Source organism: Dasypus novemcinctus, chromosome 19 (genome assembly GCF_030445035.2).
Source record: "Dasypus novemcinctus isolate mDasNov1 chromosome 19, mDasNov1.1.hap2, whole genome shotgun sequence".
NCBI classification, from domain to species: Eukaryota; Metazoa; Chordata; class Mammalia; order Cingulata; family Dasypodidae; genus Dasypus; species Dasypus novemcinctus.
Window position 1 is genome coordinate 58,626,594 of NC_080691.1, and position 72,089 is coordinate 58,698,682.

The 72,089-nt window shown below is 37.2% G+C and overlaps 2 pseudogenes; one reads left to right on the forward strand and one right to left on the reverse strand.

The window, feature by feature from the left end:
• Positions 1 to 21,172: 21,172 nt before the first annotated feature.
• Positions 21,173 to 21,833, reverse strand: LOC101425501 (acyl-protein thioesterase 1-like; annotated as a pseudogene).
• Positions 21,834 to 32,958: 11,125 nt separating this feature from the next.
• On the forward strand, positions 32,959 to 46,607 carry LOC101429444 (F-box only protein 33 pseudogene; annotated as a pseudogene).
• Positions 46,608 to 72,089: the final 25,482 nt, after the last annotated feature.

The following is a 72,089-nucleotide window of genomic DNA, read 5'->3' on the forward strand; positions in this document are numbered from 1 at the left end:
ATTGTTGATATGGGAGTAGTGGAGTGAGGAGGGTGGGGGGTATATGGGGACCTCATACTTTTTTAATGAAACATTAAAAGTATAGATAAAGACAAAGAAATAAATAGAATACATAATAATTTAGAAAGCCTAAAATAAAGTAAAAAATAATTGGGGTATTAAAAATGAAAAATATCATAAAACTTTGTTTTTCACATTTTGCCTTTCTTCACAATAATAGGTGCTTCTCTGCATATAAGGTGGGAAAGCAATCTCTTCCATTCCTTCCTCAGGCTCTACATCATTTTTTTTAATTTTCAGTTTTGTCTTCTAAAAGGTTTTAGATCACTGTAAAGTCACATATACAATATAGGGGACTCCCATATACACCCAACATCAAACCCTTTACCATTTTCCCAGAAATGTTTTTTTTTTTTTTACATGTGGATGCTATATTTGCTACAACTTATGTACAGATTTTGAAACATAGCTACTAACCATGGTTCCATTATGGCTTACGTTATTGTTTATATTTTAGACTGTACACTTTTCTAAATATTTGATTACATTATGGTTTACATTATGGTTTACATTTTATTTAGTTTCTTATTTATTTTTATTTAGTTGCCTTTTTAAAAGATATAGATCACAGAAAATATTACCTTAAAAAATATAAGAGGTTCCCATACCCCCCATACCCCAGCACACCCTACTCCTCCCACATCAACAACCTCCTTCATCATTGTGGCACATTCATTGTATTTGGTGAATATATTTTGGAGCACTGCTGCACCACATGGATTATAGCTTACACTGTAGTTTCCCTCTCCCCAAGTACATTCAGTGGGTTATGGCAGGATATATAATGCCCAGCATCTGTCCCTGCAATATAATTAGGACAACTCCAAGTCCCAAAAATGCCCCCACACCATAACTCTTCTTCCCTCTCCCTGCCCTCTGCAACTACTGTTGCCACTGTCTTCACATCATATTTGTTAATCTAACATTTTCTGTGATCGATATATCTTTTTAAAAAGACAATAAAAAGTTTTGTAGGAAAGGTGATACAAAAGCACTATTGATGTAAATAAAATTATATTATTAATGAAGCCTCTTGAAAATATAAACAATATTTTTGGTACACATTCTAGTATTCAATTATTCTCACGTTATAAGCAAGAGTATTGTTATATATATTTTCATACCTATTTTTCCTCTCCCTCCCCTCAAAACCCCTGGTGGCCACTGTCCCCACATCAAAGATAAAAGTTCTTCCATTGATAGAATAACAGTAAGTCTAAAGTAGAATAATAGTGGGGTAACCTATCAAGAAGAAAGAACAATCATAAATATTTATGCAGCTAAACAGGGTACCTCAAAATACATGAGGCAAAATATCAGAAAAAACTAAGTGGAGAAATAGATATCTCTACAATTATAGTAGGGAAAATTAATACATCATTATTAACATTAGACAGAATGTCTCAACAGATGATTAATATTGAAGTAGAGACTTTGAATAATACATTAGAGGGTATAGACCTAATAGCATATGCAGAACATTCCACTTAAATACAGTGTGATACACATTCTTCTTGAGAACACATGAATCATTCTTCAGGATCCATGACATGCTAGTCCAGAGCTCAACTCTCAATGAATTCAGAAAGATTGAAATTATACAATATAATTCCTCTGACCATTAAGGAATGAGGCCAGAACTCAATAAAAGGCAGAGAATTGAACCAAATTTTGCACAGAGATATGGAAGTTAAACACATACTCTTAAACATTCCAATTAATTTTAATGTAAATTGTATGTAACCTAGAATCTTTAAAAATAAAAAATAAAAACTTAATGAACAGGATTGGGAGTTATTATCAGATATGACTTGGTGTCACTTCAGAGTTTGGGGGCAGAATTGTGTTTTAATAAGGATATGATTTCCTGCATTAAATGTTTGTAAATTTGAAAATTCATGACCATATACATTAATCTGAATCACCTGCAGATGACACAAGAAAAAAATATTACTGTAGAATCTCTCCTGGAAAATATAAGGAATGACAGACAAGACTGACTCCCATGAAAATAATGTATGGTGTTCTGAATTAGGAAACAACCCTGGAGTCATACATGAAGATACATGGAGGGTCCCAATCTGGGTGGGTAAACCAGAGCTTCTGAGAGAAAATCTCTCCCCAGCCTATTCTACACCTGCTCCTGAGCTGGGAATCCATTCTTGGAGGGTCTTTTATGTCCCCTCCAGTTCAGTCCCCTCCTGGGTCCCCACAGGTGAGGTTTGTATATGGACTTCCACTGACTTCCTCTCACTGTCTTCTGGAAGGAATGCAGTGGCAAGGCCATGCCCTTGGAATTCACTGAGCTCAGCTTCAGGAAGTATTGGCGTTCGTAAAAATCAGCAGTGAATGAGAAATTTCCCAGTGTGTAGAGTCATAATCTGTATTCCATGATAATCAACTATAATGAGCATGACAAAGTACTTCTCTGGGGGCTGGAATACTCTGTTCTAATTAGGACCAATGGAGTTGGATTAAGCAGACATAGCACAAGTGACAGAGAATCTATGCAAGTATCCAAGCTCTGCAGCTGCTCCTGGGAAAGGAGAACATTAACAATTAAAATTACAATTGGTCATGTGATCAGATACATTGTCCACATTATTTTCATGTCTGAAATCCAGTGGAAACTCACTACTTGAAATAGTGTATGAATTTCAGAATCAGTTTGTCAAAAAAAAAAAACCCAGTACTTGGTGTTTTAGTAGGGATTGTGTTGAATCTGTAGAACAATTGTTATTTTTTCATCATTACATCTTTCAATCAATGAATACTGGATAACTATCCAACTATTTAGGTTTCCTTTAATTACTTTCAACTAATTTTTAATAGTCTTATTTTCTAATATTTTAAAGTATTGCATTTTTGTCAAATATATTCTTTTGAATTGTTTTATTATCTTTTTTAAAAGATACATATATCATGCAAAATGTTACATTAAAATATATAAGAGGTTCCCATATATCCCCACTACCCACCTCCCCATTCCTCCCACATCAAGAATCTCTTTCATCAGTGTGGCACATTCATTATATTTAATGAATGCATTTTGGTACACTGCTACACAGCATGGATTATAGCTTACATTGCAGTTTATACTCTCTCTCAGTCCATTCAGTGGGTTATTGTAGGATATATAATGTCCTACATCTGTCCGTGCAATATTATTCAGGACAACTCCAACTCTCCCAAATTCCCCATATCACACCTCTTCTTCCCTCTCCCTGCCTTGTCTATTTTATTCTTAATATTGCTGTAGTAAATTTTATTATTTTAAATTGAATTGTAAATGTTATTTGCAAGTTAGTAGAAATACATTTGACTTTTATATTTTGATGTTGTAGCTTAATTTTTTGCCTAGTTATTTTTAATGTGGGTGTGCTTGTGTAATGTTCCTTAAGGTTTCATTTACAAAATCAGATAATTGTTAAAAGAGATAGTTTTACTCCTTCCTTTCAACAAGCAATGCCAATTTGTTTTTATTCCTAAGTGATTTGACTAGAATCTCCATATCTGTATTCTATAAGTGGAATGAGTAGACATCATTTTTTTAGTTCTTGTTTGTGATTTTTTGCTCTTAAAGGAAGGTTATCTTCCATTTACCAGCCAGACATGTTATCTTTGCATTATTCATTGATGATCTGTATCAGGTTCAGGAGGTTCCCTACTATACTAAGTGTGTTAAATGACTCATGGAGGGATGTTGGAAATTATCAAATTGTTTTGAGGTACTCATGTGTTTTTTTTTCCTTTATTGCTTAAAATGATATATTATCTTGATTAATTTCCATATGTTGAACCAATCCTGCATTCCTGGGAAAAATTGCATTTGGTCATGCTGTACAGTCTTCTATGCATATTCCTTCCTAGACTCAGTCTATATTTCCTTGAGAATTTTACTCTTTTAAGAATATTATGTTTCTGCATGCCAGGGAATATCATTCTTTTTCTCATTTAAAGGAGCCTTTATCAATCAAAAATATTTGAAAATATTACAAATTTTCTGTATTATCTACTCTCTTGGGTTGTTTTTTTTTTTTTTTTTTGACTCATTTGATGTGACAGTAAATCTGTTTATGCTTGATATGATAATTTACCCTAATCTATTAGAATCTGTCTGAAAGCATTTTTGGATTATCTTCATCCTTAAAATTGGAAATTTTACCAGAATTTGAAACAGTCATGATTTGCTTTTTTTATTGACATATATCATTCATACATGAACATGCATAAGCAATAAGTGTATTGTAAAGATTGTGAGCTTACAAAATAAACATACATAACAACCCACAGGGATCTCATACATCACCCCTCCACCAACTGTTTGCATTGGTGTGAAACATTTGCTTTAACTATGCAAGAGCATTTTCAAAATATTACTGCCAATTATATTCCTTCTCTTATATTTGGTGTATTTTTCCCCAAACCCATACTATTTTTTTAAATATATTTTTTGTTACAGATATTGTGAATTTGCAAAACAGTCTTGCAGATGTGTAGATTTCCCATACAACTCCACAACCTGGTGGAACATTTGTTACAGATTATGGGATAATATCATCAGACTATTACCTCCAATCAAGGTTCATGGCATACATTTGGCACACTTTTTTCATACACTTCCATTATCAATACAGTACAGCTTGGCATTGATGCAAGAATATTATATTATTGCTGTTAGCCACAGTCTATAGGTCACACCAATTGTAGTTTCCCCATGTTTCTCCTTATTCCCATCACCTTGCAATAGTGATGTATATCTGCTCTAGCTCACAGAAGGACTCTCTTGCATTTGTACACTTAACCACAATTGCTTTTTTTGACTTCTTGGACTACATGGTTCTTAGGTTTGAATATGTTGTGAATTACTAAAAATATTACAACAATAATGTAATAGTTTCTTCAATTATTATTTCTCCTTTCCTGTTTTTTCTTTCTTTTCTACTAATAAACCATTCATATTTGTTGACATATTTTCTTTCTTCTAGTATTCTATTCTTTGCTCTTCTTAATCTTTCAGTTTATTAACTTCATCATGTTGGCTACATGAAGGAGTAAATCACTTTTCTAACTTTTAACTCAATATTTCATGTTCCATTTGGGGTGATGATGGTGTCATTGTAGGTGGACACTCCTCAGCTCTGTCAAAATACAGTTGAGATGGGGCAAAATCCTACCTGAGTGAGCTGTTTTGGGAACCCACAGAGAAGGAGGCTTCAGGGCATCAGTCTGGAGAGAACTGGACAAAGAGATGGAGAGTCTAAGGAAAAACTGTGAGTTGCTTGCCCCTGTGACTGGACATGGTGGGTGGCTAAGCCCCATCCTCCGGGTGGGTAGCCTCCAGGACACGCTGAAACTCACCAGCCAACAAGTGGAAGGGAGGAATCTCTGGGAGGAGAAGGGTTTTGGCAAAGGGTGGGGAGTGATTTCTTTTCAATGGACTTGGACACCTGAGCCACTTTCATAATTCAGGGAGGGTACCAGCCAACACCAAGGTGATCCCAGAGAGAGGGGAGAGGGGAATATGCTCAGGCAGCCTGTCATACACCAGTTGCCCTGGGAAAGAGGAACTTGAGAAGGGAAGGGGCAGAGAAAAGCAACTAACTAGTCAAACAGCTGAAAACAATTAAAATTCCAACTCCTCTGAGGGAAACAGGTAATAGGAAGAGCTCAATAGACTTTCAAAAGCCTATTTAGGATTCCCTTGGAGGAAGAGAAGTCTGGAAGAGAGTAAATAGTGTTTGCTTTGCGATGAGTTTTGTCAGCTGAACCCTTCTGAATCTCAGAAGTGACCCCAACATGACCAGGATAGGAGAAGCAGGGATCCACTCACAAGGGCTGTCTGGCCCAGCTGCCTGGGGAGATACATTGATTAAAGTAGAGGGGGGTTGGGATAGACAAGTACCTTATCAGCAGGATTCTGGCAAACTGCTAATATTCTACCCTGCACTAGGGAAAGTGGGTCGATAGATTTCTGAAAGGCTAACTGACCTAAGGAGAAAGTTTAGCTCAGTGCAGAAACCCCCACCTTGAATGAAAGAACTCCCTGGTTTGATTTCTGGCTCTCAGACAAATAATCTACTGGGGTATCAGACATCCATCTGATACTTTATGACAGTGAAAATATAGACATTCTTTTGTATTATCTTTTCTTGAATCTCTTATTTTTTATTAAAAATGGATCCTTTTTAAAATTTACCTTAGTTTATTTGCTAAAACCTGGTTCAAAACCTGCAGAGAGCAGACTGCAGGGAGTTTGGTTGGTGAACACAGGCACCCAAAGAAGCTTCTTATGGACCTAAGAGGGAAAGCTGTTTATCTTTGTAGGTTTTTGTTGTTGTTGTTGTTGTTCTTCAATTTTTTTTTCTTTTCTTTTTAGAATTAAGTATGATGTTTGTTGTGTTTCCCCTTCTTTTGTTTCCCTTTTTTTCATTTACTGATTTTGTCTATCTATGCTATTTCTTCTCTTTCCATCATCTTTCTAATTTCATTCCACCACTTTTTGTTTGGTCTTCAATTTTTTCTTGTTTTTATTTCTCTCTCCATTTTTCTCCATGTTCTTCCTCTTACACTTTTTTCTTTTTCTATTTTCTTTTCTCTTTCCCTCTCTTCTCATCACATCAGGTATAGAATTAATGTGAAAAAAATCAATAGCATTTCTACATACCAATAATGAGGAATATGAGGAGGAAATTAAGAAAAAAATTCATTTACAATAGCAACTACAAGAATTAAATATGTAAGCATAAATTAAACTAAAGGTGCAAATGACTTGTATACAAAAAATTATGCAACACTGTTAAAGGAAATAAAGAAGACCTAAATAAATTGAAAAATATTTCCTGCTCATGGATAGGAAGACTAAACATTATTGAGCTGGACAAAGTTGTGGCTTCCCTAAACATGGCTCTTCTGACTCTTCCATTTGAACCTATAATTAGTACTAGAATTGATAGTTGTGCATTCAAGAGACTTAAATATTTGGGTTGTACATGTTCTAGTTGGGCCCTGAATCTTAATGGAGTTGCAACACCTACTCTCTAGCTCATTGAGTTCACCCAAGAAAACTAACAAGGAGATGATGATGGACAATGACCATCTCAAGGAACTGAGAGCATCTACAACTGCAAGCAAGAGAGTCCCATCCATTGGCCATATGGAATCACAGCCCCCTCTCAGTTAGAGTTGGAATGGTCATCACCATCCCAGGATCCTCAGGATTGGTGAAGTAAATATAGAACAAAATGAAATTACTGTTATTATACTATAGACACTGTGATTCTAGGAATGTAAGAAGTTATGTCATTGATATGAAGGCAGTGGTCACTGGACAATCTGAGGACAGGGAGAGGGAAAAACAGGTTTAATGTGGAAATATTTTGGGACTTGGGAATTGCCCTGAATGACTTTATAATGACATATACAGGCCATTATATATCTGGCCATAACCTACAAAATTGTTCAGAAGAAAGTGTAAACTATAATGTAAAATATAATCCATGCTAGTGGCAATGCTCCAAAACGTGTTCATTTTCATCAATTGCAATTAATATACCAACAAGTGAAGGATGTTGTTAATGTGGGAAAATGGAGGTGCAGAGAGTGGTGAATATGGGAATCTTCTTTATTTTTTATGTAACATTTATGTAACCTATGTATATTTTAAAAACTGGAATTTATATTAAAAATATATGATACTCCAGACTTTTTATTCAATAATTTAACAAAGTTAATTTCTTATTGTTTCAACACTAGCTTTTTTTGCATTCTTTATTTTTTGGTTTCTTGATTAGGAGTTTAAATTTTAATTTGATTTAATATTTAGATAATCATATTTCAAAATCAATTTATTTTCATTTGAGCATAAAATTAGTTAAATTAAAAACCTGTATATTATTTTATCTTGTGTTATTATCAAGAAAAAAACAACAACAGTTTCCTGACATCTGGGAAAATGGTGACAAAGGAGTTAAGCAGAATCTGACCCTCTCATAAAAATTGTGGAGAAAAGGCAAGGATCTATCTAGTGGAGCTGTTTGGGATATATATAGAATGGGAAGGTGCTCTGAGTCATATGGGAGGATACTGGAAAGATTAAAAAAAAAAGACAAAGAAAAACCATGAGTTTCTCATTCCTGTGGCTGCAAAAGTCACATGTACCCCATGCTCAGGACAGGTAGCCATGGTCCCTTGGCGTGTAGCTGCCAACAGACTGGGAGAGAACATTCCCTTGGAAGAAGAGGATCTGACAGAGGTTGTAGAGTGGATTCTTTGTGGTGAGTTTGGCCAGCGGAGCCCCCCTTTGAATCTCAAAAGGGACCCAGACATGATGAGGAGAAGGGAGCATTCATCAACTCAGGGAGGCTAGCATGCCCAACTGCCCAGGAAGAGAAACAATTGATGAGAGAGTGGGCAGGGACAGGCACCTCAGCAGGACTCTAGCAAAATGTTGCAGTCTGACCTGGGGGAAAGAGTCAGATCAGTCTCTGAAGACTAAGTATCCTAAGGAGACAATTTTATTCAGTGGAGGAATTCCTGCCTTGTATATGCAAGGTCCCTGGGTTGATTTCCAGGTCTGCCAAAAAGTGATTCACATGGTTAACAGACATCCACTTGATACCTTATGACAGGGAACATAAAGCCATTATTTTTGTTTCAGGCTTTCTCAGATCTGTTATTTTTTTTTAAAGGGTTCTTTTTTATTTTTATTTTAATCACTAAAAGTCAGCATACCACTTGTTGAGGGCAAATTGCAGAGTGATTAATCTATGAACACTGGCAGCCTGAGAAGCTCTTTAGAGATCTAAGAGGGAAGACTGTTTTTCCTGGTTGATTTTGTTCTTGCTGCTGCTGCTCTTCTGTTTCTTGTTTGTTGTGTTTCTCCTTTCTTTGTTCCCCCACCCCTGTTTTCTTTCCCTAATTTTTCTGTCTTCTGTTTTCTGTTGTTTTTCATTATTCTACCTATTGTTTCTGTTCCATTTTTTAATGCTTATTCCTCTGCACTTCTTACTCAAATTAATTATTCATTTTCCAAGGTTTTATATGGTTCCTCTTCTACCTTTTACTATTATTGTAACTATTATCCTTTTCCTCTTCTTATTGCTTTCTTATTATTTTCTTTGGTCCTAATTGAAGACACCAAAACAGCAACAAAATAAAATCCTTGAATAAAAAGAGAAACTAACCAAATGAATAAACCCATAAAGGTAAACAGACACCAGCAAGAAAATTACAAGCCATACAAAAAAACAGGAAGGCATGACTCAGTCTAACAAACTAAAAAACAGTAGGAGATGCAGAACATGGAAAAATTAATCAAACATGTCCAAACAAATATGAATTAACTTACTGAAATGAGGGAAGAGATTAAGGGTATTAAGAAGACACTGTGAGATCATACTGAAGAAACTGTAAACATGCATAAAAAAATAGCAGATGTGATGGTAATGAATGGCACAATGTAAGAAATCAAAAATACACTGGAAGCATATAACAGCAGATTTGAATAGGCAGAAAAAGTAAATCAATGCTATGGAAAAGAGTATATCTGAAATCAGGTAGTAGAAAAGATATATTAAAAGATAGAAAAAAATCTAGCAGGTATTTAGAGACTGGAATGACAACATGAAATGCATAAACATTTATGTATTATAGGCATCCCACAAGGGAGAAGAGTAGGGAAAGGGGGCAGAAGCAGTACTGGAGGAATTATGGCTGAAAATTTCCCATCTTTTTTGAGGTACTAGGGCATATATATCCAGGAAACACAGCACATCCCAAACAGTGTAAATCCTAAGAGGCCTACCTGAAGAATTGTTCTTGTCACACTGTCCAATGCTTAAGACAAAGAGCAATGCAAAGAGAAAACTGAAAGCAGCAATAGAAGAGATCATTCACATACAAGGGAAGATTGATAAGATTAAGTGCTGATTTCTCATCTGAAATCATGGAGACAAGAAGGCATTGGCATGACATAAAGTTGATAAAAGAAAACATTTTCCAGCTAAGAATTCTCTCTTCAGCAAAGCTAGAATTAAAAAATGAGTGAGAGTTCAAGTATTCACAGATAAACAAAAATTAAGAGAGCTTGTCAATAAGAAACTTTACCTTCAAGAAACACTAAAGGGAACTCACCAGTTTGAAAGGAAAAAAACAGGAGATAGAGTGTTCTCTGAGAGTGTAAGAACAACTAGAAAGATAAAGAGAGAAATAAAAACATATGACATGCATAAACCTAAAGAAAATATGCTTAATATAAGTAAATTCTTGTGTGTAATAACATTGAATATTAATGGATTAAACTCTCCAATCAAGATACACATATAAGCAGAATGGATAAGGAAATATGACCCATCTATATGTGTTTAAAGAAACTCACTGTAGACCCATGGATGTAAGCAGGCTTAAAGTGAATGGCTGGAAAACAATTTTACATGTGAACAATAATCAGAAAAGGGTGAGAGTAGCAATATTATTACTGGACAGAATAGACTTTAGATGCAAAACTGTTGCAAGTGATGAAGAAGGACAATACATATCAATATAAAGGGAAATCTATGAAGAAGAAAGAGCAATCATAACCATTAATGTACCTAACCAGGGCACCTCAAAATACAGATGCAAACATTGGAAAAATTAAGTGAAGAAATAGAAGCAACTACAGTTATAGTAGGGGACCTTAATACACTATTATAACCATTAGGCAAAATATCTTGACAGAGAATCAATAAAGAAACAAAGATCTTGAATAATACATTGGAGTATCTGAATCTAATAGACATATACAGAATATTAAACCCAAATACAGTGGAATATGCATTCTTCTTGAATGCACATAGATCATTCTCCAGGATCCACCACATGCTAGGCCAAAGAACATCTCTCAGTGAATTAAAAAAGATTTAAATTATACAAAGTTAGTTCTCAGACCATGATGGAATGAAGCTAGAAATCAGTAAGAAGCAGAGAAGTAGATTAGGCAAAAAGATATAGAAGTTGGGCAACACACTCTTAGACAATCAGTGAGTCAAGGAGGAAATTACAAAAGACACCATTAATTACCTTGAAACAATGAAAATGCAACTCAATGTATCAAAACCTATGGTATGATGCAAAAGTTGTACTGAGGTGGAAATTCATATCCATAAATGCCCATGCTAAAAAAAGAAGAGCTAAAATCAAAGGCATACTACATACTTTGAGGGATTAGAAAAAGTACAACAAACTAACCCCAAAGGAAATAGAAAGTAGAAAATAATAAAGATTAGAACACAGCAAAATGAAATTGAAAATAAGAAAATACTAGAAGAAATAAACACAACTAAAAGGGGCTCTTTGAGATGATTAATAAAAGTGATAAACCTTTAGCTTGAGTAACAAAGAAACAAAGATAGAAGATGCAAATATGTAAAATAAGAAACAGTTAAGGGAATGTCACCAATGAACCCATTTAAATAAAGAGTATTATAAGAGGACATTTTGAAAAATCATATGCCAACAAGATGGACAAATTAGAGAAATGGAAAAATTCCTAGAAATATTTAAGCAGTGTATATTAACAAAAGTAGAAATTGATGAACTCAACAGACCAATCACAAGTAAACACCTTTAATTAGTAATCAAAAACCTCCCAATTGAGAAGAGCCCAAGACCAGATGGCTTCAAAAACAAATTCTACCAAAGACAACAGAAAGAACTGACACTAATCTTGCTAAAACTCCTCCAAAATATAGAAGTGGAGGGAAATTGCTTAATTCAACCTATGATACCAACATTCACCCTTATATGAAGGCCAAAGATGCCACAACAAGGAAAACTATAGAACAATGTCTCTAATGAACCTAGATGCTAAAATCCTCAACAAAATACTTGATAATCATATTCCACAACACATCAAATGAATTATAAACCATGACCAACTGGATTTTATCCATGGTATTCAAGGATGCTTCAACATAAGAAAATCTATCAATGTAACACATCACATAAGCAGATTGAAAAAAAATCACTTTATATTCTCTATAGATGCAGAAAAAGCATTCAACAAAGTAAAGCACTCTTTACTGTAAAAAAAACCAAAACACTTAAAAAGATAGGAACAGAAGGAAACTACCTCTAAATGATAAAGGGTGTATATGAAAAACCCACAACTGATATCATATTCAAAGGTGAAATCCTAAAAGCATTCCCTCTAAGATCTAGAACAAGAAAAGGATGCCCACAGTCACTGCTCTTATTCAATATTGTGATAGAAGCACTTGCTCGAACACTTAGCCAAGAAAAAGATATAAAACGACATCCAAATTTGAAAGGAAGAAATAAAATTTCACTAATTGCATACGAAAAGATCCTATACATCAAAATCGCTGTGAAATCTACAACAAAGCTTGTGGAGCTTATAAATTAGTTCAGTAAAGTCACGGGTTATAATATTAATGTGAAAAAATCAGTAGAATATCTGTCAACAAATAATGAGCAATCTGAGGAGGAAATCAGAAAAAAAAACATTTAAAATAGCAACTACAAAATCAAATACTTAGGAATAGATTTAACTAAAGATGTAAATGACTTGCATGCAGAAAACTACACAACCTTGTTAAAGGAATGCAAAGAAAACCTAAATAAATGGAAGAATAGTCCCCATTCATGGATAAGGAGACTAAATGTCACTGAAATATCTATCCTACACAAAACTGATTCACAGAATTAACACAATTCCAATAAAAATTACCACAGCAATTTTTACTGAATTGGAAATGCTAACTATGAAATTTATTTGGAAGGCCAAGGGGCCCTGAATAGCCAAAGACATATTCAAAAAAATTAAAAGGAATTCAGAGGAACCACATTACCAGACTTTAAAACATACTACAAACTACAGTGATCCAAACTGCATAGTATTGGCACAAGGATAGACATACTGACTAATGGAACCATACTGAGAATTCTGATATAGATCTTTGTGTATACAGTCAGCTAATATTCAACAAGACCACCAAGCCAATTTAACTGGGAGAGAATGACCACTTCAAATGTTGTTGGGAGAATTGGTTATCCATATCAAAAAGAATGAATCAAAAATGCCATCTCACAACTTATACAAAAATTCACTCAAATTGGATCAAAGATCTAAATATAAGATCCAAGATCGTAAAGACCTTGGAAGATAATATAGGGAAGCCTCTACAGGATCTTATTTTAGGAAATGGTTTCTTGAACTTTACACCTAAGCCAGGAGCAATGGGAGAAAAATAAATAAATGGGACCTACTCAAAATTAAAAACTTTTACACCTCAAAGAAGTTTACCAAAAAAGTGAAAAGGCAGCCTACTCAAGGGAAGAAAATATTTGTAACCATATATCTGATAGGGGCCTAATATCCAGCATATAAATAAGTCCTATACCAAAAAACAAAACAAAACAAAAATCCATAATGGGCAAGTGATTTGAATTGACACTTCTCCAAATAAGAAATACAAATGGCCAAAGCACAAGAAAAAATGCTCAACATCACTAGCATTTAGGGAAATGCTAATCAAAACTACAATGAGATATCTTCTTACACCATTAGACTGGTGGCTATTAAAAATACAGAGGACTACAAGTGTTAGAGAGGATAAAAAGAAATGGGAACCCTTATCGAGTGCCTGTGGGTATGTAGAAAGTTGCAGCCATTGTAGAGGACAGTTTTGCAGTTCCTCTGGAAGATAATTATGGAACTATCATATGATCCACCAATCCCACTACTGGGTATACATACAGAAGAATTCAAAGCAAGGACATGAACAGATATATGCGCCTCAGTGTTCATAGTGCAATTATTCACTGTTGCCTTAGTAGGAAATAACTGATGTATCCATCAACAGATGAATGGATAAACAAATTGTAGTATATAGATAAAACGGAATATTACTGAGTTGTAAGAAGGAATTCAGTAGTAACACCCAGGATAACATGGATGAATCTTGAAGACCGTACGTTATGTTACGTTTCATTACGCTACGCTACGTTACCTTACGTTACATTATGTGAAGCAAGTCAGGCTCTGAAGGAAAAATACCTCATGATCACACTGACATGATATAAGCAAATTGAACATTCACAAAGCTAGAGTCTGGAAATATGTTTATAGTTGATATAAAGGGAGCGGAAGGTTGTAGGTCACTGACTATATGGGAAAAATCTATGATAAAGTTTGAAGTGTGTAGTTGTGCAGTGAATGGGCATGCAAATGGTGCAATGATACTATTGGTTTGGGCTGTGCTGGCCTGTGAGGGGGGATAGGGTGAGGAAGATAGTATGGAATATCTGTGGAAACAAGGATAGGGTTGGGGGAGGAAACATGTGAACTCTGGGGATTTGCAGATATGTGGCTGAAACTACAAATTTGGGAATGTTCTTTTCGCAATGTGGCAGGGTAGAGTTAGTGAATTTGGATGCTGGATGTGGGGACATTCAGGGCAGGGTACACCTGGAGAAGGCTTCTAGGGAGTGTTCATTCCATCATAGTGTATTGTATCAGTGGGTGGAGACACACATAATGAATAGGAAGGTGTTTGACTGCCATCCTAGAGAGCCTGCTATGTTCTCAAATAGAGGGACAGTATTCCCTTGAGAGCACAGGCCAATCTGCCCAGCTCTCAATGTTGTTGCAAGTAACTCTGAATCTTGTTCTTCAAGGAGTGAAGCTTGGTTGTTGCAATGGGTTGTTGCAATGGGCCCCCAGGGGAGGGGGAGGGAGGAATAGAATAAATGGAATATGGGGCATTTTTGGGGCAATGGACTAGCTCTACATGATCTTGTAATGGTGGATATACCCCATGTTAAATTTCATCAAAATTTATAAAATTGTGTATTCCAAAGTGTGAAGCATAATGTAAATTATAACCATGGTTAATAGTAGTGTTTCCGTTTTTTTTTTTTAATAAGGAAGGAGATTTATTAATATTAAAGTTGGGGCTGGGTGTTGGGAGGAGGATCTGCAGACTTGGTGATGGTGTTTGAGAGAGTCTACAACTGTAAGCAGGAGAAACCCATCCATTAGCCATGTGGGATCTAAGCCCCTTTTCAATTCAGAAGTGGAATGGGCATCATTATCCCAGGGTCCTAAGGATGGAGGAATAAAATATGGATTGGAATGGATTTACTAGTATTCTAGTATAGCATTATTGTGATTCTAGCAATGGAAGAAATTGTAGCATTGATGTGGAGACAGTGGCCATAGGAGAGTAAAGAAGAGGTTTGATATGGGGGCATTTTGGGAATTGGAGCTGTCCTGAATGATATTGCAGGGTCAGATGCAGGACATTATATATCCTGCTATAACCTCTGAATGGATTAGTGGAGGATATAAATTACAATGTAAACTGTAATCCATGTGGTGGAGCTCCAAAATGTATTCCTCAAATGCAATGAAAATGCCACACTGGTGAAAGGATGTTGATGTGGGAGGAGTGGGGATTATGGAGTGGGGTATATGGTAACCTCTTATATTTTTTAATGTAATATTTTGTGTGACTTCTGTATCTTTAAAAAAACAATAAAATATATTTTGAAAATAGTATTTCACTACGTGTACATCAATTGTAACAAATATATAATCCACAAGTAAAATGTTTTAATAGGGGAAAGGGGGATATGGTGAGGTTATTAGGTATATGGGAATCCATTTTTTTCTCTACATGACTTTAATCTAAAGCTTCTTTGAAGACAAAGTGAAAAAAAAACTTCAAGGCACTGGGGTTATGAATTGAAGAAAATGTCACTGTCCATACATAATAACATTTCTTACAGTGATTAAAAACATAATGTCAAAAACTTTTGTAATTTTATTTTTAAAATTTTTAACATTTCAATTTTCTTTTTAATTTTGCATATTTGTTATTTTTAAAACCATCATTATTTCATTTTCTTATTAATTGTGTTTGGTTATTTTGTTGGCTTCGTTTTTTAAGAAGTTTGGATCACAGAAGGGTTACAACTGTTTAAAGAAGGATCATTGTTGTGGGGTATCAGTAATGGGTTATGCATAGGAGAAGGTTCATCTAGTATATATGTATAAGGCATATGAATGTGTTCATGTTACATGGGGCACTGTCATCATGAGTGGAGTTTCACAGAATAACCCTAAATATATCAAATTCCCATCCTGACTAGCTCTGCCACTTCCTCTAATGGGACAGAAAGAATCCCTTGAGTACAGGGGCAGTGACTAGTGAAGGAGGATGGACCATTGATGAGCCCTTGATATTGATTACTGTACTTATGAACCTTTACTTTTGAAATTGAAAATTAGCCTAGTATTATAGGGTACCTGAGAGTTACCTCCTGAGAGCCTCCTTATTCAAGTGTGGCCTCTCTCTAAGCCAAACTCACCATATAAATGCATTTCTTTCCCCCCAATGTGGGACATGACTCTAGAATAAAAACTCATGGATGGGATTACTAGTTCTTGTGCTATATGTATATTTAACTTTATAAGAAACTGCCTAATCATTTTCCAATTAATGTGCTGAATTTTTTTTTGTTCTCATCAGCAAAGTATGTATTTCTAGGTGCTTGACATGATCTATGGCACTTGACATGGTTAGTGTTCTTTTAATATTTTCATATTTTAATAAGTTACAGTGGAATCTCAATGTGGTTTTAATTGTTGTTTTAGTTGCCTATCTCCTAAATCAAATTGCATTCAATGGGTTTGCTTAAAGGTAGAGAATTTATTGGCTCAATGATTTAGGGCTAGGAAAAGTGCCAAGTCAAGGCGTCATCAAGGCAATGCTTCCTCTGAGAAGTCAGTGGAATTCTGGGGCAGTCTGCCAGCTGATTCTTGGGCCCTGGCCTTTCTGAAACATAGAAAAAACTTTTCAGCCACTCCTGGCCTCTCCTTTCTACTGTGAGTTCTATTTACTTCCAGCTTCTGGTTGCTTCCTCTTACCTTCTCCATCTGCGATCTGTGCCTGAATTTAATTTTCCTTATAAACACTCCTCTAATAGGAATAGGACCCATCAGTTTACCCACACTTTAAACTAATTTCCTCAAAAGTCCTATGCACTTTGCCTTCACACACACCAGAATAGATGGAAATTAAGAACAAATTTTTCTTTGATTCATAACTACAAGCCCCCATACTTCCACATCTATAATGGAAAATGAGGTCGATTATCTTTCTATGTGCTCATTTGCTATCTGGATATATTTCAATCTGCACCTAGTCTTTGAATTTTTACCTGTTTCATAATTTTATTTATTTTTTATGCTTCTTACTGTTATGCTTAGAGGGCTTTTTACAGAATGAAATTTTTTTCACATTTTTAAAATCTGTGAAAAAGATGTACATTTTCCCACACTACAGCAAAATTTTTCTATGGGATAAGATATCTTACTGTAAATAAGATATTGCTGATTTGTATAAATGAATATAAACATTTATATTCCTCAAAGTAGGACAATGAATTTGTAAATGATTGTTTAAAATTCTTAAATTCAGAAATAAACATGTCTTAAATATTAACATTCTATATTGTGCATTGCCAAATTATTTCCATTATCAATTAATGCCCATTTATAAAGATACTATCCCCCAATGTTTTTATCAGTTGGCATACAGTCAAAAACTTAATATTTCAAAAATATCAAGCTCACATTTCCATTAAACATTAAACCATGTGCTAATTACAAAATATATATCAAATTCTGACTAAGCTTTATTACACAAAAATATGTTTTCAAATAACTATTTACCAGTAATCTGAAAATTTTGATGGTAAAAAAATTAATAATTGCTATTTTTATGTCTGTGCAAAAAATAATTAAAAATCATATGAAGAGTAGTGGGTGTAGCTCAGTGGTTGAGCATGTGCTTTGTGTATATGTGGTCCAAGTTTCAATCACCAGTACCTCTTATTGTAATCATTTATATACAGTCAAATGTTCAAAGAAATTCATTGGGCATTGTACTAGTCAGCCAAAGGGGTGCTGAAGCAAAATCCCAGAAATTGGTTGTTTTTTTATGAAGGATATGTATTTGGGGTAGGACCTTACAGTTTCCAGGCCATAAAACACAAGTTACTTCCCTCACCAACATCTATTTCCACGTGTTGGAGCAAGATGACTGCTGATGTCTGCAAGGGTTCAGGTTTCCTCGGTTCCTCTGGGGCCAGCACTTTGTTTTCTCCATGGGGTCAGCTGCAGACTATGAGGCTCTCTAGGCTATGTCTCTTTCGACAAGGTCAGCTGTAGACTATCAGGCAAATGGCTCTGACTCTGGAGTTTCTGCTGTGTCTAAGGGACTACCTCTACTCCTCTGTGTTCTTCTCCTGCCTCAGGTCCTTTCTTCTTGGGGCTTGTTTCTTTTTCCTCTGTGAGCTTACTTCACAGGGTGCCAAATCAAAACTTCAACATCAAAATCTTTCAGCACCAAAAACTTCAACTCTGTCCTTTGTCATGCCATTTATCAGTGAGTCTTCAGTACCCTAATGATGTGACTCAATCAAAGCACTAATCATAAGTTAATCATGCCCAGGTACAGACCAGATTACAAACATAATCCAAAACCTATTTTTGGAATTCATAACCATATCAAACTACTATACCTCACCCTCCGAATTCCAAAAAGATATTACAATATTTGAAAAAACCTTAAATCAGTAACAATGCAAACACTAAATCATATCACATTCAATTTAAAGAATTACAGTTTGTCTAAGTGCAAAATCCTATCTGCTATAGACCTCTGAAATTTATAAAACAATTGATCTGTTTCCAATACACAAATGGGCAAAGATAAACATTTTCATTACAATATGGAGTAACTGGGAGTGAAACATGAGTCATGGATTCTCTACAGTAAACCTGCAGGGCATCCTCCGCTTCATTTCAGTTTTAGAGTCATTCTTAGATGATGGTTTCTTCTCCCTGGGGCCTTATTGGAACCAACCCTTTCCACATCCAACAGCCATTTTCTTGGTTCCACCCTCATCAAGCATCTGGCTGTCAACCAAGCTCCAGAACTCACCCTCCCAAAGTGATTGCCACACCTTTTCCAATATTTGGGTTAGAGTTTTAACCCCCCTAGTACAGTGATGTGATAACAACATTTCCAGTAACCTTTAGCATACAGGCTAAATGCTCTCAGAGCAATAAGTTGACCACTTGGCATTTCCTAACCTTTCGCATGCAGGCTCAACCCTTTCCAATGAATTGACAACCTGGTCTTCCCTTATCCATAGGGGCAGGTTCAACCCTCTCAGACTTGTGGGGTGCTGACCTTAACTGCCATAACACTTGGGAATGTGTTCTACCCTCTCTGTACCCTGGGGTGGCAAAACTCTCCCAGAACATCAGAAAGAAACATCCACCCTCTTCCATTGCTTGCGCAAACTCATCTTCTCTGTACACCTATGTGAGTTTCTTCTATTCTCCCAAGGTGATGTCTAAATTCCAGATCTCACCTTTGATGGTTTTCTTCTTAAAGCTGTTTGTCCTTCAATCTCTCCTTTCCATGTCCTTTTTATTTAATGGTGACAGTGGTTTTGTTCATACAGCTCTCTCAAAAACCTTGTTGGTGCAGCATGCAGGAAGCAGGGGTCCAAGCCATCAGACAGTAAGATTTTCACAAGTCTTTCCAAGATAACTGCATCTTCAATCCTGATTTACAAGTTCCAAGTTTAGTTAAGTCCTCCAATAGGGCACTTTCATCTGGGAGCTTGATTTCCAGAGGCTTGGAATTTTCAGAATCAGTTTCTATTTACTTTGTGCCCAACAGTTCCATCCTCAGTATATCTATCTTGTCTATCATTTTGCTATAAGCTGCAAGGAAAAGGCAAGCTGTATTCTTTGTGTTTACTTTGGAACATTCTTCAACTAAATGCCTAGGCTTGCCATTTTCAAATTCTGCCTTCCATAAAACACCAGGATTTAACTTTGCTAAATTCTCTGCAACTTTAAAGCATGGATTGTCTTTCCTTCAGTTTCAAATAATAGTTTCATCATTTACTTCTAAGCCACCATAAAAAGTCTCTTTAGCATTCATATTGCTATCAACAGTCTCTTCAAAGCAATCTAGGCTTTTTCCATCAAGAATTTCACAATTACTCCAAAAAATACCCTTAACCATTTATAAAACCATTCCAGCATTTTGGTAATTGCAAAAGCACTAGCACATGCTGGTACCAAATTCTAGTAGTCAACCAAAGGGGTGCTGATGCAAAATGCCAGAAATTGATTGGTTTTTATAAAGGTATTTATTTGGGGTAGGACCTTACAGTTACCAGGCCATAAAGCGTCAGTTACTTACCTCACCAAAGTCTATTTCTTTGTGTTGGAGCAAGATGGCCGCTGATGTCTGTGAGGGTTCAGGCTTCCTGTGCTCCTCTGTTTTCTCCACAGGGTCAGCTGTAGACTATAAGGATCTCAAGACTTTGCCTCTCTGCATAAGATCAGATATAGACTATCAGGCAATTGACTCTATCTCACTCTCTCTCCAGGGTTTCTGCCATGTCTAAGGATCCATCTCTATTCCTCTGTGTTCATCTTCTGCCTCAGATCCTCTCTTCCTGTGGCTTGCTTTCTTTCCTCTGTGAGCTTACTTCCCAGGGCTCTAAATCAAAACTCCAAAATCAAAATCTTCCAGCATCAGAAAACTTCAACTCTGTCCTTTACCATGCCTTTTATCTGTGAGTCCCCACCTACCAATATTTGGTGACACAATGCCCTAAATCCATAGTCTAAAACACAGCACATTTTCATCATTTATATCTTAACTTTTCATTTATGCCTCAACAAATTTTCATTAAGCATACAAATAATTTTCAAATGATGTAATAAAAATTCTGATTGTAGTATTTTATTTTTCTGAATTACATTTGAGATGAAGCTGGGTGCTTCACTCATTTTAATACTAGTATTCATTAGGATCATATGCATATACATGTATAGAAACCAGAAAGAACATACATTTAACATGAGAAGACATTACTTAGTCTGTGTCCTTGGTATGTATTTGTAAAACATTCTAACATTGCAAATAAGAAGTTCCAGTACTGGGCATGTTTAAAGATTTCTCCTCTACCCTAATAATGCTGGTGTATTTTTACACAAGTCCTCTTAGTGATGTCAATCAACTAAGAGTGGGACTTTGTCTATGAATTGCTAGATAGCCGTCATTTCCTAGTGACATGAACTGTGAATTATACCCCTATAGGTTTTGAAGGTTACACTGCCTTGATTTACCTTTCAGCAGTAAGAGAACCAATCATTAGGGGAACTAAAGGTTTTCAATCTCCATGGCACTGGAAAATAGAAATATATTTATTAGAACTCTATGTAAATGAATCCTGAAGTGGAAGCCAGAAACTGAGTGAAACTACACATGCCAGTTTCTGCTGTGTGCTAGGAGCAGTATATATAGGTAATGAATCTCCCTGAGAAAATCCTCCCAAAATAATCCTGTTAGAAGAAATTCCATTCTTCACCTTTTGGTCTATCATAGTTTTGACTTTTTCTTCTGCCTGCTAAAATCCAGGTTATTCCTTCTGTGAATTGTGTGAAAGCCCAATTAACATCAAGCCAAGAAGGTAAACTCATGTTCATGTTGAATGTAATAGTCATAACCAGAGCGTGCAAACAGATATATTTGATATGTGAACTTCTGATACCTGCAAAGGCTTTTGCCCATCCATGCCTTGTTTCTCCCAATCCATGAAGAACAATCACTTGTGGACTTGTGGGTGGCAGGCAAGATGGCAGACTGTGGGGCTGATATGTTGCCGCACATGAATGGCTAGGCAGCTATACTTCTTGAACAAAATATGAGACGTGACAGGCCCGGGTCATGTCTACAGGTTGTTTTCATATTCATATTTTAAGTAATACATTAGGTATGAGATTTGGAAATATATGTTCTTGCCTGTAATTAGACTAATTAATTTCACAAATGTCTTAGAAACAAGTGTTTATATTTGTTGAAATTTAATTTATCATATTTTTCTTCTATTAATACTTTCTACAACCATACATTTTTCATGATTATTTTTTTAATTTCAATGTCATAAATATTGCAAACTCCCCAAACACATTGATTTTCTTCTTCTCCCTCAGTGGTTTCTGCTCACTTATTTCACTCTATTACAATAATGGTGGAATTTTTCTTCCTTTATTTTATAGTGTGATAATTCTTTCTCATTTGAAGATTTTCCTAAAAATTTGGATAATTTTGTTTTTTGAACAAGTTTGATATTGAGATTTCATGAGATATGGTTTGCTGTAGTGTTTGGTTTCCTTTTTTTTTTTTTTTTCCAGGTTGCTCATTTGATTTAATAGGGTTGTTCTTTGGTGTAAAAATGAGGTGTATATTTTCTCAGGTGTCAGACTTCTTATCATCTTACCTTTAGATACCCAGGGGATATATTTATTTCTCCTGAACCCAAAATTTAAACCTCACAGCTCCCATCTGAAAGACCTGACATTTCAGCTTTGCACCACCACTGTCAGATATTCTAGATTAGAAGATATCTATATTTTTTGTATGATTTCAAAATCATATTTTTATTTTTTGGAAGTTTTAGAGAGTTTCTCCTTCTTCAATACATAGGATATTAATATTCACATTTCTGCAGTTATTCATATTTTCTTATCTAATGATGCTTTCCCATATTTATACCCAGCAATTTAATAAAAACATATATTGTGTTTATTTGCATTCTGCACTTTGAGGAGTATGAGTTCAGGCAAAAGGCTGCACTGTATAGATAATCCATCTCTACTGATGTAATTGTGCCCTATCAGGTTGAAGCTTTATAAAACAGAATACAGTGCTTTGCTTTTAAGAACATAAGGGGAATGATTCTTCTCAGTAGGAAAGGAAATGGAAGCTAGGGCTGTAAGCTTATGAATGGAAACAGGAAACCCTAGAGAATAACAGGAAGTGCCATCTGCACTGAACTGTAGTTTTATGCAGAGGTGTGGGCACAGCAGAAAACCAACCCTGGATCTTGTACAGAAGGTCCCTGGGGTTGTGGTTCTGTGCTCTCTGTGCACAGTAATAAGTGGCTTTGTCTACAGGGTCCATGTTGGTCATTTTTAGGAAAACCTGGTTACTGGATGTGTCCTTGGAGATTGTGTGCCGGCTTTTCAGAGATGGAGCGTAGTACTTATTATCATGCCAAAATATGTTTGCAAGCCACTCCAGTGCCTTCCCTGGGGGCTGGCGGATATAAGCAACACCCATTCCAGAAGTGCTGAGTGAGAACCCAGAAAAGGTGCAGGTCAGTGAAAGGGTCTGTGTTGGTTTCACCATATCAGAACCAGACTCCTTCAGTGTGACCTGGGAAAACGTCCCTGTGAAGAGACAGAATGAGAAGGAAAAGGTAGTTCAGCATGAAAAGGGGTCTTTTAATCCCTGTGGGATTCCCTGCCCATAGGACTCACATGAAGGGACAGTCAGCAGCAGGAGGATGGAGCAAAGCCTGTCCATGGTGGAACCGAGGAGTGATGGACACAGGCCCAGTGATCAGCTTATCAACATCAACCCAGGAGAAGGTGGAGCTGGGGGAGATTTGCATTTACCTTATATAGTCCTGACCCCTAGGTTTCAGAATGCAGAACACAGTGAGGATGGAAGCCTTTGGTGGAGGGTCATTGAACCCTTAGTTCTGGGCCCCCATGTCTTGACTCCAAGGGTTGACACCCCATCCATTTTAGAACAAGGACTCTTGTTACCTGGGTTCTTGGAATGTCCCTGTGGATTGGACAGGCCAAGCCTGTGAAGCTCCGATTCCAACAGATATTCCAAGAGACAGAATCCTATAATTGGGTGCTCTTTCCCTGTATCCTATCCCTTTACATTCCTTTCATAGAGGTGTGTGGCTAGAGAACAAGAATACAATCTTATTCCTGCCTTCAGAGACAGAGAAATGTGTTCTTGTGTTTATCTTTTAATGTTTATGCTAATGTAATTTATATGATCTAAAATTTTCTATTTTAAACACATTCACATATATGATTCAGTGCTATAAATTATACTCAAAATGAATTGCTATTATCAGCAACATTCATTTTCAAATTGGTGGTGTATACAATTCAAAATAGTAATTTTGTACAAATTAAGGAATAACTATTTATTCTTTATCTCCAACCCAGTCCCTTGGAACATATATTCAATATTTTAACTCTATGAGTTTGCTTATACTAATCATTTGCTATCAGTGAAGTCATATAAAATTTCTCCTTTTTTGTCTGACTTATTTTGCTGAGCATAATTGCTTCAACTTTCAACTGTGTTGTGGCATGTTAGGTAATATTCCATCCCATTCACAGTTTTGGAAGTGTTTGGGCAGGATTGATATTAATTATTTTTTAATGCTTAGTGTAATTCATCCATGAAAACTTGGATTTTATTTTTTAGGTGTTTTGTGGTGACTAATCAATCTGTATCTATGTAATTTGTTTATTGAGATTTTCTATTAATTCTAGCATCAGTGTAATATTTTCAGGTGTTTCTAGGAATTTGCCCATTTCATCTAAGTTGTCTAATTTATCATAAATATTCCAAGTATAACTTAATGATCTTTTTTAAAAACTCTGGTCTGTAACAATGCCTGACACTTTCTTTAGAGGAACAATGTACAGTACCTTATGAAGTTTGAACTGTTTTCTTTAATTACCACTATATTTAAATGTGCATATTTATGTAAAATTATGTGTGAACCATGTGTGAAATTAGAAAACAATGTGAAATCTGCTTTCAATTTATACCTGCATGTATAATCACTACATAGGAAACATTTTGTTGCTCTTTTTTGTTTATAAAAGCGTCCCTTAATGAGATTTTATATAAATACATAAATATAGGCATTAATTTTGGGGAGATATTTTGTAAATATATGTAGCCTCTCTGACCATCATGATCATCCATGATTCTTACTGAATATTCAGGTCAGAAGTGGTTGAAAGCTTTTGTGGGCTGGTCCTCAGAATACAGGTTCTGCAGGTAAATCTTACCCACTGTGTGATTTAAGAACTGATGATATAGAAAATATCCTGGAAGATGAAGTTCAGTGTTTCATGTCCACTCAATGTCAAATGTACCATTAGTTTTTCTAGGACTATTTCATGTAGGGCTCCAGGGCTATTTCACAGATGAAGTATGGTCAGAGTCCCTCCCTTTAGAGTGCTGATCTGGCAGCTTTTCTAGGAATCAAAGGAGATCCCAGAAAATATGGGATGAGTCACATCAGTCTTGAGGTTGATCAATACAGTCACAATCTCATCCTCCCTTATATCACAATTGGAACAGAGTAAGTACACTGAGATAGCAAAGCCTGATGAGTGGCCTGTGGGTTGAATTGTGACACCCACAGAGGTGTACATATAGCTAAAGTTAGTCAAAGCTTATTCATACAATTATGCACTCAAGATGAATTGTTCCTCAATAAAAAAATTTGAAAATCCTTTGCAGAGATGACATCAATTTAGAACTTAGAATTCTCAGGCATTCTTTCCCAGCATCTGAGGTTTTTTTTTGGCAAGTGAGGAACTATTATGAAAAAAAGATAATGTCCTGCTCCTTTAATAAGATCATGTGTTTAGAAATGGGATAAAAGACACAAATCAACAATCACATTTCCACATGAATCATGTACACACAAAGACTGATATGAACACAGACTAATGCCTATAAAATAACATACATTCACTACTATAAACACTAACAAAACACTAACAAAATCACACACACTAACCCCCACTCAGACACACATTGCTTCAAGCACAATCTAACACATAAGGTAAGTTTAACAATGAAACACCAAAACTAACACATTTATTACTAGCTCACACAGTAATAAACACAGACACACACACTATCATACAAACTAGCACCCACAGAGTAACAGACTTATCTACCCACACACTAATGCACACATATCAACACAGGCAAATGTTCATACAATAGCCTGCATGATCTACACATCAACACAAACTATGACACATACTTAGATTAGGATCTGCAAGCATATTTGTATATATGAGAAAGAGATGTTCTGTTGGAAAAATGATTTCTCTTTAAGAAGAGGAAATACTAGGATAATTCAAGAAGCTCCTACTCAAACTTTGCACTGGTTCATCAGATGGGCTTCAGTGATTCCTTGATCTTTTGCTCCACCTGCTGCTCAGTCACATTCTACCATCTGCAGGGAAACTTTTGTGCCTGGAATCCATTACCTTTCTCTCACAGTCTGTTTGTTTTTTTTGTTTTGTTTTGTTTTGTTTTTGATAGTTTACATTATAGTTTATTCTTTTTTTTATTTAACAATTTTTATCTTTATTTATTTTTTAATATTACATTAAAAAAAATATGAGGTCTCCTATACCCCCCACCCCGTCACCCCACTCATCCCCCATAACAACAATCTCCTCCATCATCATGAGACATTCATTGCATTTGGTGAATACATCTCTGAGCACTGCTGCACCTCATGGTCAAAGGTCCACATCATAGCCCACACTCTACTACGTTCTACCCAGTGGGCCATGGGAGGACATACAATGTCCGGTAACTGTCCCTACAACATCACCCAGGACAACCCGAAGTCCCCAAAACGCCTCCACATCTCATCTCTTCCTCCCATTCCCTACCCCCAGCAGCCATCATGGCCACTTTCTCCACACCAATGCCACATTTTCTTCAATTACTAATCACAATAGTTCATGAATAGATTATCAGTAAGTCCACTCTAATCCATACTCTCTTCCTCCAACCTGTGGAACTTGGAATTATTGTGTCCACTCCACATCTGTAACAAGAGGGTGCTTAGATTCCACATGGATGCAATCTTCCCACTTTCAGTTGTAGGCACTCTTGGCTCCATGGTGTGGTTGTTGACCTTCTTCAACTCCATGTTAGCTGAGTGGGGTACTTCCAATAAACCACAGTGTAGGAGCTGAAGTCTGTTGAGGTTCAGGGCCTGGCTATCACATGGTAAGTCCAGAGATTCAGATCCTCTGGGTATATATTAAACCCCAGCACCTACTACAGTTCTGGTCATAGTAACAGGAGAGGCATGTGAAAAAGATCACATCTGAGTCCAACTCCATCACACAGAAACACAAACTCCAAAATAGGGCCAACTGACATGGCACTGAACTCCATCTGCCATGACCATAGAACCTGTGCCCTCAGAAGAACCAATATCCAGGGTTGTATCTACTTTATCTGTCTCTGGTACTCTGCTGAGGTGTGCGTAAGGGCCACCCCTCTGATAACCTCCCGGCTCTTTTTGGAGACTCAGAGCCATATAAACTCATTTGTCCTTTCCATTTCCCCCTTGATTCAGGTCAAAAAGCATTTTTAACTCCTGGTATTATATGTAGATTGAGATATTCTGCTGGTCTGAGTTGACCCTTTTATTTAAGGTCATTTTCTAGTTACATCATCAGCTGGTATTAGTAATCCCCCGCCTCACAGTCTTTCTTAAACATTGATACATGGCTCTTTCCAAGGCAGTCATGGAGATCAAATGAAACAGAAACTGGTTCTTGGGCATATCTCTGGGATGGATGTTCTGTTGTGGTAGAAAGAGTGGGTTGCAGTATGCAATATAAGTGACAACAATGCATCTTATCCACTGAGATGCTACTCTGGTGACTGTTGGATTCAGTATCATCAGAAAATATGGGCTATGTTAAATAAGTTTTAGGTGAATAAATGGTATTTGAGGGGTTGCTTTGCATTGGATAGACACCTCCTGCTGTACCTGAGATAGCAGATTTGAGGACAAGGTCAACCACAGTAAGTGAGTTGGACTGTCACTATTCACCTCCTTTCCTACCAATCCCTAAGACACTTACAGGACATTATTGCTATTAAGAAAAGCAAGAACTCCAAGGTTTTCCAGTCCATGAGATAATCCTATCACTGAGAAGAAACCCAGTAAATAGAGAAGAACAAATTTTCCCATTCTGGGTCTGTGCTTACCCTGGTTCTCATCTGCATGTGGGAGAGCCCTTGCTTCTAAGCCATGGGATGTTCAGTAAGGGGATTGTTCCACATGGTCGTACAGGAGCATCTTCCTGCAATCTCTGTCCACTAGACTAACAGTGCATAAGTTTATAAATGAGATTTATTTTAAGGAAGTTGCATAAATGATCATGTTGGCAAGATTAAATTGCATAGGGCAGACTGAATTCTGGAAGTTAGAGGAATTCAGGCAAGAGCAATTTTGAAGTCTTGATTTCAAAATCCTTAGGGAAGCCAGTAGGCTCAAAGTTTAGACATGAGGAAGAATTTCCTCTTCTTCTGCAAATCACAATTTGTTAGTATTTTCCTCAGGAATTTCAACTCACTGGATGAGATCAACCCAAATAATTGAGGGTAATCTTCTTAACTTAAAATCAACTGTTTCTTACTGTAACTTAAAATCAACTTTTACAATACATCATCACTGCAACACCAAGGCCAGTGTTAGAAGTAAAAACTGGACATCAAAGTATAGGGAAATTGATACCTAATATTAACATTCACAGTCTGCTGGTTGTCAATTCTGAACCCATAAGTGTCTACTTGAAACATACTTAACCTCCAAATAAGAAAATAACAAAATCAAACTTCCTTCTAACATGATTCAACTCTTCTGTGTACACCTACCAATGTACTAACACATTCCTCAGAAGAGAATCCAACACCTTGGGTGATAACCATGATTATCCATGATGTCTTTTTAAAATTATTAAATTGTCTTTTTTAAAAGATACATAAATCGCAAAAAATATTACTTTAAAAAATATGAGGTTCCCACATAACCACACCCCATTAGCTCACTCCTCCCACATCAACAACTTCTTTCATCATCGTGGCACATTCATTGTGTTTGGTGAGTACAATTTGTAGCATGCACTGCTTGGATTATAGTTTACACTGTAGTTTACACTCTCCCTCAGTACATTCAGTGGGTTATGGCAGTATATATGATGTACAGCATCTGTCCCTGCAATATCATTTAGAGCAACTGCAAGTCCAAAAAATGCCCCTACATCTCCTCGCTACTTCCCTCTCCTGCCCTCAATAAGTTCCTTGACCACTTTTTCCAAATCATAGTACAACTTTTGCTACATGATGTGGAAAATAAAGTCAGGAAAACAAAAATACAATACATACAATTATATACATTTAAATGAAGAACTACACATAATTGTATTGCTCATTTTTATGATTTATCATAAGCTTTTTACCTGGTATTTATCACTACCATCTCTCAATAACTATTCCATATCCCCTTTGCCCTCAGGTAGTTCCTGAGATTAGATTATTGCTGTTATTTGTCTGCTGGAGTGACCTAAATCATCATTCCTTAATGGGATGTACAATTAATAATTATCTTTAATGAGATGTTGTAGCTTTCCATTGATTCTATTCACAGAGCATGCTATTACTAAGAGGTGTCCTATATCATCTCCCACAATCAAGTAACTCTCTAGCTTGCCTCCATTCTGTCGTAGTAATCTAATTCCCCCTCCCCCTTGGTAATCAGCATCAGTCACCTCAAGTAATATAGTAAATCCCTTCTTTGGTGTTGCTTCAGAAGTATGAGGAGCCAGAAGTGTCTGGGTAGCAGTCTTAACAGTTCAATGGAATCGTGATGTGCCCCTTGTTTGAAGCATGCCTCTTTTGGTACTAAGAACACCAGGCCAGAAGAGCCTAAGTCATAAAGACGTAACCAAACATTTTGGAATTGGATCACCAGGGAGTAGTTATGAGCAGTGCCACTCATATTTTCAAATTTCAATTCATGTATCCATAAACCTTTTTCTGGGAGAAAAAGAACCATATATTGGGTGCTGATTTAGAGTAAATATAGCATAGAAGAAAACATTGTCCCAGACCTGCAGACTGTTTTAACCAGAAGACACTGTAATATATGTGAATCTCCAAATTTCCATGCTATTAGTCTAATAGGCTAGTTCCTTCAGGATTATGGAGAACATGGTAGAAGCAGTTAATTCTATGAGCATGGGTCCATTGCACCACTTCTTTGTTACGAAGTGAATCCATTGATCAGAAATAATATTTATGAAACTCCATAATGGTGTATAAGGCTTTAAATTAGTACAAGCATGATAGATTTCATAGAAGCATTGCTTGTAGGGAATGCAAATTCATATACAGATTAAGTGTCTATTCAAGCAAGAAGAAAACACTTCCCCTTGCATGATATAAATGACTCTGTGTAATCAAATTGACACTGGACAGATCAGCTCAATGATATGTTCAGTGTCAAGACTGTTTTTTGGTCCCTGATTCTGGCAGTTTGGGCACCCAAAAGTGGCTGTGGCCAGGTCACCCTTTGTGAGTGGAGGACCAAGTTGCTCAGCCCATGCACATTTTCCATTACTGACCTTTAGTCAGATTATTTGTGAGATGATTGGGGAATGAAATGAGTTGCAATGGGAAGAGGCAGACTGGAGACCAGAGCAAGAGTCAATCAATTCCTTTCATTTTTAAATTCCTTCTCTAATGGGATCATTCTTAGGAAAGCATTAACTTGGGGCATTAATATTCTTGATTTTGCCCCTTCTTACTAAAGTCTATTTATATTTTTCTCTCAAAGATCTCATTGTCACCAAATTTCCAACAGAGTTCCTTCCATGTACCTAAGCATAGAGCCAAACCATTCATCACAGCACATGAATGACCACTCAAATGCAACTCTGGCCATAACTCCCTTCAAGAATCATGAAGATGAAAATGATTTGCTTGAATTTTTCCCTGTGGTGAGGATTACCATTTAAACAGTCTTTCTATGATGTGCCAGAAAAGGGCTGTAGTGCTGAGTTTTCTACACTTGAGTAATACCTGCATAAAAACAGGGCTGTATGAAATCTAGGCTCAGTATTCTATTCTGTAGTTATAACCAGTTCATGATGAGCAACTTATTAAGCATGGTACCATGGAGGTGTACCGCTAAGAATTATGCTCTGTTAAGACCCAGTAGCAATGAAAAATCTACTTCCCAAAAGGAAGGCAGACCATTTTTCCACAATCATAACTGTCTGCCTTGTGATTCACTTAAGCAGGCCTTCCAAAGTCTCAAACAACATCTCTTATCTTGCACTGGCTCTTCCACCCTATTGATTTGATGGATCCCATGGGCTAGTGGAATAGAAGCTTGCATAAAGTCTGTATGTTTGGAAGAGCTTTCACTTGTTTGGGTCTCCACTCAAAACAAACAGAATTTTCAGTAACTCAGCAGAAGGACCAGAAAGACAAATTCTAATGTGGATTACATAGTCTCCCAAATCCAAAGTGTTCCACTTGGATTTCTGTCTCTGTTTCAGATTTTGACTTGCCAAGTACATCAGTTTATCCTTCACTTAAGAAGATTTATCTTTACAAGTTTCACACCACAGGATGTCTAGAAATTCCACATAGGTGGGTGGTCTCTGAATTTTGTCCAGTTCGCTTTCAGTCCTCTGACATAAATTTTTCTGTCCAATTAGTATAGAATAAATGTTTCTTCTTGCTCACTGGACCTGATCAGCATAATGTGATCAGAGTATTGAAACACTAGATTGGCTTCTGGAAGGGAATGGTGTTCAAGGAACCAATGGCCTAGATTTGGAGAGAGATTTGGGAAGATATGTGTGAGTTGGAAAATGAAGGTGTATTGCTGGCCTTACCACCTGAAAGAAACTGTTATTTCATTGTCTTTCCTTGTAGGAATTAAGGAAACAAAGGGATCAATACCTATATACCTGGTACCATGCAATGTGTTCAATTGCTCAAGCAATGATAATATACCTGGATTAGCAGCTGGAGTAAGAATCAAGACCTAGATAAGTTTATAATAATCTAATGTCATCTTCAATGACACATTTGCTTTCTACACAGGCTAAATAAGTGAGATGAATATAGATTTGGTGGGAAAAACTGCCCCTGAATACTTCCAGTCCTTGATTTTGGATATGAATGCCCATTTTACCTGAAGTCAAATGAATGTTTATTTTAATGATTTATACAAAATACTTCCACAGCTACACTTGGCCATTATTTGACCAAAGTGCAGGGCATCACTAAGAGCTACCTACTGGGAACATCTCTGTTGCTCAAATGTAGCCACTTTCTGAGCTAAAATCAGCCTATAAATGCAATAACTTATCCCCAACATGGGACTTAATTCCTGGGGATGAGCCTCCCTGGCACTCAGGGGTTGCAACCAAGTACCAACATAAATGCAACTGAGGAAAAAAGGTCTTGACCAAAAGGGGAAAAGGTAAAATCAAATGAGGTTATAGGGCTGAGACTTCAAAGAGACTCAGGAGATCATTACAGGATCTCACTGACATACAAAATAAATACTACCCCAAATAGAGGGGCTCCTGAGACTATGGAGACATCCAGACACTATAGTCAGGGCAGATAGCTCAGGACTTTTGCCGCTTGCCAGTGGGCCATACTTTAGCATTTTTGCTCCCCAGTGTGACAGAGTTGGACTCAGCTGTGGTTTACCTACACATGGCTTTTCTGTCCTTCTATTTGATCCTATAATTAGTACTAGAGTTGGTAAGTGTACATCCAAAAGACTTAAATCTTGGGGATATTCACATGCAAGCTTGGCCCTGAATCTCAAAAGAGTAACAACACCTACTCTCCAATTCACTGGACTCACCAAGGACAACTAACAAGGTGATGATGGACAAACAGCATACCAATGAACTGAGACTGTCTATAACTGTCATCAGGAGAGTTCTATCCATTGGCCAGATATGATTGAAGGTCCCCATTTTCAATTAAAGTTGGAGTGAGCATCACCACCCCATAGTCCTTAGAATTGTAGAATGAGCTATGTACTAAAGTAGACTGACTAGTATTCTTTTATAGTCATTGTGATTCTAGCATTGGCAGAAAGATGACAGATGTGGAAGCAGTGTCCACTGTAGATTCTGGGGGCAAGAAGAGAGAACAACAGGTATAATATGGGGCATTATGGGGGCCCCAAAAATGAAATTACAATGACAGATACAGACAATAATGTATCCTGCCATAGCCTACAGAATAGAGTGGGAAAGAATAAACTGAAATGTAAACTGTAATCCGTGGTTATTGGCTTGGCTCCAAAATGTTTTTATCAATTGCAGTGAATGTACCACACTAATGAAAAATGTTGCCAATGTGGGAAAATGTAAGAAGTGTGGGGAATGGGACATATGGGAACCCCAATATATTCTATGTAACATTTATGTAATCTAAGTATTCAAATTATTTACAAAATATTATAAGTATTTAATTTTGTTATGTGAAGGAAAAAGACCTGGGCACAATAAGCTTGCCAAGTTGACATGTAAAAATAATATTCACCACATGTTTAATTATATTATATTATTATACATTATATAAAAATGTAAAATTATTAAATATAATTACTGGAGGGTATTTTTAAACACCTGTTTCTTCTCCTTAAGAATTTCTTTTCTCAAATTCAGTAGAGATATCAGAAAATCCTGTTCTTTTATTTTTGTTTCCAGGATAATGTGGGCTTTATAGAATGCATTGGGAAGTGTACTTCTCACTTTTATTTTTTGGAAAAATTTTTTGAAATATTGTAATTAATTGGTTTATTCATTCATTTATGATATGTATATTCAGATTATTTATTTCTTTGAGATTCATTTTCATCATTTTGGGTATTTTGATGTTTTTTTTCCATGCATCTAAGATCCATGTTTTAACATGTTTTTTGAAGACATTAAATATAATCATTATTTAATGTTTGCAGGAATTACACCCTCTCCTAGTAATTATAATAATTCTGGGAAATCTACCATTTCACATCTATAATTGAACATGTATAGTGAGTGATTCCTTTTTTAAAATTTTCAATTATTATTCCTTTTATTTCCAGAGTTTCCATTTGATTCTTTTTTTTTTTTCAGTGTGTAAATAAGACTTTAATAAAACATGTTGGTAACATTCTCTATTTAATTGGTTATACTTTATATCTAAGTAACCATTTGATTCTTTAAAATATTTCTATCCCTTTATTAATAGCAATCATTTGGTACAAGTTTGCCATATATTTCCTTTGCTTCTTTAATCAAGCTTTCCTTTATTATTGTGGAAACTTTTATTTGTGTGTTTCTTAAAACATTTTTATTATATTTTTAAGGATACATAAATCATAAAAAATGCTACATTAAAAAATTAAAGAGGTCCCCACAAACACCACACTCCACCCCACCCACTCCTCCATCAACAACCTCTTTCATCATTGTGACACATCTTTTGCATTTGGTAAATACATTTTGGAGCCCTGCTGCACTGCATGGACTATAGTTTATATTTAGTTTATATTCTCCCCCAGTACATTCAGTGTGTTATGGCAGGATACATAATGTCCAGCATCTGTCCCTGCAATATCATTTAGGACCACTCTAAATCCCCAAAATACCCCAATATCACATCTATTCTTCCTCTCCCTGCCTTCAACAACTACCATGGCCACTTCCTCCACCTCAATCCTACAGTTTCTTCAATTACTAGTCACAGTATTTCTATAGTAAAATACCAATAAGTCCACTCTAATTGATATTTTATTCCTCCATCCTGTGGACTTTGGGATGGTGATGTCCACTCCACCTCTATAAAGAGAGGGTGGCTTAAATTCAAGCAGGATGTGATTCTCCTGCTTGCAGTTGTAGGGACTGAAGGTTCCCTGTTGTGGTGGTTGACCATATTCAATTCCCAGTTAGCTTACCTAGATAAGTCCAATGAACCAGAGAAAAGGAATTGCAACTCTGTTGAGTTTCAGGGCACAGCTGGCACATGGTCAACCCAGAGATGCAAGTTCCCCAAATATACACAAACTCCAATGCCAACCACAGGTTCAGTAAAAGTGACAGAAGAGGCATGTGTAGAAATGTCACATCTGAGTCCAACTCCATCATACTCAGGAACACAAATTCCAAAGTAAGGCCCACTAACAAGACACTGAACTCCAGAGCCAACTGCCATGATCAGAGAACCGGTGTGTCTCCCTAGCTCTCAGGAGCACAAGTACCTGTGGTTATATCTACTTTGGCTGTCTCTGGGATCCGCTGAGGTGTACATAAGCATGAAACCTTTGATGACCTCCTGACTCTTTTTTGAAGATGCTTACCCATATAAACACATTTGTCTTTACCATTTCCCCTTTTAAATCAAGGTCTTTTTTCTAGTTGCATCACCAGTTAGTGACTGGTAGTAATCCCTTAGTGCCAGGGGGTTCATCCCTGGCAGTCATGTCCCAAAGTGGGGGGAAGGTAATGCATTTACATGCTGAGTTTGGTGTAGAGAATGGTAACATTTGAGCAACATGGAGGCTCTCAGGAAATAACTCTAAGGCACCCTGTATCTCTGACCTGGTTGAAATTTCAGGCACACTGGGTCATAAGCATTGTCATCAGTATCAAGGGTTCATCATTGGACTATCCTTCTTCACTGGTCTTTGCCCTTACACTTGGGGGATTGTTGCTCTTTCATTGGGGAATGTGACAAATCTCCCCTGGATAGTAACTCAGCACTCCCTCAATTGTCAGTTGTAACTGTAACTACTATGATAATGCCCAATGAATATCTGAACATTTTTGTATACCCTATATACATGCCCTGGAGAACTCCCTCTGAACCTTGTGTCACCCATCAATAACACCCCACATGAGTGTTCCTCCCCTGCTATAGTTGAACCCCTCTGTCATCCAAAACTTCTTATAAAAATGAAGCCTATTATATTGCCAAATTCAATTAATAGGAAAATGAAATAACAATGATAGTTTTAAGGATTAGAAATAGAATACATACTAATTTAGAAAAACTAAAATGAAGATAAAATAAATTGGGGTATTAAAAATGAAAAAATATCATAAAACTTTGTTTTTAACATTTTGCATTTCAACACTGTAGTATGTGCTGCCCTTTATGTACAGTGTCAAGACAATTTCTTTCATTTCTTCTTCAGGGTCTATACCCTTTTATTTCTTACTTTTAATTTTGCCTTCATAAAAGCTTAAGATGTCAGTAAAGTCACATATACAATATAGGGGGCTCCTATATATCCAACATTAAACCTTTTCCCCCCTTCCCCAGCAATGAACTTTTTATGTGTTCATGTTATAATTGGTGTAGCTTATGTACAGATATTGAAACATAGCTATCAAACAGGATTTCATTTTGGTTTACATTATCGTTTATATTTTAGACTGTACAAATTTCTAAGTTTTTAGTTACATTATGGTTTATATTATGGTTTACATTTTAACGTATAGGCTTTTATACATTTTTAGTCAAATTTAACATGTCCAATATCCATCATTGCATCATCTTCTGAAACACTTTCATTGCCCTCCAGTTACCCTGCTTCCATCTATACTATTTCCCTCTCACCCTCCCCTCAGTGCCCACAGTGACAACAAATCTTCACTGCTTGATCCAGATTCACAGATACGTGCAGCAATTCTTAGGACTTGACATACTAGATTGTCTTTCCTCATTGGAAGCCACCAGTTCTCTCAAGAGAAACAATTCCCTCTTTTTGAGAACATCAGGCCTTCCTGGAATGTGAGGAATTGTAACCACATTTCACTACATTTCAATTTTTGAAGATTAATGTTCCTAATTACTTGCAAAAATATTGAAGGCTTGAAATATTTATCTGTTTTCTTTTATTCGGCACTGCCTATGTTCTCAAGAGTTTCTTGTTCCTCAAACTGAAAACCTTGCCCGGCAGCTTGGGAGTTTAATATTTTCTTGTTTATTGTGTGGGGCTACATCCACTGAGATAACACTCTATGACAAGCTAAACATTTACATATTCCATAGAGGCACATTGAAGTAACTTTCCTGTAATCTAAAACTTCTCTAAAAATAAGGTTTTTAATTACTTTTTTAAAAGGGTTAAGATTCTTAAGGAAATATACTTGAAATAGTCTACAGTTAGGAAAGGGAGTAAGAGTCAGGAGAAATATACACAAGTGGGGAACACTTGTGAAGGTCACAGTCCTTAGGTCACTAAAATATTTAGATTTAATCATAAGTCTGTATAGAACACTGAATGTAATAATCTTAGAGAGGATAGAAGGGAATAATTGCAAATATGTTGCTATCAACTACCCACTCTAGACTTACTGTGGGAGAGTGCTATGTGAAGGTTGACACAATAAATAAGAAATGAGTATTGTAAATTCTAGGACAGCAATAAAATGAAACTTAAACAATACTATGTTTGATATGCTCTGTTGGGAAATGAAAAAAAAAAAATGTCCAGAGAGTGCTACAAAGCTCTTAAAACTGTATAGTTGAGGCTTGGTGCAATTCATTGTTAATGGAAGCCATGTGAATCTCACTTGCAAGTTTGAATAGCAAAGGTATTATTTTTCTCAGAAAGTAAACAAATAAGGATAGCACAGGAGTTGGAAGAAGAGTGATATCCCAGGGTGGGGGTAGAGGAAGCAGATTCACTAGGCAGGGAAAAGATACAGATCTATTCAGGAAACCCTCCCCTACCTTCCTTCTGCCCCTCCCCCTGGTGCTAGGTCTTGTGGTCAGAGAGTCCTAGTTGCTCTCTACTGGCTGGACCCATCCTTTCTTCCTTCAGTGATAATGCTGCTTCCATGGAGTATACATGGTAGGCATCCTAGAATCTGGGGCTGTTCAGGGACAAGTTCCCCTTACTGAGCCATTATTTGATGATTTAAGTTTAAGAAATTGGAAATATAGAGGTAATTTATAGAACATAAAGAATATTTCAAAATATGCTTCAGATTCATTTCTTCATATTTTTGACCTAAGGTGCTGCATATTCCAGTAGTTGTTAGACTTAGTTCATGTTAAAAGAGAGGGAAAAATAAACAACTGATTTTTTCCTATCAGTACTTAGAAAGTTTTAAATGTTTTACCTTAAAAAATATCTGTGCTGCGACTTGGGTAGGATTGGGGAATAAATTAAATCAAAGAGGCTGAATCAGTAAATAGCACTTTAACAAATGCTACAATTTCTTGTAATTTTACATTGTGTATTATACTCATTAATGATAATGAGCACAGCGATACAAAAATTATCCAACCTAGTGAATTGTTAAAAGATGTTTGCCACTGTAGCTCCCACTGGGTAGGAAAGAGAATGGGTCATCTCCCATGTTCCTCATTAAAATCATAGCCCTTCCTTCCATGGGACAGTAGATGCTAACATCTTATATACAGTCAGCTCTTGCCACACTCTTTTATAGTTCTAGTGAGTGTGCATAGGTAGACACTAAAATTTAGTACAGTTTTGCTTGCTCAGTTTTTCATGGCTCCTTTATATCTTACATTGCATAGTCCTACATTTTCTATTTTAAGGTTTTATTTAGATGAATTCCACATTACCTAAAATTAACCATTTTAAAGTGTAAAATACAGGGCATTTAGTACATTCACAAGATTGTATCTACTTGCAAAATATTTACATGAACCAAAAAGTATACCTTGTACATTTTAACTGATCATCTCCCTTTCTTTTCCTCTCTCAAACCTTGGCTTCCAATCATTTTCTTTTCCTTTCTATTAATTTACCAATTTTGGACTATTCATAGAAATGGAATCATGCAATCTGTAGGTCTTCTGTGACTGGCTCCTTTCACAAAACATAACTTTTTCAAGGCTCATTCATGCTGTAACACTTATCTGGTTTACATGTGAATGGATAATCTAATGTGTGTATACCATATTTTTTATCCTTTCAATTGATGGACTTCCGGGTTGTATTAATCTTTTAGCAATTATGAATAGTGCTGCTATGAACATTTTTGGAAAAGTACTTGTTTGAGACTTATTTTCAGTTCTTGTTGGAGAGGAATTTCTGGCTTTTAATTCTATGTACAGAAATCTCGGCTTCCATTCAGGTGTTAATGTCCTATCCTTGAATTTTCTGTTACATTTCTGCTGTATATTTTCTTCTGTTTTGCTGTCCTGTGTTTTTTTAATTGAGTAGAAAATTTGGTATACAGCATGCTGTAGCTATTTTTTAAATAGTTTTATTAAATTTGTTGTGAACTTACAAAACAATAATCAAGTGAGCAAAATGTCCACACATCACTCCACCAACACCCAACACATTACATTGTTGTGGAATATCTGCATAACATCATCAAGCTAATACAACTAATGATGATCTTGAGTGAACATCTGTTTTTTTCCCATACCCCCTACTATTAACACAGTATTTCTTTGATATTGATGCAAGAATATTACAATATTGGTGATAAGTGTATTCCATAGGTTATATTAATTATGTTTTTTCAGAGCATCTCCATAGTTTTACCACCTTGTAATAATGATGAACATTTGTTCTAGTTATAGAATAATAATCTTTTATTTGTACTAGTAACAACAATTCTCATCCACATCAGGTTTGCTATATTATTCAGTCCCTATATTGTTCTCTTCTTTCTTTCAATTCACATACACATCCCTAGACTACCGCTTTCTATCACAATCCTATTTATAAACCAGTTATGTTAGTTATACACCGTACAATGTGTTACCATTAACTCTACCCATTTCCACACTTTCACAGTCAAGCTTATAAAAATTTCTACATATATTAAGGGCCAGTACCCCTTCTCAGCCCTCGTCCTATCTCCTAGCAAACAATAGGTTTTAACACCCTGTGTTTATTCTTCATATTTAGTTCATTTTAATGAGACCATACAGTATATATCCTTTCATGTCTGGCTTATTTCACTCAGCATAATGTCTTCAGGGTTCATTCATTTATCATATGTGACCCAATTTCACTTCTTCTTACAGCAGCATAGTATTCCATTGTTTGTAAATACCACGTGTATTTTTTATCCATTCATCAGTTGCTGGACACTTGGATTGTTTCCATCTTTGACAATTGTGAACAATGCCACTGTGAACATTGGTATGCAAATATCTGTTTGCCTCACAGTTTCCACTTCCCCTAGATATATTTCTAGTAGAGGGATTTCTGGAGGGAGTTCTATATTTAGCTTCCTAAGGAACTGCTATACTGTCTTACACAGAGGTGGAACCATTCTACCTTCTGAAAAAGAGTGTAGGACCATTCCTGCTACTCCACATACTTTCCAGAACTTGTTTTCTTTTTCTAATAATGGCCATTCTATAGGGTGTGAGATGTTATCTCATTTTCATTTTGATTTGCATTTTCCTAATAGATAGTTATATTGAAAGTGTTTCTCATGTGACTTCTCTCCACTTGTACTTCCTCTTGGAAGTAATGTCTAATGAAATATGCCCATTTTAAAAATTGATTACTTGTTCTTCTATTGTTGAGTTGTATGACTCCTTTACATAGCAAGGGAACCAAACCCTTATCAGATATGTCATTTCCAAACATTTTCTCCATTGATTTGACTGACTTTTCTTCTTGACAAATCCTTTGAATCATAAGATTATTTATTTATTTATTTATTTATTTTCTATATAAGATTATTTAAGTATGAAGAGGTCCATTTATCTTTTTTTAAGAAATGTTGCTTGTGTTTTTGGTGTAAGTTTTAAGAATCCACTTCCTACTATCAGGTCTTCAAGAGATTTCCCTACATTTTTTTCTAGGATCTTTTTAACTCTAGTTTTTATATTCAGGTCCTAAGTCCATTTTAAGTTAATTTTTGAAAAAGTGTGAGATAGGAGTTCTCTTTATTTCTTTTGCATATGGATATCAGATTCTCCCAACAGTACTGGTTGAATAGACTCTTCTGCCCCAACTGGGTTGGTTTAACAGCCTTGTGAACAGCCATTTGTCCATAGATGTGAGAGTTTGTTTCTGAACCACCAATTCAGTTCCATTGGTCTATATGTCTAAATTTTTACCAGTAATATGTTTTTGTCTTGTTTTTAACCGCTGTGGCTGGGTAATATAATTTAAATTCCAGAAGTGAGAGTCCTCCAGCTTCACTTTTCCTTTTTAAAATGTTTCTGCCTATTCTGAGTCCCTTATCCTTATAAATAAATTTGAAAATTGTGTTTTCCATTTCCTTAAAAAAGGCTGGGTTTTTTTTTTTTTGGTATTGCATTGAATCTGGATATCAATTTGGATAGAATTGACATTTTAATGATATTTAGTCTTCCAAACTATGAACACAGAATGTTCTTACATTTATTTACATCTTTTTTAAAATTTATGTTAACAACATATTTTAGTTTTCTAAATTCAAATGCTTTATGTCCTTGGGTAATTTTATTCCTAAGTATTCTGTTCTTTTAGTGCCTATTGTAAATGGAATTGTATTCCTGACATCTTCTTCAGATTGCTCAATATTAGTATATAAAACTCTACTGATTTTATTGCATTAATCTTGTATCTTGGCACTCTGCTGAATTTGTTTGTTACCTCTAATAGCTTTGCTGTAATTTTTTTAGCATTTTCTAGATATAGGATCATATCATCTGTGAATAGTGAAAATTCTGCTTCTTCCTTTCCAATTTGGATGTCTTTTATTTATTTCTCTTGCCATATTTCTCTAGCTAAAACAATAGATGGGAATGATGGTGGTTCAGGGATGTGAGTAGGGTCAATGGAGTGATGGTAGTGCAGGGATGTGAGCAGGGCCAGTGGTGCCAGAATGTTAGGGTGATCAGGTGGGAGGTTGGGTTGGACTATCCATGGAACTAGGGGAAGTACTGCAGGAAGGAACAGAATTCTTGGGATTTGTAGGTCTATGATTGAAACTACAACTGTGGGAATGTGCTTTCTGCAAATATGGCAGGAGAGCATCACCTTGTGAAGGGCATCAGTACTGCAGGGATGTGTGGAAAGTGGTGCCTTGGGGCATGTTTCTTTGGAATATGTATTTATGTATCTTTCCATAATGTGTTAATTCAGTGGGGGGAGAACCACACAATATACAAAGAAATATTAAACTCTCATTCTGGTGAGTCCTTCTGCATTCTCAAATGAGAATAATCTCTCCAGAACGTAGACAGTGTCTAATAAAAGTAAGCAGAAAAGAATGCCAAACCCTCAATATTAATGCATGTAAATATGAACATTATTCTTCAAAAATGGAAACTTATTTGTTATAGTTTCCAAGGGGAGGGAAAGGAAAGAATATGTGGTACACAGGACATTTTACAGCATTTGAATATTTCTCCATTATTGTGCAATGATGGATACAGACAATTATACATTTCTCAAAACCTGTACATATGCACAGTTTAAATGTAAACCACCAGGTAAACCATTCACCATGCTTAATAGCAATGCTTCAATATGTGTTCATCAATTGTAACAAATGTACCATAATCAGTTAAGATGATATCAATAGGGGGAAATGTAAGAGAGGGAGGTGTGGTATATGTGAATCCCCAATATTTTCCAAGGTACATCTCGGGGTAAAAAATAATAATTCATTTTTAAAAAATCATTAATATAAATGCAACACAAAATTTCCCACTTAAATCTGTCATGTGTACAATCAGTGATATTAATTAAATTCCCAATTTTGTGCTATCAGCACTATCATTCATTATGACAATATTTTTATCACATTAAACAGAATCCTTTAACCATTAAGAATTTTTTTTAAAGGTTTATTTATTTATTTATTTATTTATTTATTTATTTATTTATTTCTCTCCCCTTCCCCCGCCCCACACCCTGGTTGTCTGTTCTCTGTGTCTATTTGCTGGGTCTTCTTTGTCCGCTTCTGTTGTTGTCAGTGGCACGGGAACCTGTGTTTCTTTTGGTTGCGTCATCTTGCTGCATCTTCTCTCCGTGTGTGCGGAGCCATTCCTGGGCAGGCTGCACTTTCTTTCACACTGGGTGGCTCTCCTTATGGGGCACACTCCTTGCACGTGGGGCTCCCCTATGCGGGGGCACCCCTGCATGGCAGGGCACTCCTTGTGCACATCAGCATTGTGCATGGGCCAGCTCCACATGGGTCAAGGAGGCCCAGGGTTTGAACCGCGGACCTCCCATGTGGTAGACAGATGCCCTAACCACTGGGCCAAGTCTGCCGCCCAACCATTAAGAATTAATCCCCAGTTAGTTCCAGAATCTGATAACCTCTACTCTCCTTCCTGTATCTATGAATTTCCTCTTCCTGAAATTTCTTCTATGTGAAATCATACCAAATTTTACCTGTTTTGTTGACTTAGTTAGCTCAACAACACATTTCATGATTTGTCTGTGTTTTAGCATGCATCAGAAGTTCATACTGTTCAGAGCTTAATAAAATTCCATTGAGTGTATATCACACTTTGTTTAACTAATCATCTATTGATGGACACCAGGATTGCTTCCACACCTAGGTTATTGTAAAAATGCTATGAACTTTTGTGTACAGGTATGTTTGAATCCTCACTTTCAATCTTTGAGAGTATATTACTAAAAGTGGAATTGCAGGGTCGTATGGAATTTTATGTTTACTCATTTGAGGACCTGCATGTCTATTTTCCTAAGAGAAGCAGTGGAACAGGCTTCCTACTTCTCCGCATCATCTCAATAACTTGTTTCTTTTTTTAACCATCTCTTTATTTTTTTAATGTTACATTAAAAAAATATGAGGTTCCCATACACACCCCAACCCCCCTCACCCAACTCCTCCCACATCAACAACTTCTTTCATCATTGTGGCACATTCACTGCATTTGGTCAATACTTGTTTCTATGCTAGCCATTTCAGTGGGTGTGAAGTGGTATTGCAAAGTAATTTTGATTTAGCTTTCTTTAAAGAAAAATCATGCCACACTATTTTTCATATACTTATTAACCACATATACATATTCTTTGCATTCTTTTATTTTTGTGGAGATGGAAGATGCCCATTTTTTGGGTTGTTGCCTCACAGTCTTAATGGTGATTCCCTTAAGTACAAGTTTTCAATGTAGAAGATGTCAAATTTTATCTATTTTTTTTTGTTGCTCATAATTTTGACTTAATGTCAAAGAATTCTTTGCTAAATACAAAGTCATAAAAGTTTTTCCTATGCATTATTCTTAGATAAATGCTGTTTTTGCTCTTACATTTAAGGTTGTGAATCATCTTGTGTTTATTTTTGTGGATAGTGTAAGGTAAACTTCCAAACTTATTCTTTTTCTACATGATTTCCTATTTTTATATCATCAATTGTTGAAAAGTCTATTTTTATGCTTTGAAAGGTTTTGACATACTTATCACAATTAATCACATATGTGTGGATTTATTCCTGGACTATGCACTCTATTTAATTGACCCATATGTCTATCTTTTCTTAGCTTTACCACATTTTCTTAAATACCATTGTACCATAGTAAACTTTGAAATTGAGACACATGACACCACCCACTGTATTTTTGCTCTGTCACAACAACATGATTTTTATAATCAGTTTTTCATTTAATATAAATAAATCAGCTGGAAATTTCATATGAGTTATTGTTGAAATTGTAAGTCACTTGGGGCATAGTTTTTTCCTAACAATATTTAGTATTCTGAAACACAAACATTAAATGATATGTCATTTATTTATATCCTGGATATGTTCAAAAATATACCTTATCTTTCAAAATATGTTTAGCACTTTTATTAATTTATTCCTAAGCACTTACTATTTTATTGTTTAATGTTATTCTGAATGGAATTATTTTAAATTCACTTTGGGAATGATAATTGCCAGTGTATAGAAATACAATTGGTTTTTGTATGTTAATCTTATGCTGTACTCTCTTATTCCAATTGATTGTTTTGGATTCCTAAGAATTTTCTATATGAGATTACATACATTTTAAACAATATCCTTTATTCTTTTACAACCTGTATTATTCTTCATGCCTAATTGCACCGGTAATAATCTCCAGTAACATTTTGAATAAAAGAAGTCATGACCAAAATTATTATCTTGTTACTGATCTAAGGGAAATACCATCCCATCTTTTAGCATTAAGAATGATAGTGGTCAGTGTCACAATCCTGACTGCCTGGAGCTGGGACCTAAGCCGGTCACCCAAGTAGCATGGCAGTGGCTGTGAGGGATGCTCTGGGGACTGGAGGTGGCATGCAGGGAGACTGCGCTGGTCAGTGGAGAGGGATAGCTCTGTGCAGGCAGGCGGCATGTCCCCTGTTGCTGTCCAGTGAGCTGGTTGTGCACTTCTTCTACTTTCTGCCCATGCCCCACTGGTTTTGTACTTGCCTTCTTCCTCACCTTGGCACCATTGCTTCTTCTAGTCCAAGCTCTGGCCACAACCCCTCATAAGTCTCCAAGTCTCTTCTGTGGAGCAGCCTGGCTTGAATTCTTCATGCACAAGCATAGCTGGTTTATGCAAGAACTGCATGTGGAGTTTGCTATGAAGTATTGCCTGAGTGGTGGCAACGTGGGCACTGCGGCTGTAGGAGAAAATTGGAGCCCCTGCAGCTCTTGACTTGGTGGCTGGAAGTGCTATGCCTCTACTCAGAGCTGGTGCTTTGCATGCTGGTTGGCATCTGGGACACCTGGAGCCTGCAGAAGTTTAGTGTTTCTGGAGATATATGCATTCTACAACAGCAAGGAAGTTTGTGACATACATCCCTCAGCAAGATGGACCTTGATGGCAAAAATGTCAAACAAATTCAGCAGCTGCTTGAAGATGTACTGAATAATAACAGGCAATTAAAATGGCTGTCCTGTGAGTTTATGCTCTAAATTATAGCCCCAACATCACTGTCATCTCTCAAATTCTATTGCCAACATCATGGAGCACCTGACTTTACTGGACAACAATATTCCTGGCAATAGCACTAATCTCCACAGTTGAACTGGAGTGATTTGTGAATCTACACTCACTACCCTGGATTTCCATGCATTTACAGCTGAGATGGCAAGAATCTTAACCGAGAGCAACCACATTCCTTTGCAGTGACTTTCTTTCCTGGCCCTTAACATTTCAATGATGCACAAGTCTCTGGACAACATGCCAAATGATGAGTATTGGAAAGCTCTGTCACAAAAGAGCACCAACCTTTGGTCTATATAATGACTTTTGATAGCAAGAGTGAAGATATGTTAAAGATTTTGAACCCCAGTGTTCCACTAGAGAGGATTCCTTGGACAGCTATATCACTCATGTTTCAGGGGCTCATGTTGATCACACATCCAGGCAGTATGACAAGTTCCTAAGTCATTCTAAATTAATGAATGATGTGATTGACACATCTGTTTTCCAGATCTCAGGGACAACTGAAATGAAAATTCATTGATTTTATTAGCATGGAGGTGCACAAAGCTTTCTCTTCTTGCAATTCATGGTTACACAGTGTGGGCACACAACCTCATTGCCCCTGCTCATCTCCCTGGCTCTGATTGAAAAGTGCTTGAAGTCACTAAAGAAAGCATTGATTTTGACCAAGGTGAACTTGCCAGCCAGGATGTGGATACAGTGCAAACCCCTATTGTGCAGGTATCCCTGGGCCTGTGTCAAAATTGGCATGGTGTCCTGCACATGGAATGCCTTCACATCCCTGGCATGCAAACACAGCGCCTCCCATATGGTAGACGGGAGCCCAATCGATTGAGCCACAGCCATTTTCCCTTTGTGTTGTTTTAAATCAATATTAACTTTATAGATTATATATGGTTATTCTACTTCTTGATCAAAGAACATAGTGAGGTATTGGTTTAGAAGTTCAAAGTGACAATGTATAGGGCTTGCATGAATCATGGACTTGTTATCAAATCTTAGGGAGAAAAAGTGAAGGTTACCTGAGGTTGCAGGCTAACTTTGTTTGACACTGAATTACTCTGCCTTTTTGATGTTTGTAATATTTGTATATCAGAGTTCAGAGTTCAGGAGCCAAATTATTTTTATACATATATAGCTATATATCCATGGCCTGGAGGATTTACATACAGTGCATTGCATTCGTGCATTCTGACAGCATTTCATTAATCTTGATTTGAAATGGAAGAAGGTAGGATAATTCAATCCCAAATGAGTTCTCTTTATCAGAAAAGTCAAGACTTTAACTTTAATTCCACATACAATAGTTGATATCACCAGTTACCATTCCAAATATTGTATAGTACAAGGTTAGAGAACGTTCCTTAATCCTTTTTTTAAAACACATTTAAATAAACATGAAAACTCAAATTGTTGGATTTTTAAAACTCTTTCTGACTTAATTTTATTCATCAATTATTTCATACATTCTTGTTAGCTTTTTAGCCCAGTTTTTAAATAATGGGGAACTAAAGAAACTGTATTCTGAACACAAAGTTGTAGACACACATGCTTTCAAGCAAACATTAGTCATGAAAACACTAGCAACAAGTCACTGGGTTTTTCTGTCAGCACATGTGTCATCTGCCAAAGAATAGACATAAATGAAGAAGTGCCCACATGCCAGCAGGGGCTAGCCCATTCTGGCCAGCCAGATACTGATAGATTATAATATTTAAAGTTGAATTTCTAGCTGTGTTCAAACAGCTGTGCTATGGGTCAGTCAGCAACCTCAGAACTCTGAAAAAAAAAATGCACCTCGTTCACTGAATAGTGAATGCAAAGGTAAGAAAGGAAGAATGGAAAACTTGCTCTATCACAGTTATGAGCTGTTATGGTACATGAAGAACATACCATGAAGTATATTTTAAAATCTTGTTATATTTGAATGGCTTTATAACCTGATTTAACTATTTCAGGGCAACTGTGGTATAGATATGGTCTCTGTGAGACATTTCACCTGACCCCAGTTTTAAGTGGCATGAATGTTGTGTGTTTAGTGTTAAATAAGTGTTGTGTGTTTAGTGCAATAATAAAGCCAGTAGCTAATATGGGTGCCCAGAACTGCTGAGACCTGGCTGCTCTATTGTAAGCTTTGGAAACACAATTTATGTAAGAGGTGACCAGATATGATTCTATTTATGGAAAAATTTATATGTGATTTACAAATGGTTTAATATCTTATATTAAAATGACCTTTTGACAGGTGTGCACTGTGTTTTCTCCAGGGAGCACATACCATGCAGATTTTATATGTACCTCAGTAGTGTGAATCCACTGACACAATATATGTAAATGCCAGATATGGTGAGGCTTTATCTTATAAATATGATCCGATAAAATAACTCCTGACAGAAACTGTAAGGAAACCAGCTAAATGTTTGACCAGATGACTGATGTAATATATTTTATGTTAAATTCATATTATTTTAATCAGTGAATTAAGCATTAAAAAGTGATCATTGTAATATATTTTATTGTATATGAAGCATGAAAACTTTTAGAGTTAAACTGCAACAATCCTTTAAAAAAATGATGTTAATGGTCCATTATTTGTAAATGTCCTTTAATGGTCTAAGAAAGGTTCTGTACCATGATCATTGATAGTACTTAATTAAAAAGTATTGGATTTTAAGGGGATTTTTCCTTGTATATTGAGGTGATCATCCAGTTTTTATTTCTATTCTATTGATTTAATATGTTCTAATAATTGGTTGATGCAAGTTAAGTAAATCTTGAATCCCTTGGGGAAAACACCATTTTTATGACATGTAATTATTTTCTATGTTACTGGCTCTTTCTATAAATCCTTGAGGATATTTTCCCTATATTCGGAAGACAAATTGATATCACAATTTTGGAAGAATTGTGATTAATTTCTCTCTGAATGATAGAATATATCTATGAAAGTATACTCATTTTGAATTTTCATTTTGGGTAGTTATGATTACTAATAAAAATCTCTTCATTCGTTATATGTCTATTAGATCACTTATTTATTTTGGAAACATTTTCATAATACTGTGTATTTATAGAAATTTTTCCATTTCATCAAACTTTTCTCATTTATTTGGCACATCATTCAAAGTGTTCCTTTCTATCATTATAAATATTATGTCACATTCTAATTAGTAATTATAATAATTCTTTTAATTCTATTTCAGTTATATGGTTGAATATGTCTAGATATATTTCTTAATATTTTATTTTTCTCTTCATCTCCAGAATTCCCATTTGATTTTTTTGTAGTGCCTTTTTATTGATATTAATTATTTGGCACAATGTTATGAATATATCTTCCTTTGCTATTTTTTAGTTTTCTACCAGTGAAAACATTTACAATGACTACTTGAAGTAATCTGTTAAATATAATATATGAACTCTTCCACAACTAATTTCTGTTACATGCATTTCTCCAGTATATGGGTTATGCATTTGTGCATCTTTGTATATCTCATAATTTCTCATGGGAAATTGGGCAATCTGGGTAACATATTGTAGTAAGTCCAGATATTGCCAGTCTTCCCCTAGTGCTTATTTTGTGCCTCCATATTTGTTTAGTGGATGACTGGAATAATTCAACAAAGTATTTTGCACCCTTGTGCTAAGTTTCTGGTAGTTTCCTCAGGGAGGTGCAGATTTGGTTATTCCAACAGTCATCCTGGCTTGAGAGATTTACTGGTATTCCACTCTTCAAATGGTCATACCTCACTGGTATACAGAAATAATGATTATCTAATTGCTCTATTTGTTAAAACTACATCATTAGGTCTAAATATTTTTAATCTAATCAATTTTGAATATTTCTTTGGGTTAGTTATGAGGTCAGGGCTTGGGGTTTTTCCTAACCTAAGATATCTGCTGTCAGCTGTTTTATTCCCCAGTTCTCTCTTGTCAACTATCTAGTCTTCAGTCTAGACTGTGTCTCCACTAGTCCACCATTCTTCTTCCAATTACCTTCACCACAATGACACGTCTGTGAGGAAATTATGAGGTTGCAACTGCTCCCAATTCTGTTCAAAAGAATTCAGCCAAGATCTTTCATCTGAACTCTAAAACTGAGGATGGGAAAATGAAAACCTCACTCTGAAAGAAACCCCGATTCTAGACAGTGAGTATTTGGTGCATAAATGGGACGAGTTTGAGGTCCTCCAGTTTTGCCGCTCCTTGCTTTAAATGAACCCCATGAATCAGAAAGCGTTATCCTCAGGGGGCCATGCATAAGAATGTGCCTCAATTCCATGGGTGGGACATGAACAAAAGAAGAAAGCACTATCACTTGATTACACTCATTCTGGACTTAACTTCAGAAACAGTGTGTGGTTCAGGGTGAGACCTGCTGATGCTCTGCTCTTCCCGGGAAGAAACACCTGTTATGGACTTTTACTTGTTTAGATTCTTTCACTCAGCATAGCTCTAATAATTCATTCTTATGTTATTGTGTATTGTGTCCATTAATTTGAACAGTAAATAGTTTTTCAGTATATCCATATGCTTAAATTTGTTTATCTTTAACCTGGTGGTTGGAGTTTCTGTTGTTTCCAATCTAAGTGTAATCTAATACTCACTGTGGCCATGTAAATAGCTGAGAATAATTTTGCTATTATTCTTACACGAACAAAAAAATAAGAGATCTCGAAAACCACAAATTTTCAAAATGTACTCAATATAGAAAAAAATTAACATATGGAGCTAAGAAAAATCATAAAATTTCAAGAGAGTGAAGTGCTAAAAAAGAGAAATAGCACCCACACTGAAACCTAGTGGGGTTCAGTATTGTCAGATCACACAAAAGTTAGTAAGAAGATTAAACTATTAATTATTAATAAATTTCTAAACTCTGACTGTGATAAAATTGTTAGAGTGAATTTCACAGGGGCCATGTCCATACTGTCTTGCAGCCTTTTTCTCCAAAAGTAGGGGAATACACAAAACAGCTATGCAGAAGAAAACAAAACAAATAATAGAAATAATAGATTATTTCCTAGTGTTGTTTAATGAGAACGACAGCAACTATTGTAGAAATGCACCCACAACTACCTCCTTAGTCCCATTATAAAACAAAACAATTATTCTGCATGGGAAAAGCAAATGAAACCAATATCTTATGGGCACTGGTGGGATCCATTAGAAGGTGGAAGGAGACAGAGTTCATCATGGAATGAATGTTCAGAAGACTCTCTGACCCCCACTTCACTCAGGAATAAAAGCCTTAACCCACAGATAAAGTTCTCTGAAATAGGCCATTAAGGATAATGCAGCTTAGTCAGCAATTGCGGTCACCCCTCGGGCTGAAGTGTGGTTTGCTGGCCTGGCGGGGGAGCAGCCGCGGCAGGCCAAGCCGCTGCCCCCATAATAGGGTGGCTGGTCGGACTCACCGCCACCCCTGAAGGGAGCTCGGCATGGGCGCAGAGTGCCCTCGGGTCTCCCCTTCTCGGCAGCCATGCTTCCGTGGCCGCCCCTCCTCCCGGATGGCGCCACACAATGCCTGTGGGGCGGCACCCTTCTTCTTCCTTCTCCCTGCACAGGCGCAGGGCGGAAAATTCCAGTCTGCCCTTTTCCCCTCCCCCGACAGCAGCAACAGCCAGGCGTGGGCGGAAAAATCCAGTCTGCCCTTTTCCCTCCCCCCAACAGCAGCAACAGCCAGGCGTGGGCGGGAAACTCAAGTCTGCCCTCCACCCCAGCAACAGCAGCCACCAATCCCTAAACCCTGCCCCTTCCCCCAGCAACAGCGACAGCCAATCCCTAACCACCACCCCTCCCCCCTTCAGTACCGCCCACTGACCTTTCGCCGGCAACCAATCAGAACAGGGTGTGGCTTTGACCAATCAGCCTTCCCCAGCCCCTATAAAACTGTTGCCTCTCCCTCAATAAAGTGGACTTGCGTGTTTACCTTGTCTCTGCGGTAGTTCTTCTGCCATGCGCCCTCCAGTCCTGAGAGCCCCCGACAAGGGCCTGGCCTCCCTTGTCCCCAGTTCGTCGCCTGCTTCTCCGGGGCCACCCCTTCGTCGCCGGCTTCGCCGGGCGACCCCGTCAGCCAAACCGCGCAACCCCTGTGAGACCGACCCCTCGTCTGCTGCCGGACCGACCCCTCGTCCCAAGTGGGACCGACCCCTCGTCCCAAGCGGGACCGACCCCTCGTCCAGAGCTGGACCGACCCCTCGTCCGCAGCCAGACCCCACCTCTACCGACCGAGCAAGCCGCCGCAAGCAATATCTGGGAAAATGCATGCTTTACCTCTGAGAGAGTCAGAAATATATTACAGGTGAAGCCTTACCTCATAAGGGGGGACAGGGTCACATGCACAATCTTCCCATCACTGTCCATCTTGCTCATTTTGCAGCCTGTCCCCTGGAATCTTGGATTCAGACAGTATGATAAACAAGAAGTCAGTAAGATTCAAGAGATAGTCATGTTCTGAAAATGTTCCCTGCAACTGTACTGGGTCATATAGACATACTGGGGCCTGCACAACTTGGGAGCAAGAACTCACTTTTACACATGTCATGTTGATGAGAAAACTGTTTCCCAAAGGGAGATGCGGAGCAGGGAACAGGCACTTGGAGGCAAGCTCTGCTTCCCAGAATGCCCTGGATATTGAAGTCAATCATGCATCTGAGTAGGTCTGGACTCCCTGTCAGGACCCTGAGGTAAGCTCTGCCTTTGGAAGCCTATGGGTGTGCAGGGAAGATTAGAGTGTCACAAGTTCTTTCTGATGACCTGACATGCTTCACAGACAACTATTAGACTGAGCTTAATATTATATTCATAGGAAACTTTTGATCATATTAGGACTGAGAATAGGTGACAAATGAGCAATGGTGTACAGATATGAAAAATTAAAATAAAGGCTTTAATTAAATATAAATGTATCAGGAATGCTATTTGGATAAAAATGCATTGTGAAAATGTTCTTTTTATCTTATATGTCTATTATATAATGGAAATCTGTGTGAATGATACAATGATGGCATTTTATGTAATAAAATCATAATTTATAAGAAAATTAATATGGGAGCAGGGAACTGATCTTTGATGCCACATGAGAAGGAAAGAACAAAATAAAATACTTGGATGATTCTCCTAGAAAGGAGCAGGCTTTCCAGTTCCTTCTCCTGAGAACTTGGGACTTTTCATGATGGAGGATGGGAGATTAATTTGCCTGTGAATTCTCCAAAATTTGTATTAAGTTGAGGGAAATAACTTCACAGAGATAGTAAATGTAAATTTTGTTCACGTTTTCAAGTATATTCACAAGACAGAACCATTTCTCACAGTTAACATAAAAGTTTGTATGATATATATGTATGAATGTATTTAAATGTACATTTAGTAACATTCTCAGATACTGTTCTGAGTTTGAATCTTGAGTACATAACAGCACTGCTTAGAAATGATTCAATGGCTCTTCTTTGGTGGTTACACATTGAGAAGCAGTAAGAGGGAACCTAAGGCATGGATAGGAAACTCCTCCCTGGTGCACTTGGGGTTGAACCCTGATCACCCCCTGGTGGTCATGAGCTTCCCCTGGAGTGCAGCCACCTGCAGTGCCCTGCAGGGGAGATTTTTGTCTGGGCTCACAATGATTTCCTCTTACTCTATCTCTAGCAAAATACTATCTGGCAGTTGACCCGACCCGCGGATCAGTGGAACCAAGACCTGAGGGAGGGAGTGGGAATGAAAAGGGACAAGAGACACAAAGAATGGAGACAGGACAGGATTCTGATCAAGTCTCGTTTATTGAGGGTCAATCAGGGGTATTTATAACCAGGGAAGAATGAGGTTTCGAGCCACAGATCTGATTGGTCCACGCCAGGAAGTCTTTTTGCAGACGTTTCAAAACAACCCTCTGAATGGCATGAGGATAGAAACTTAATTACTACAGCGAGGGTGGGGAAAGAAACTTAACCTGGGTTAGTATCTAAAAATAGCGCTTAGCAACAAGATTGCCAATACAACACAGGTGCCAGAGGCAGCTTCCCACAGGCTGTGTCTTCAGTTCTCAGGTTGCTCAGTTTTAGATAACCTTCATTCTTGGAAGTGTTCCTGGTGATGCTGAATCAAGACTGAATAGTTGGATTACCGTTTGTGCTTCCATCAGAGTTTTAACTTGCCCACCCACTCTGGCCTCTTTCCTGGAGCCTGATGGATCCAATTCATACAGTCAGATAAGGAGAATCCAGAAATTTGGCTGGTGAGTGGCAGGGTATATGAGGGCTTCCAACAAGACAGTTGGTGATTCCTTCACCTGCACCTGGGACAGGACACCTGAGGACAAGGAGAACCTTGGTTAGTGACGTGATCAGCTGCATCATCCCCGTTACTCTCATGTCAGAATCCTGAGACGCTCACCTGTGGGAGCTGCCACCAGAAAGGAAGAAACACAAGTCTTTCATGTTCTTGTGGATGAGGTCCATGAGTTCCAGGAAATGTTTTCCGGACTGAGGATGAACCTTAAATTAAGTAAATGTTTGCTCTGATTTCCTCTGTTCTCCCACATTGTGATTTCCAATTTGGAGGTGGCTTTGTATGTAAAATGAAAAAGGATGGGGGCAGGTCCTTGTCTTATGGGCTCAATGGGAAGGCATTCTGGCTGAGCTCTCAGAGAACACAGTACTGTGGGGTGCCTCTCACCAAACCCAGTTTCCTTTTCTTCAAAGCAGGTAATATGTTGAATGAGTGTCAGATGTGGGCAAGGATCAAGATTAGCTCTGGGAATATGTCTTTGGCTCCTAATCCCAAAATACATACATATGTATATGTGTATGTATGTGTTTTCATACATATCTATTCCATATATGTGGAATATATAATATGTATATAGTATAGAATATGTCTCTATTCCCTTAAAATGTTGATTATAATGGATTTTTACAGATTTTTTGCTATATTAAACAAACATTTATTTGTTATTGGTGACTTTATTTTCCTGCAACTCCTTTTTACCTCATATTACTGCCTCACCAACTTGGAATCAAGCTAGAGAAAAGGTCTTGCCAAATTTATTATTTAATCTTTAACTAAATAATCCATTATGCATTATGCTGCTTTTAAGTTATGTCCATCAGTTAATGAGGGAGAAACATATTCAGAGAAGAGTGGAGCAAAACCAGTCTAAGTTTAGATAAGGAGTCTGATGGTGAATGGGGCTGACCTGCCCAGTAGCACAGGTGTGACATGTCAGGGCAAGACCAGGCCAAGTGGTGGTTGGGCAGTCATGGTGGTCAGAGGGGAAGGAATACATAGGTCCTTTCTGGTTCCCAGAGGGGATTATAACACTAATAGGAATAATAAAAATATGTAACAACTCTAACAACTTAAATTTCACACATGAAGCTACAAGTGAGGAATAACATCAACAAAATGGAGAAAAGTGGCACCAAACCCGCTTTCCTCCATGGATACTTCAAAAATTAATCAGACTCCCCACACTACACCCCACACATTCCTCTAGCATTGAACCCAATCACATCTTCAACTACATCAAGATGTCAGCCAGCGTTTTCACTCATTACATGTAATTTTGATAGATCTCATTTCAATTTAATTGCTGTTTTTAATTGATATTCTTACTTGAATTTTGACAGTACTATAATAGTAATTTAGTACAATAGTAGTAGTTTACAAATAAAATTTTCATTGCTATGATGTATGTAAATCAACATCTTTGAAAGCTTTGAAAACTAAAGAACAAAGCCAATGGCCTCATAACACTGAGAAATAATTTCTCCTTCTAGAATCTATCCATCTTCATAAAGTGGCTGCATCCCTTCATTAATTTGTTTGGTGGTTGTGTCCATACCCATATCATGCACACAATGCTTTATTCAAAAGCAATTGTAAACTCTAACAGATTGACTTCTCCTTCTCAGTCCACCCTCTTACTATAGTTTCCAATGAGATCAATTCCCAGAGTATCAGCAGGAAGTAGTTACAGGAGATCTGAGCTTTAAAAGTTTCCCCTGAGAAAAGAATATCAACAAAATCTAGAAGGAGGGATTGGTGGACATAGGATGACTGAATACTTGAAAGTAACTTGTTTGTTTCCTGTTGCTAGGATACAAAGGAAAGAATTATATGTAAATTAGAAGGTAAAAAGATGCAAACTTCCTTGTTGCTAGATTCCATTTCTAGTGGTCAAGAATCCTGTTGAAAGAATTAAGTATGAAAACCAGCTTCAACTGGTTGGCCACCAGTTGGCCAGACCTGTGAAGGAGAAGCCCCAGGCTGTCCTCACTTCAACTTTCTTTTATTTATTTATTTTTAATTTTGTGTCGGGCTTATTTTATTTTATTTTTCCTAATGAATATTCTTGCATTATCTTTTTTTAAAAAGACACATAAATCATTCAAAATGTTGCAATAAAAATTTCGTTTCCCACATACCGTACTCCCCACAACCCCACTCCTCCCACATCTACAATTGATTTCATTAGTGTGGTACATTCATTGCATTTGATGAATATATTTCAGAGCACTGCTGCACAACATGGGTTACAGTTTATGTTGGAGGGTATACTATCTCAAAGTCTGTTCAGTGGGTTATGACATCATATAAAATGTCCTGCATCTGTCCCTTCAATAACTTTATTAGTGAACATAGTAAAATTCTCACCCTGGAATTTGGTCATGCTATGTATGTGCAAGTGTGATTTCCTGAACACACTAATCATACAATTATATCCCCAGCTATGTATGTTCATCCATATGCATAAAAGCTAATGAATAATAAAAACAAATGTTAAGTAGAAACTTATCTATTTAAGCAAGAATAAAACTGCTGCATATGGAGTCAGCTCTGAGTCACTTTAAACCAACATTGTCTTCTGTCTGCAGACATGATAAATGTAAATTCTGTCTAGCTCTCATGTTGAAGTTTTCTTTTGACCACCTCTGGTTTTCCAAACAGGCCCTGCTTTCAGACCTAACACCTTCTGCCCCTGCCTTGACCCTGGATGCTAGGGTCCATGGTCCCAAGCTCTCCTTCCAACTACTCCATGTCCTGTCCTAAGGAGACAGTAGTGCTGAGCTCCCCTGCACCAGTCCCTGTTCCTGGCCCCTGGACTCAGTGGTCCATAACTCTCCCTGCACCTGACTCCAGTCCAGGTCCCTGGACTCCATAATCTGGAGTTCCCCTTGTTCCTGCCCTGTACCTGCAGTTTGTCTCAGTGGTCTTGAGTTTCCCCTCACCTGCCCCTTGTTCTGGTCCTTGGGATGCATGTTCCTGACTGCCCCTTGTTCCGCCTGCACCTACCCTGGCCCTGACCCCTGGGCTTGGTATCCCTGAAATCCCCCTGCACTCAGTCCTATTGGTCCTGCAGGGAGCTATAGGCCTGGGTTCCTACTTTCTTTCCTGCACTGTGGGTCCCACACAGCAAATCTTCTTTGATCTTGAACATTTAGGTTATTGGATGTAGGTGACACCTGGAACTGTCCTTCGCAGGAGTCCTGGCCATTGATGACTGAGCTACAGCTGTGCTCATTAGTGTTGTAGCTGCCGAGCATCTGCAGGCTCCTCTATATTTTCAAAGACCCTAATCATGGAACTTGTTCACTCTGCTCTCTCTGGCTGGTCTCTCAAGGCATCCACAGGGACACTGATTACTGGGGAGAACAACTGATCTCTGGGAGAGAAGGAGAAACGCAGATACTTAAAGAAATATCTAGATGACCAAAGACACCCTCTCCTGCCTCTGTCTGCACATGACCTTAGAGCTGTGGGGTACTGAGCACCTCTTGGAGACCTCTCTGCAGGGGAGGTTTGAGTTCGAACTCACACTATCCCCCTTCACTGTCTCACTCAGTAATGCACAGCAATGTCCTTGGTTCTCAGATTATCCGTTTGAAGACACAGCATGCCCTAAGCCTTGGCTCCAGATATGATGAAATGGCCTTTTATAGAATTTTCATAGTTTGTCTTAATTCCATCACCTTAAACCATTCTTGAGACCCTCTTGGAACAATCCCATCCAATAGTTAATGAAGGTGAATCCAATGAATGTCCAGGAGAGTTTCAGAGACCCCTCAGTCCATACCGAGTCTCTCTCAGACTCCACTATCTGCACCCCACATTGGACACCACCAGACAGTAAGAAATATTGGTCAGAAACCTTTAAAAAAATATCCAGTCTTTCTCTCACTCATGTGCACTCATGTTCCCAATATTTATTTTTATCCATAAAAGTCCTTCAAAAATTCAACAATAAAAACCCTGCTCAAGTCAAACTTTACAGTGAATTGTAAATTTTTAGTTCCCATCACTGAATGGGGACACCTGGGATTCCCAAGACTGGCTTATGTCCCAGAGTTGCAGGGTCAAGCTGGGCTGGGTATATATCAGCAAAGGGAGGAGCCCCATTTGCCTTTACCTCTTACGTTAGAGCATGGTCTGGGGCTGGGTACCCTCAAAGGGACAATGCCCAGAGCATATATGAGTGACTGGGAAGTTGAGAGACAATGACAGCATTCAGGAAAAAATGTTGTTTTATTTTATGTTTGTGCTGGGAAAAAAAAGCTTATACCAAGCATCTTAATTTTATTTTTACAATGGCACACTAAACTTGAAAGTAATAATCAGTGCAACCTCCATTTCACAGCTGTAAAACTACATACAGAAGGATAGAGGAATTGTGTGTCTTTACCATGAGCTTACACACCTGGTAAGTGAGAGCCCATGTCTAGACCTGTGTTCTTCACCACTGGATCCAAATGCCCCTGTGAACCAGCTCAGAACAGAATGGGGCCAGCCTGATGGGATAGCCACCCTCCACAGTGCACTTTGTGTAATGAGAACTGATTGTGCTGTTGCTGTGTTCCAGTGCTTACATGAATAATATAGAGAAGACCTGGAATCAGCAAATGTTTTCCAGGGGTGTCTCAAACATAATGTGTCATTATTTATATCTGCATCTCTCCTCCCAAGTGAATATATCTACTTTTGAAAAACAAATTTATTGAGGTAAAATTGATATATGATAAACACCACTTATTTAAATGTTCTATTTAATAAATACAAATATATGTGTACACTCCAAGTAACTAGCACCATAATCAAGAAAGTGAGCACATCTAAAACCCTACAAGTTTTCTCATGCCCCTTTGTAATTGTTGATTATACTGGATTTTTGTTGGTTTCTGAATTATCAGTGGAGGAAAGGGATGTTTGTCACCACTTTCTCTACTTTGTTGATGTCATTCCTCAGTTGTAACTGTAATTTTCCTATGTGCACACCTATTTTCCCTATGTGTATGATACCTCAATCAAGATAGTGATTGGGAAACATGGGAAAACATGGATGAAACTTGAGGACTTTATGTGGAGTGAAGAAGCCCATCATTGAAGGACAAATACTATATGAACTCTTTGATATGAATGAAGCAAATCAAGCTGACTCATAGGGGTAGAGACTGGAAAATAGGCTTACAGGAAATAGGGTGGGGAGAGGAAGGTTGTGAGCCAATGCATGGACAAAATCTACAAAAAAATGGAAGTAAGTAGTTGTGCAGTGAAGGGTTAAGATGGGGATATAGGGATACTGTTGGATTGGTTTTTGCAGGCCTTAGAGGGGCTAGGGTTGGGTGGGTGAGTCAGATGGTCCCTGGAACTGGGGGAAGGGTTGGGGAGCAGGTGAATATGGGAGATTGTCAGGTATGTGGTTGAAACTATAACGTTGAAAAAACTCTGTAAAAATAAAATGCAAAGGTTACTGGTTTAAAGTGTTTGATGGGAGCATCTGGCACAGGGTGCATCTGGGGCAGGCTTCTAGGGAGTGTGTAAATGCTCATCTTGTCATAGTGTGTTATATTAGTGGGTGAAGACCCATACAATGAGTTGGAAGGTGTTATGCCCCTATGCTGGGGAGGCCTGATGTTCTCAAACAGAGGGGAGGATGTCACTCAAAAGCATGGGTGGTTCCCAATGGGGGAGGACAGACTACTCTCTCAAGACCCAGCATTGTTGCAAGTATCTATGAATTTTGTCCCTCAAGCAGTGAAGCTTGGTTGTCACTGTGGGCCCCAAGGGGAGGGGGAAAAAACAATAGAATAGGTGTAAGAGGGGGTGAATGGGGAGAGGCAATGGAACTATTCTGCATGATTGTGCAATAATGGATAAAAGCCATGATAAATTATACCAAAAATTTATAAAAGTATAAAATATAAAATATAAACCATAATGTAAACCATAATGTAACCATGGTTAGTAGCTATATTTCAATATTTGTGCATTAGTTGTAGCAAATATAACATCCACATGTAAAAAGGTCATTGCTGAGGAGGGGTGAGGAGGGGGAGCATGTTGGGTATATGAGAAGCCTCTGTATTCTGTGTGTGACTTTACTGTGCCTGAAATTTTTTTTGAAGACATGATTTTTAAAAAAGATGTAAGGTACTAAGGAAGAAATGGAAGAGATTGCCTTGCCACTGTACATACAGGGCAATACATAATACAGTGCTGAAGAGCAAAACATTTTAAAAATTGTATGATATTTTTGATTTTTTAATACCCCAATTTATTTTTTTACTTTATTTTAGTTTTTCTAAAATACTATGTATTTTATTTCTAATCTTCAAACCTATCATTACTATTTCATTTTCCTATTAATTGAATTTGGCAATATATTAGGCTTCATTTTTGAAGAAGTTTTGGATCACAGAAGGGTTCAACTATGGCAGGGGAGGAGCACTGGTGTGGAGTGTCATTGATGGGAGATACATGGGTGAGAGGGAGTTTTCCAGGACATGAATATAGGTATATAGAAATGTTCAGATGTTCATTGGGTATTAACATAGTGGGTAGAGTTTCACATGACAACTGAGGGAGTGCTCAGTTCCCATCCTGGGGAACTCTGTCTCATTCCCAAATGGAACAGCAACAATCCCCCAAGTGTAAGGGCAAAGACCAGTGAAGAAGTCTGGTTGAGTGATGGGCCCTTGATACTAATGCTATGGTTATGAGCCTGTGGGCTTAAAATTTCAACTTGGCCTAGAGCTACACGGTGCCTAAGACTTACCTCCTTAGAGCCCGCATGTTGCTCAAATGTGGCCACTCTCTAAGCCATACACAGCATATAAATGTATTACCTTCCCCCCAGTATGGGATACAACTCCTGAGGAGGGATAACAACCAAGCACCAGCTGGTGATGTTACTAGGAAAAGATCTTGAATAAAAGGGGGAATTGGTAAAGACAAGAGAGTTTATATGGCTAATAGACTTCAAAATGAGTCAGGAGGTCATCAGAAGGGTGGTACTTATATACAATGCAGCAGGTTCTCAGAAACTGCCAAAATAGATACAACTCCAAGTAGTTCTACTCCTGAGAGCTACAGAGACACCCAGATTATATGGTCATGGCAGATGGCTCTGGAGTTCAGTGCCTTGCCAGAGAACCCTACATTGAAATTTGTCTCCTGAGCGTGAAGGAGTTGGACTCTGATGTGATTTCCATACACATGCTTCTATCACTTTTACTAAACCTGTAGTTGGCACTGTGGTTGGTGTATGACCAGGGACTTGAATGTCTGGACTGTCCATGTATCAGCGGGGCCCTGAGCCTCAGCAGACTTACAACACCTACTCTCCAGTTCATTGGACTTATCCATGTCAGCTAGTAAGGAGGTGAGAATGGTCGACCACCACACCAAGGAAACAAGAGAGTCTACAACTGCAAGCAGGAGAAACCCATCCATCAGCCATGTGGGATCTAAGCTCCCTCTCAATTTATGGATGCAGTGGGTATTGCCATCCCAGGGTCCTCAGGATGGAGAAATAAAATATGTATTTGAGTGGACTTATTGATATTCTACAATAGAAGTGTTATGACTCTAGGAATGGAAGAAAACATATATTTGATGTGGAGACAATGGCCATGGCATTTGATGAAGGCAGGGAGAGGGAAAAAGAGGTGTGATATGGGGGCATTTTTGGGACTTGGGGTTCTTTGAATGATACTCCAGGGACAGATGCAGGACATTATACACCATGCCATAACTCACTGAAGGGACTAGGAGAGAGTGTAAATTACATTGTAAACTGCAATCCATGCTGTGTTGCAGTGCTCCAAAATGTACTCATTAAATGCTATGAATGTACCACACTAATGAATGAAGTTGTTGATGTGGGAGCTGTGGAGAGTGTGCAGAGTGTGTTATATGGGAACCTCTTATATTTTTTTTATGTAACATTTTGTGTGATTTATGTATCTTTATAAAAAAGTTAATAATTTTAAAAAATGAAAAAAAAGATAGTGTGTAAATCCAACACCCCTAATATTTTCTCTTGTCCTTTTATAATTCTGCCCTTCCATCTCTTCCAACCACACACAGTGTCCACAGCTATGTTACATTAGGTTAGTTTCCATCTTCCAGATTTTATATAAATTGCATCAAAAAGTATGTGCTTTTATTTCTTTACCTTCTTTCACTTTAGTGTAATTTTGGTAATCCATCCATATTCTTGTGAGTCCCAAGCATTCATTATTCTAATGCAGATTAGTATTCCTAGGATTCCAATGTAAGTATATACCAACGTATTTATTGACTCACCTGCTAATGTATGTTAGGACTGTTTCTATTTTCTAGCTATTATAAAGAAACCTGAAACTTAGAAAAAAGTCCTCTATTATTATTACAATGATCAAAAGAACAAAAACTGGAAAAACTGTAAATTAACTAATTGAACTCAACACATCAGGTAACTGAAGTCACTGGACAAACAATAGACTTGTAAACTGGAGAGAGGCAGATGCCTGCAGGGAGAAACAGGACACAAGCATTATCTTACCTGGGAGATTTCTCCACAGATGGGGATTTTCCTTACTAAAAGACCAAACTGAACTATGCAATCAATTTCTAAAGGCTAGGTGTGGTCAAGGCAGAAAAGTATGGGGCTTCCAACGGCCACATGTGCAGATGGATTCCTACAATTTTGCAAAGTTTTCCTCCAGGATTACAGAGAATCGACAAAAGGGATCCCACCTTCCTGTGGAGATGCTGACTGAGGGAAAGGAACAGCAAGTCCTCCTAAAATGCACTGGCATCCACCTCCCTACAGATGAAATAATTATTTAGAAAGGGGATAACCATCAAAACCTTGTGAACCTGGGTCTGGATCCAACAGGTGAAATCCTATAGAAATAGGGAAGGGAACAGAGTCTATCATCAAAATACTCTAAACACCACCTCTCTCTTCCCTCAGGGGTAAAAGCATTATCTCCAGATAAGCGGCCAAAATGAATCACAGAAGACACTGCTGGAGGAAAAACAATTACAGTTGCTGAAGGGAAGAGATAGGAAAAATAAGACTCTACCCTCAGGAGCAGGAATCCATAGTAATACCAAAATTGCCTCTGACTGGGAAGGACAGAGGTACATGGTCAGACACACCCCAGACCCAAGTTTACAAGGCATGCCTAAGAATAAGGCTCAGTCAGAAGGTCAGAGAATGCAACCCTAGGACAAATCATCACCACATGACAGCCTTCAAGTAACCAAGAGGGTGACTTTCAAATGGAAGAGATGAAAGGGGGGAATTCCCTCCATGGAGAGGACACATAGAAGTTCTCGATTTAAGCAGGCAATAAAAGTAAGTTACCACAAAAGGATACTAATATTTTGGTGCCCATAGCAGAAAACAAATGAACTCAGGAATACATGACAACAATAAACTCCAAGTCAGCTCTAATTACACTCACAGGTCCTCACAATAATGGCCTAGCAGAAAGTAGGGTGTGATCATATTGAAGCAGGAAAAAATGAAGTAAATATAAAAATTAAAAATAAGAGAAATAAAATAATACAACAATATCTACTATCTTATGCTACATGTCCAGGTTCAACAAAAATCTAAGGATAATTCAAAGAGCAAGAGAACAGTCTTAAAGTACAAACTAGTAGAATGAGCATAGTTTGTGGTCCAGATCTTGAAAGTAAAATATATAAACAAAGAATCTGATATGATGAAGATGATTAATCTGAAGATATTCTTTTTTTAGATGAAGTTCACTTCATTTATCCTTTTTTTAAAGATACATAAATCACAGAAAATATTACATTAAAAGTTATAGGAAGTTCCCATATGCCCCACTCCCCACACCCCCACTTGTCCCACATCAACAACTTCTTTCATTAGTGTGGTACAGTCATTGCATTTGAAGAATACATTTAGGAGCACTGCAACAAAGCATGGATTGTAGTTTACAATGTAATTTACACTCTCTCCCAGTACCTTCAGTGGGTTATGGCATGGTGTCTAATGTCCTGCATCTGTCCCTGGAGTATCATTCAGGACAACACCAAGGACAGAAAATGCCCCCATATAACACCTCTTCTGCCCTCTTCCTGCCTTCAGCAACCCTGTGGAGACTGTCTACACACAATGATATAGTTTCTTCCATTTCTAGAGACATAATGATTCTATAATAGAATACCAGTAAGTCCACTCTAACTTATATTATGTGCTTCCATTCTGAGAATCCCATGATGGTGATGCCCACTCCACCTCTAATTTGAGAGAGGGCTTAGGTCTCACATGGCTGAAGAATGGAAGTCTCCTGTTTGAAGCTGAAGATTTTCTCACTTCCTTGGTGTGGTGGTTGACCATCCTAACCTACCTATTGTCTGACCTGGGTAGGTCCAACAAACTGGAGAGCAGGCACTGCAACTCTGCTGAGACCCAAGGCCCAGGTGGCACACAGATTGTCCACAGATTCAAGTCTCCTGGGCAAACACCAACCCCAGCACTAACCATAGGTTAAGTAAAGGTGACAGAAGAGGCAGGTGTGGAGAAGTCACATCTGAGTCCAACTCCATCATATACAAGGGCACAAATTCCAAAGTAGGGTCCACTTGCAAGGTTCTGAATTCTGGAGCTATCAGCAATTACTGTAGGATCAGGGTGTCTCCATAGCCCCCAGGAGCTCCACTACCCAGGGTTGTATCTACTTTGGCTATGTCTGAGTTCCTGCTGAGATGTGTGTAACACTTACCCTCTGATGTTCTCCTGACTCATTTTGATGTCTCAGAACCATATAAACTCATTTGTCTTTACCATTTCCCCCTTTTCTTCAAGGTCTTTTTCAAGTAGCATCATCAGCTGGAGTTTGATGGTAATCCTTCAGCACCAGGGAGGCTTAACGCTGGGAATTGTGTCCCACATTGGAAGGCAATGCATTTATATGCTGAGTTTGGCTGTGAGTGCGGCCTCATTTTAGCAATGTGGAGGCTCTCAGGAGATACCCGACAGTTCTAGGTCAAGTTGAAATTTTAAGACACACATGCATAATCATAGTCATAAGTATCAAGGGCTCATCATTGGATCATTCTTCATTGGTCTTTGCCCTTGCACTTGGGGATTGTTGCTATCATTGTGGAATGACACAGAACTCTCCAGGATGTGAACTCAGCACTCTCTCAGTTGTTATGTGAAACTCTACACATTATGTCAATACCCACTGAACATCTGAACATATCTATATATACTATATGCATGCCCTGGAAAAATCCTTCCCACCAATGAATTCCCCATCAATGACACCCCACACCAGTGCTCCTCTCTGCCACAGTTTAATCTCTCTGTGACAAAATTTCTTCAAAAATGTAGCATAATATATTGTCAAATTCAATTAATAGGAAAATGAAATAGTACTGACAGGTTTAAAGATTAGAAATAAAATAAGTAGTTAAAAAAAAAAACAAAATAAATTGGAGTACTAAAAAATGAAAAATGCCATAATTTAAAAAAATTTTTTGACTCTCATGACTGTAATAGGTGCTGCTCTGTATGTACAGTGGCAATGCAGCCTCTTCCATTTGTTCTTCAGAGTCTTAAATCTGCTTTTTAAATTTTTTAATTATTTTATTTTTTATTGAAGTGTATCATTCATACATGAACATTCATAAACAACAAATGTATAGTAAAGATTGTGAGCTTACAAAATAAACATACATATCATCACACAGGGGTCTCATACATCACCCCTACAACAAGTCTTTGCATTGGTGTGAAACATTTGTTACAAACTATGCAACAGCATCATCAAAATATTACTACCAACTATAGTCCTTATCTTTAGTGTATTTTCTCCCCAACCCACACTTTTTTAAAAATATATTTTTGTTACAGATATTGTGAATTTGCAAAATAATCATACAGATATGTAGATTTCCCGTACAAATCCACACCCTGGTGGAACATTAATGTATGAACTTCTTCATACATTAAGCATCCATAGTTATTCTCAACCCTTCTCTTGTCTCCTAAAACCTATAATCTAGGTTTTAATTCCATGTGTTTATTATTTGAATTTAGTTCATATTAATGAGGTCATGCAGTATATGTCCTGGCTTACTGCACTTAGTATAATGTCTTCAAGACTCATTCATGTTATCACAGATGCCCCAATTTAATTTCTCCTTACTGCAGCATAATATTTCATTGTACATATATAATACATTTTGTTTAACCATTCATTGGTGGATGGACGCTTGGGTTGCTGCCATCTTTTGGCTATTGTGAACAATGCCACTATGAACATTGGTGTGCAGATGTCTTTTTGTGTCATAGTTTTTTGTTTTGGATATGTTCATAGTACAGAAATTGCTGGATCATATGGCAGTTCTATATTTAGCTTCCTGAGGAACTGCCAAAATGTCTTCCACAGAGGCCGCACCATTTTACACTCCCACCAACAGTGAAGGAGTGTTCTTCTTTCTCCACATCCTCTCCAGCACTTATTGTTGTCTGTTTTTTTTAAAATAATGGCCATTCTATGTGGTGTTAGAGGATATTTCATTGTTGCTTTAATTAGCATTTCCCTAAGAGCTAGTGATATGGAATATTTTTTTCATGTGCTTTTTGGCCATTTGTATTTCCTCTTTGGAGAAATGTCTATTTAAATCTTTTGCCCATTTTTTAATTTGATTGCTTGCTCTTTTATTATTGGGTTGCATGATCTCTTTATAAAGAATGGAAACGAAACCCTTATCAGACAAGTGGTTTCCAAATATTTTCTCCCATCGACTGGACTACATTTCCACCTTCTTGATGAAGCCCTATGAATCACAGAAATGTTTAAGTTTGAGGAGGTCCCATTTATCCATGATTTCTTTTGTTGCTTGTGCTTTTGGTGTAAGGTTTAAGAATCCACCACATACCACCAGGTCTTTAAGATGCTTCCCTACATTTTCTTCTAGGAGCATTATTATACTTCCTTTTATATTTAGGTCTTTGATCCATTTTGAGTTAATTTTTGTATAAGATGTGATGTGGGGGTCTTCTTTCTTTCTTTTAGCTATGGATATCCACTTCTCCCGACACCATTAGTTGAATAAACTCTTCTGCCCCAACTGGGAGGGCTTGAAAATCTTGTCAAAAAATCACTTGTCGGTTGATGTGAGGATCTGTTTCTGAACAATCAATATGGTTTCATTGGTCTATGTGTCTATCTTTATGCCAAAACCATGCTATTTTAAGCTCTGTAACTAGGGAATATGATTTAAAGTCTGGAAGTGAGAGTCCTCCAATTTCACTTTTTCTTTATAAGATGTTTCTGGCTTTGCAGGGTCTCTTACCCTTCCAGACAAATTTGATAATTGTGTTTATATCTGCTTTTTTATATTAGATCTTCAAAAAAGCTTTTGGTCACACTAAAGGAACATATAGAATACAGGGGGTTCCCGTAACCTCAATATCCACCCCTACTTCCCCTGATCCCAGGAATGACCTTTTTACACGTGAATGTTACATTTGCTACAACTGATGTGCAAATATTGAAACAGAGCTACCAACCATGTTTACACTATGGTTTACGATATGATTTATATTTTAGACTGTACACATTTATAAATTTTTAGTTACATTATGGTTTACATTATGGTTTACATTTTATATCACACACTTCTACAAACTTTGGTAAAATATAATTGCCTGCATCCAACACAGCAGAAACATGCAAAACACCTCTCCTGCCCATTAGTTATCCCCTCTTCCATCTTCTTTATTCCTCTCTCCCCCACCTTGGCCCCACAGTGAAAACCAAGCTTCACTGCCTGAAGGACAAGGTCTAAAGATAGCTGCAACAATGCTGCGGGTATGACACACTAGTTTGTCCTCCCGCATTAGGAGTCATCCATCCTCACAAGAAACATTCTCCTCTGTTTGGGAACATCATGCCTCCCAGCATGTGGGTAAAACACCTTCCCACTCATTGTGTGGATCTCCAAGCACTGATATAACACACTATGTCAAGATGAACACTCACACACTCCCTAGAAGCCCAACCCCAGTGCAAATGTGTCAGATGCCTCCCATCAAACACCTAAAACCCAGAACAATTCCTTATTGTATTTTATGAGTTTTCTTAACATTATAGTTTCAAACATGTATCTGACAATCTCCTGTGTTCACCTGTTCCCCCAAACCTCCACCCAATTCCATGCATGATCTGACCCATCGTGCCAACCGTAACCCCCAATAAGCCTGCAAAGACCAAGTCAATACTATCCCTATACCCCTGCCTTATCCTCTCAATGCACGTCTACTTACTTCTAATTCATCATAGATTTCGTCTGTTTGGGCATTGGCTCACAACCTTCCTCTTCCTGCTTATTTCCTATAAGCCTATATTCCAGTCTCTATCTCTCTGAGAAACCTTGATTTGCTTAATTCATATCCAAGAAGTCATGTAGTAGTTGGCTTTCAATGTCTGGCTTGCTTCACTCGACATAAAGTCCTCAAGATTCATCCATGTTATCTCATGTGTTAGTACTGTATTTTTTCTTACAGCTGAGTAGTATTCCACTGTATGTATATAAGATTTTGCTTATCCAGTCATCTGTTGATGGGCATTTAGTTTATTCCAACTTTTCCAATCGGGAATAATGCTGCTATGAACTTTGGTATGTATACATCAGTTCACATACATGTTTTCAGTTCTTCTGGGTATATACTCAGCAGTGGAATTGCTGGGTCAGATGACAAATCTATAGATTTGAGTAATGGCCAAACTGTCCTCCACAATGGCTGGATCATTCTACATTCCCATCAACATCGATGAGGATTCCCATTCCTCCACATCCTCTCCAATACTTGTAGTCCTCTAATTTTTAATAGTCCCCAGTCTAATGGGTGTGAGATGGTATCTCATTTTAGTTTTGATAGGCATTTTCCTAATAGCTAGTGATGTTGAGCATGTTTCCATGTGCTTTTTAGCCTTTTGTATGTCTTTTTAGGAGAAGTGTATGTTCAAATTTCTTGCCCATTTTTTAAATAGATTGTTAGTCTTTTTTTTTTTTTTTTTTTTTTTAGATGTAGGATATCTTTATATATGCTGGCCATTAGGCTATCAATGTATATTTACCAAATATTTTCTCCCATTGGGTAGGTTGTCTTCTCACTTTCTTGATAAACTCTTTTGAGGTGCAAAAGGTTTTAATTTTGAGGAGGCACCCTTTATCTATCTTTTTTTGATGTTTTGGGTTTGAAGTTTATGATGGCATTTCCTTTTAAAAGGTCCTATAGATGCTTCCCTACAATGTCTTCTCAGATATTTATGGTCTTGCTCTTACATTTAGGTGTTTGATTCATCTTGAGTTGATTTTTGTATACGCTGTGCAAAAGTACTCATCTCTCATTCTTTTACCTATGGATATCCAGTTTTCCAAGAATCATTTGTTGAAGAGGTCATTCTCTCCCAGTTGAGTAGGCTTGGTGGCCTTGTTGACTATCAGATGACTGTATATGCAAGGATCTATATCAGAACACTCAATTTGGTTCCATTACTCAGTATGTCTATCCTCGTGCTAATTCCATGCTGTTTTGTCCACTATAGCATTGTAATATGTTTTAAAGTCAGGTAGTGTGATTCCTCAAAAGTCGTTTTATTTTTCAATATGTCTTTAGTTATTCAGGGTCTCTTTCCTTCCAAATAAATTTCATAGCTAGTTTTTATACTGGTTCATTTTTAAAAATGCAGTGTGGATTTTTATTGGGATTGCATTAAATCTGTAGATCAGTTTGGATAGGATAGACATTTTAATGATATTTAGTCTCCGTATCCATGGACAGGGAAAAATCTTCCATTTATTTAACTCTTCTTTGATTTAACAGTGTTGTGTAGTTTTCTGTGTATAAACGTCTGTTACATCTTTAGTTAAATTTTTGCCTAGTTATTTGATTTTTATTTACTATCGTAAATGGTATTTTTTCTTGATTTCCTCCTCAGATTGCTCATTTTTTGGTGTACAGAAATGCCACTGATTTTTGTGCATTGATCTGAATCCCAACTGCTTTACTGAACTCATTTATAAATTCTCAGTACTTTGTTGTAGTTTTCTCAGGGTTTTATGTGTGTAGGATCATGTCATCTGCAAACTGAAAATTTTACTTCTTCTTTTCCAATTTGGGTGTCCTTTATATCTCTTTCTTGCCTCAGTTCTCAGCAAGTACTTCTAGCACAATATTAAATAGGAGGGTTGATAGTGGGCATCCTTTTCTTGCTCCTGATCTTAGAGGGAAAGATTTTAGGATTTCACCATTTTCTATGATGTTAGCTGTGGATTTTTTATGTATACCTTTTATCATGCTCAGAAAGTTTCCTTCTATTTCTATCTTTTGCAGTGACTTTATCAGGAAAGGCTGGAATGTTTTTATGCATCTATATATACGATCATGTGATTATTTCCCCTTTCTTTCTGTTTATAAGGAGTATTACATTTATTGATTTTCTTATGTTGAATCATCCCTGCATACTGGGGATGAAACCCACTTGGTCATGGTGCATAATTCTTCTTTTGATGTGTTGCTGAATATGCTTAGCAAGTATTTTGTTGAGGATTTTAGCTTCTAGGTTAATTAGAATAATTGGTCTAAAATTTTCCTTTCTTCTGATGCCTTTGTTTGCCTTTGGTTTTAGGGTAATATTGGCATCATAGAATGATTTAGGCAATGTTCCTTCTATTACAATTTTGGAAGAGTTTAAGCAAAATTGGTGTTCTTTCCAGAATGTTTGGTAGAATTCACCTGTGAAACCATCTTGTCTGGGGCTCTTCTTAGTTGAGAGGTTCTTAATGACTGATTCTAGCTCTTTACTTGTGATTGTTTGGCTGAGATCAATTTCTTCTTTCGTCAACGTATGTTGCTTATGTGTCTAGTAATTTGTCCATTTCTTTTAAATTGTACTTCTTGTTGGCATGTAGTTTGTCAAAATATCCTCTTATGATAGTCTTTATTTCTGTGGGGTCAGCTGTCATGTATTAATGTATGGCTATGAATCTCCCTCATTATATCCTCTGATGTATTCCATATGTTTTGGTATGTTGTGCTGTAATTTTCATTACTTTCAAGGTAGTTACTCATTTCTTTTGAGATTTCCTCCTTGACCTACTGTTTGTCTAAGAGTGTGTTGCTTAACTTCTATGCATTTGTGCCTAATCTTGTTCTTTGGCCCTTGAAGATTTCCAGATCCATTACTGTGGTCAGAGAAATTATTTTGTATCATTTCAAACTTTATGGATTCATTGAGACTTTCTCTGTGGCCTAATATGTGGTCTGTCTTGGAGAACTATCCACGTGCATTGGAGAAGTATGTTTATCCTTCTGTATTTCGGTGTTGTTTTCTCTATATGTCTGTTAGGTCCAGATCCTCTAATATATTATATAAAATCTTTGTTTCTTTATCGATTTTCTGTTGAGATGCTTAATGGTCATAATGGTGTATTAAAATACCCCACTATAATTGCAGAGGCACCTATTCCTACACTTCATTTTTCCAGTATTTCATCATGTATTTTGAGGCACCCTGGTTAGGTGCATAAATGTTTATGATTGTTCTTTCTTCTTGAATGATTACCCCCTTTACTAATGTATAGCATACATCTTTGTCTCTCTCAATACTTTTACATTTAAAGTCTATTTTTCCCAATATTAGTATAGCTACTCCTGCACTTTTTTGTTTATTGCTTGCTTGCAAGACAGTTTTCCAGCCATTCACTTTCAAAATCTTTGAATCCCTGGGTCTAAAGTGGGTTTCTTATAGACAGCATATATATAGGTCATATTTCCTTATCCATTCTTCCAGTCTCTGTCTCTTGACTAGTAAGTTTAATCCATTATCATTCTGTGTTATTACTCTCAAGGAATTACTTACATCTCCATATTATCTTCGTATTTGCTTATCTCATGTACTGCTTTTATTTCTCTGTCTTTTTAGTTGTTTTTACACTCTCCTCCAATATTTCACTCCTGTTATTTTCTTTCCACATGTAGAACTATTTTTAATATTTCTTGAAGGTAAGGTTACATATTGGCATACTCTC